The sequence below is a fragment of the Corvus hawaiiensis genome, chromosome 10 (assembly GCF_020740725.1).
Source record: "Corvus hawaiiensis isolate bCorHaw1 chromosome 10, bCorHaw1.pri.cur, whole genome shotgun sequence".
NCBI classification, from domain to species: domain Eukaryota; kingdom Metazoa; phylum Chordata; class Aves; order Passeriformes; family Corvidae; genus Corvus; species Corvus hawaiiensis.
Genome location: NC_063222.1, coordinates 20,093,047 through 20,153,994, shown reverse-complemented (window position 1 = coordinate 20,153,994; position 60,948 = coordinate 20,093,047). Strand labels below are relative to the sequence as shown.

Below are 60,948 nucleotides of genomic sequence, written 5' to 3'. Positions count from 1 at the left end.
CTTGGGATTGCCTTGGCTCCTGTGTTGCATCTGTGTCTTGCTGTATTGGGTTTGTGTGGCAAGGTTTTGATAGCAGGGGATTACTGGAGTGGCTTCCATGAGAAGCTGCTAGAAGCTTCTCCATGTCTGACAGAGCCAAGGCCAGTCAGCTCCAAGGTGGATCCAGTTCTGGCCAAGACTGAGCCCATCAGTGCTGGTGGTAGTGCTTCTGGGATAACATAGTGGAGAAGGGGAAAAAAAAAACCAACTGGGAAAGAACAGGAAAGAGAAGAGTGAGAATATGTGAGAAAAACAGCTATGCAGAACCCAGTGGGCCGTGAAGAAGGTGTGGGAGAAGGTGCTGTGGGTGCAGAGCAGAGATTTTCCTGCAGCCTATGGAGCAGACTGTGGTGAGGCAGCTGTCCCCCTACAGCCCTGGAGATTAGTGGTGGAGCAGGGATCCACCTGCAGCTCGTGGAGGACCCCACGCCAGAGCAGGTGGGTGCCCAGTGTAGGCTATGAGCCTGTGGAAGCCTGTACTGGAGCAGGTTTGCTGGCAGGACTTGGGACCCTGCAGGGCATCCATGCTGGAGCAGTTTGTTCCTAAAGGATTGCACATCATGGAAGGGACCTGCACTGGGGCAGTTCATGAAGGACTGCCTCCAATGAGAGGGATCCCAGGCTGGAGCAAGGGGACTGTGTAAGGAGTCCTTCTGAGGAAAAAGGAGGGGCAGAAGCAACATGTGATGAGCTGACTGCAACTCCCATTCCTATCCCCCCTGCACCAACTGGGGGAGAAGGTAGAGAAAATCAGGAGTAAATTTAACCTTGGGAAGAAGGAAGGGGTGGAGAAGGTGTTTTAAAGATTTGACTTTATTTCTCATTCTCTTACTCTGGTTTGATTAGTAATAAATTAAACCAATTTCCCCAAGTCCAGTCTATTTTACCTGTGACAGTATTTGGTGAGTGATCTCTCTCTGTCCTTACCTTGACCCACGACCCTTCTGCTGTATTTTCTCTCCCCTGTCTGGCTGAGGAGGGCAGTGACAGAGCAGCTTAAGTGAGTGCCTGGCACTCAGCCAGGGCTTGCTACAAGTTTTGATTAAAGAAAATGCACTTTAGAGACTGTGAATAAACTACACCAGAAATAAGTCTGTTCATACATGATAACAGACTTTTAAAAATTACTCAACCCTCACTCAGTCACACTGAGTCCTCATTTTGTTTCTTTTTCTTCAATGTAGCCTTTGCATTGTATTTCACTTTATGCCATTAAAAAGCTATTTGGAGGAGCAATTTACTAATTTTTTTTGAGATTAATCCATGTTCTTGCTTATGACATAGCAGTTCTGAAACAGCTTGTTGTCCCCTGGACAGTCTGAATGGACTCGACCTTGATGGAGCCTGGAGTATGAAGCAGCACCACTGTTCTTTTTTCCTGCTCCTCCTCCAGTGAGGAAGGTTCAGCAATAAAGAAAACATTTATATGAAAGAGTTATTACATGCATCTGCTTTTCTCTTCCCCTGAGAGCAATTATGAACTATTTGAGAAGAGCTGTCCTTGACTGCAATATTTCTGTGTATCACCACCAGCAGCTGTAGCAATGGAAGCACCTGTGCAGGCCACCCTGCAGTGAGACTGCAAATCATTAACTGTTTTCAGACCTCTTCTAGATAACAGTGGTAACCCAAACACCATTAGTCAATTTATGCAAGGGTTTGCCTCATGGATGTTTAATACCTAAATAGCTTAATAGTTTAATATAATTTCTAGTTCACTATCTAATAGCTAATTATGTATAGTAAAGAAAACAAAAGACAAAACAGGCAACTGTGTCAAGAAAAAAATGCTTGCATGTTCTTATTTTCTTTAAATCTGTATGAAGCATGAATGTAGTGTCATGGATTACTTTTTATGGAAAGCAGTCAAATTTCCTCTAGGTCAGATTCCTTGGAGAAGTATGTTATAATTATGAATGATGAAAAAATGAAAGATTTTAGATGGCAATTTTCACCATTAGGGAATTTTCCTTTTTGTTAGAACTGAAGGAGCATTGTTTTCTGGGGAGATTTTTAGCCATTCACATTACCTGAGGGACTAAGAGTTTTGAGCCTTTCAGTTACAGTGGAGCCTGAGATAGCCAGGATGAAGAAGCAGGTTGAAATTCTTAATGATTTTTTTCAGTGATTCTCCTCCCTAGAAATTGAATGCTTTTCCCCCTTCTCCATGTGCTGTTTTCCTTAATTGTAGGACTGTGATTGCCCCTGAAACTCTTGAACCAGGAACATCTTTCTCTGAGGTCACAGAGGAGAATTTTCTTTTACAAAGCTATGTGGAAATAAAGACAAAATTTTTGGAAGGTCAAGTTTGGGTTTTCCGGGGCATGATTTTGATTGTGTAGGGTGATCTGGAAAGCCTGGAGCTTCTGCTGCCTCCTTTAGTCTTGAGCCAGTGAAGAGAATACCTTCACCAGTGCTGGAGAAGTAAAGGTTGCATTGGGATAGCTCAGGAAAGTTTGCAGTGGGAGGTGTGAGAGAATCCTGCTGATTGAGAACTGGGATGCGATAGACAGTTCCTGTTATGTGGCATGGAAAATACTTTCCTGATATGCTTGTCTTGTTGTGATGATATCTGTGATAGTGATGACAGTGATGAGGAGGGTGTCCTGGAGGAGGGGGACAGCGTGGTCCGTGGTGGTGGGGAGGGTGGTGGTGATCTGGTCCATGAGGAGGAGGACAGGGTGGTCTGTGATGGTGGGGAAGGTGGTGGTGATCTGGTCCATGAGGAGGAGGACAGGGTGGTCCGTGGTGGTGATCTGGTCCATGAGGAGGAGGACAGGGTGGTCCGTGGTGGTGGGGAGGGTGGTGGTGATCTGGTCCATGAGGAGGAGGACAGGGTGGTCCATGGTGGTGGGGAGGGTGATGGTGATCTGGTCCATGAGGAGGAGGACAGGGTGGTCCATGGTGGTGGGGAGGGTGATGGTGATCTGGTCCATGAGGAGGAGGACAGGGTGGTCCATGGTGGTGGGGAGGGTGATGGTGATCTGGTCCATGAGGAGGAGGACAGGGTGGTCCATGGTGGTGGGGAGGGTGATGGTGATCTGGTCCATGAGGAGGAGGACAGGGTGGTCCATGGTGGTGGGGAGGGTGGTGGCGATCTGGTTCATCGTGGGGAGGAGGGGGAGAAGAAATAGCAAGTTCTTCATTGCTGTCTTGATCTTCCTTGCTGTATTTGGGGTTATGCTCAGGGTGTTCAGGTCTGGACTGAGAAGAGGGGGGACATTCATGTCTGTGGTGATGCTTATGTTGATGTCTGTGACCAAAATGATGATGACAATGGGGATGTCTGTGTGGATGTCCCAGACCTGAATATTTGCCTCTTCGCCCACAGCCATGGTGCTGTTTATGAAAACATTGGGGAGGAAGTATTAATCAGGTGTTGATAGGGCAGAAGAAATTGGTGAGAGAGAGAGAGGTGGGAGTTAGTAGGTTTGCATTCATAGCTCTCATGATCTTTGAGGAAAAAATCTGCATTTTTTCATGATAGAAGAGAAGGAGTAGATAATAAAATGCCAAGTTACTGAAAATCTGCTGGAAACGCTACACTATGTCAAAATGAAATTATTTAACCAGCTGAGAAATATTTGTGATAGATCAAAACAAAATAAATCCGGACTGGAGTAGCTGCTGTAATATAAACTGGAATACCAGTATGTTATGATAAAGATCATCTCCCCTCCTCTTGCTTTGTAAAATTTCTCTGAACTTGTTTGCCAATCTCTACTCACTTACACCTAGTCAAGTGATTGAACTGAGAGAAGACACACTTGGAAGGAGTTGTAGGGACAGCTCAATTCTGTTTCATCCTTTGATTGACCTAGGACTTTAAGGTCAGTCTGTCCTGACATGCTGCATCACACCCAGGCAATAGAAAATTGGCATAAATGTTACGATCATCTGCCAGTCTGGACTAAGCAAGGTTGCTGTAACCTGCATGAGGATATAGCCAGAGATGTGCCCATTGGTGAGTGCTTACCCAGGGATGGTAGATTTCACAGCTTATATCTGTTCCATCTGTTTCATCTGCATCACTGATAATTCTTGCTTTGCAGAATCCGGTGTGCTAAGCAAAAGAAAGGGGAAAAAACCCACAATGCACATCTGAGTTCTTGTGATGGAGTCAATATGAACTACTGAATGTTCAAAGTTTTACAAGTTAGGCTATTCCTTTGATACCTAAGTGTGTTCACATAACTTAGCCAGATCCTGAGCCTTCCAACCAGTGCTTGCCAGTGATTAATAATGGTTAAAATATGTGCAGTTTTTGAGGGTTCTTGACTGTGATGTACTCTAGATGCATTTGGCCATGTGCATTTAAAGGGCTACTACTCCCCATCTTACTTCCCGTTTGATGGCTAAGAGATTGGCCTGCTACTGATGCCTCCAGAACAGGTACCCGTGGGTGCCTGATTTTTATTCCTTGGTTTTTTCCTGTCTTTGCTTGTCAAACATCTGTTTGCATTGGACTATTCTGTAATTCTGCTCAAAGCTCTCAAAACCTGGCACTATGTAGCTATGCTGCTTCAGACAAAGCTCAAGGCAGAGCTTTCTTCCATTTATTTTTTAAAAAGTAATTTGTTGTAATTTTTTTGCATCGCTTCCTTTAGCACCCTGTTTGCTGTGACTTTCTCCTGCTGTCCAGTCATGTGTGGAATTGCTCATGTGAAAGAGCACAGAACTCAGGTGATGGGTTCTTTGTATGCTCTCTGTACTGGGTGCTTTATCTGGATATTTGTTCATTAGTAGCCCATTATGATCAGTGACTACAAATGTTAATGGCATTTTACACACAAACAGCATCAGTAGCAACACAGAGAACAGAATTCAAACCCCCACAGCCATCTGCCTTGTGCTTCATTCTAGTGAACTCGTGGCTCCCTTACCAGTTAATTCACAACCTTTTACAGTCTTCTGAAGTATAAAAAGCTAGAGAAGGTGATGGATGTACATAAACCAAAAATTTTACGTTTGATTTTTTCCATGATTTTATTTCATTATTTATTTATTTCAATATTTCTGGGGAATAATTTATTCTGAAATTATGAAATCTTGCCTAGCTAAAACACCTTGTTTCTTTGGTGTAGACTATTATAGTAGTGGAAAAGTGGGGTGAGGAGAATACTTGGATAGTTTTCTGCAGACGAGTTAAATTATTCCACTCTCCATTCCTCTGCTACAGAGGAGAAAAAAGTGACCCTGAGCTCACTGGGATGACATAAGACATATTTTTTTTTCCAGGATCTATGACTCATATTAGTGTAAAAGTTTTTATGGACATAGCATGAATGATTTGCTAGGGGTTGGCCACAGTTTGAGTGCAAAAGCCAGATACAACCTGAAAAGCTCTAGGCCTTTAATATGCCAGACTCCAGTTACTTCAAGATTTGAGAGTTCAGACTGTCTCCTTATAAAAGACAAAGGAGCAGCTGTAAAATTAGGATCTAGGCTTGGACATGCTAGATTTTTAGTTTTGAGTTTGGGTGCATGCTTATGAGAAACACTTGGAAATATATTGGTAGAATCTTCCTGGTACCACCCATTGTATCAGTTCTCATTCTAAGACTTTACTTACAGCATGCCAGTCATGCAGAAAATCACATTCCAATGCTTGATCTGCTTGCTGCATAGATTTGGAGCAGTTGGTCTCTTTTATAGAGAATCCTAAAATGTGACCTTCACGGGAGGCAGTCTGAAACCAAGAGGTCAAAGAAGAAGTGGTAACTAGGTGTATTTAAAGTCCTGTAATTTTCAAAGCAACCATTCTTCATCTTATTGTCAAAATCCCATCCACCTTGTGCTTTCCTTACCTGTCCTGTTCAAATGTTCATGCACATTCAGCAAGGAAAGCAGGTTAGATAATTTATACCTTACTTGCTTCACACCCTTACAGCTTCCATGAATGCTTTCTTTAATTCTTTGTTTAGTATGTGTGTGTTATAAAATCTGTTACTTTTACAGCCTGTGTTTTTAGGAAGTAGTGTCCTTAGAGTCTTCTCCCTAAACTGAACTGCTGCTCCTGTGAAAGTGGAGAGATCTATTGGAAGGCAAGCACCCCTTTCCAGTGATGGGAGTACATAGTGTTACAGTGCTGATGTTAATTTGAGGTGAAATTCTGCCAGTTACTGTGAGAATGTTGCTTTCTCTGTTGTCAAGGGCATTAGTTATGGAGAAGGCCTTACTCCATAGGAACATGGGAGAAAACCTTTGTGATCCTATTAAAATCCATAAAGAGGTGTTTCATTTTAATTTCCAACTATAGCAGTACTTTTATTTCAAATCTGTGTTGAAGGTGTCCTTAGCATGTGTGCACACGAGTTTCACTGGTTTAACTAAATTGGTAAAAAGTGCTGCACATACTTTATGGTTTGGTGTTTTATTGTAATTCATCATTTCTGAGCATTAAAATCCAGTGGTACAATCTGAAGTGTTGCTGTAGCTGAAGAGGGCGAAGTGTGGAAATAGTGTTTGGGGAGAAACACACAAACCCAGGCAATGTGAAAACAATCCCTTTCTAAATGGCAGTAGGGATACATCGTGTACAGAGCTGCAGTGTGGAACACTGTCAGGTTTCTGAGTAATATTAAAAGCTGCAGGGAGGTGGGTTTGGCATGCTATCATTTAGGCAGTTTCCAAGATCAACATGTATTATGGTGGGAGCCATGGGACCTCATTATAGAGGTGTCCTGAGCTGACACATGTTGGCAGAATGATCCTGTGCTGTTTAAGTGAATGTCTCCAGTATCTACCTACAAGAAGTTTTGTTCTAAAGTATACTTCAAATCACCCAAAGGATAGGTCTTCATGTTGACATCACTTAGATATGGAGTTATTTACCAGACCGAAAAGTTCTTCAAGAGTTACAGTACAAATTCACCTCCTGTCCTCAGAGTGCTGCTTTGCTCTGCAGCAAGAGCCAAAATGATGCTGAGCATGTTCCACTGTGTGTTGTATCCATGTGCTAAATATTCTTGGAGTAAAAAATTGTCTGTCTTCAACTGACAAAATGTGTGACTGTGATAATACACAAGTGTCCATCTCAAAGTCTGCTCAGTACTAAATAAACTCATGTATGTCATGATAGGTAAATAGGCATTCAAAATTAAAATATGTACACAAAGAAGGCTTTGAATTCTGAATGCCATCACACTGTCATAGTTTTTTAGCAAATGAGAAATCCTTTTGCTTTCACACACCTAAATTGAAGTTGGTAACAAGTCTTTGCAAAACTAGGACCTTCAACTTTAAACAGATGATTTATGCTGGTAGATCTGATCCTAGAAGGGTTTGAGTTCTATACCAGAGCACCGAGTTTTGGAGCTGCTCACAAAAATGTATCATTTCTAAGTAATTCTAGGAGAAAATGTGACTTACCATCCTTAAAATTCTTTCAACTTTATCCACAGCAAAGTTGTTTGTGTGGTTACCTTCACTGTTGAATTTCTTCAGGGCCTTTGCAGCGATATCTTTATGTTGCTCAGTAACTTCTAAGGCTTCAAGTTTCACAGGACAATCTTTGCACTCTACTAAGTCAGGTGGAACTGTGAAAACAAATAATTTACTAATATTACAGTGGATATTAACACTCTTGGGAGTGTGCCCATAGCTTTAATGTGAACTCATAGTGAGAAATTTAATTGCAGCATTTCCTTGGAAGTGAAATACCTGTCCCACACTCCACAAATATGGGTTTGTCCTGTAACGTGAAAAACCCCCAAACCCATGAAAATGAGTATTCTTATAAATCCCCTTAGAATCTTACCACCCCAAATGTGCAGTCTTTCAGAGTTTACATTTGTTCTGATATTAATTATCATATTTTGGTGGACTGAAATGGTGATATCATCTGACATCTGGTTTAGTGGAGTAGGGTAACCTTAATTCTATTACTCATTCTTAACATTCCATTTGAATTGTCTAAAATATGAATTGCAAGCAGATGAATGAATCTGTTACGGTTACCATACACTGGTGGTGTACAGACTTTGGTACTAGGGCTGGTTTGAGATATGTGTTGGCTTACAACAGTGGTTATTTTACCTGGACTAAATGTACAATTAAATCCATATAGTTGAGGTTTCTTCAGCAGATGGTTTGTATATGTGATAATCTTACATTGCCCAAAGTCCTGAGAAGAAAAAAGAATACATGATTATGATGTTATTTTCCCTGGATTTAATTGGATGTAGGCGATCATAGCAATTATACCTCCTTTTAATGTGCAGTACCTCTAAGAATAACAGATGTGGTCATTAATGGAATGTTTGATCAGGTACCACTCAAAATTTGTCTTCAGATAAAATGGGATCTCCCTCTACAGGAGCCTTTATTTTAATTCTCAGTTTGCACGATTGAGTAGACAATGGAAAACTGAACCAGCCTTCTTAGTCATCCTGATACTTATTTAGAGTAAGATAATACTAGATGGCAGGGAAGGTTAGAATGCCAGGTTACACGAATCTTTATCAAAAGTGGATGGACCTTTTTATCCATTCCTTTTCTCCCTTAAGAAAAACCCAATAAATTCTTTTTCCTCTCTCCTCCTGGTCTTCCTGCTTTGTCCTTTGTCATAGTATCACAACTCTCCTATTTAAATAAAGTTTTTGACTGGGAGTTCTCATCATTGGAGTGCAAGAAGAAAGGACAAGTATTGCTGTATATCATTCACGTACTGACACTACCAATATTTCACATTGTCATACTACAAATGCTGTGACAGAAAACTGACAAAATATACCACTGGTATTTCTGGCTCATATACTAGGAACATGCTTAAAAATAATTTCTAGTGCCCTTTAGTTGTCAGCAAATCACCTTAAAACATTAAATTTTCTGCTACAAGGAGTGGAATGTGGAGTATAGTTCCTTTGAGACAACTAGTTAAATAAAGCTACACTTACTAGGAGAGTCAACCCTTTCCCAAGCCTTTAGCTTATGTTTAACAACTCTAGAATTAGATAGATTTGGGTTTAGAATGTGCCATATTAAAGCCCAGTCTTCACTGAGAGATTTTGTGGCACAAATTTCTGGGCAGTTCAGATGAAGGTCAAGTTAATGAATTATTGGTGTATGAGTCAGTGCAGATGCCATTACTTGCCATTGGATAGGTGTCACTGTATTCACAAGATTCCCAGTGTCTTCTGGATAAGACAGAGCATTCCGTTTCCAGCACATCCAAAGTTAGGTAGAGGACTGATGAATTTCCCTGGAAGAGAAGTGCAAGTAAAAATAGTTTGTAGACAAGAAGTTTGATCTGAAAGAAACTTTTTTTTGAGGTTGATATGTTTAATCTTTATGAAGCTTCTCCAGTTCTCTATTAAGATTTTTCAGAGCTGACAAGCACAGAAAGGATTCAGGCTGGAAGGGACCTTTGGAGGTCATCTTGCCCAGCCACTTGCTCAAGGCAAAGCTGGAACTTCAAAGTTTCAACTGCATTCTGTGTATCAGCAAGACAGACATTCCACAGCCTCTCTGAGCCATTCTAGTACTTAACCACTTTCTCCATGATTTTTTTTAGCTGTATATGTAGTCAGAATTTCCCTTCCTGCAACATACAACTGTTGCCTCCTATCCTTTTGTTTATAACTTGTGAGAAGTGTCTGTTGTTAATCTGATATCCAACAAGTAGAGAAAATACCAGTGTTAAAAGATTGCCATTCCCTCTTTCTGATTTTCCCATAGAACATTCTGTTCTATGAGGACATCAGTTGTCTAGGCAGCCAATTATGTACCTACATCTATTCCATATTACCTTAGTGACCAGATACTCTTTCAGAACTTTGCTTCCTGCTCAGTTTATTTAGGGAGTTATGCAACAAAACTCTAATAATCCCAACAAAATCAGAAGCCTTAACTCTGAAACTCTTCTAGTGTATTCTGTCTCCTGAGAAAATAGGATTAGGAAAATTAAAATTTGAATTTATATGCCAGTGTAATGGGATGTGGTGCTAAGAATTTTCTGTGGCCCACAGAAACAGTTTTAGAATGAATTAGTTAAACTTTATTCAGCCCTTGTATGGACATTCAGAATAGACGCATACGTATTTTATTTTGTCATTTAGATAAAATCATACAAATCTTTCACTTCACTGTGAATAAGTGTCCTCAGGTTTTATGAAGCTCCATCTATTCAGGTTCCTTTTTCAGAGTGTTTCTGTATAGATGAGACCTTGTCAAAGAATTGCTGCAGATTAGTGTAGTATTTTCATTAGTGCGAGTCCACCAGTGCCATGTTAAACACTGATTTTGAAATATTTGTATATCTTAGCATTGTCTCTAATTTTGAAATAGGGCTTAGTAAATCTGCCTGTCCTTGGTCTCTTTCATGTACTAGTTAAAGACATTTTTATTCTATTGTTTTTTCTGCAACTGATTTGTTTTGGCATTTAGGGAGTCATTGGCTATCCTCTCTAGGAAACAGAAATAAGAAAGAAATAGGAAATGACTGATAGGGATTCTCTATCCAGTCTTTCCCCTGTTTTGCAGAGTAGTAACTCCTTCGACTTCCTCTGCCTTTTTTCCTTTCCACCAGTTTATCCGGCTATCTCCGAAATAAAGATAATAACAAAATACCAATCTTACAGGATACATTGGTCTAATTAATCTTAGACATTCATGGATTAAAGAAACCTTCTGAATATAAATTTTGAGTATAACATCTGAACCAGACAGCAGACAGGACAGATTAATTTCCAGAGTTGTATAAAGCTGTTCAGAGCATCTCTTAAGCAAACATCCTGCCGACCAAGAGAAGAGAGGCCATTCAGCATTGTTTGAAATCGAGCATACATGCAATAAATCATGCACAAATGAATACTGAGGCAGTGTAAATCACAGCTGATTCATTGGATTACATCAACATTGTTCTAGTGAAAGCAATAAACCTAAGCTCTTCATGACCTGGCTCATTATTTAAAAAGCACAGTCTTGTGTAAGTCAGCCTTTAAGTTGATACTTACTAAATGTAGTTCATGTGCATCAGCAACACGGAATAAACCGAAAACATAGCCATCTCTGCGATGTCTGTTGACCAAATCCAGGGCCACTCCTGCATCTGTTTCAATGGTGTTACAGTCTGCAGGGGTAATGCTTGTTTCGTTTTGGGCATTAGAGCACTGCAGTAGTGTCAGAAAAAAAGCTGAAGCTAGAAGCAGCATTTTGTTTGCAGTGTTAGGTCACTTGTGCCCATGCCCCGATAAAGCCAGCCTGCTGTTAAATCAGAGCAGCCCACCAAAGTTGTAAATGAATGCTAAAAGGGCATGGTTTTATATAAATTAAAGTGTCATGTCAGACAGCCATTACCTTGACCCTGGATTAACATTTGCAAACAGCAAGTAAATGATTATATCGTGATTGAGCAGATTTTGAGGAAAGTAGGCTTTATAACACTTTCTGGACTATCCATCAAAGGGTCTGTTTGTGATTCTTTCAGCAGGCATTGTGCAATGGTGCTTTACCATGGAAAGTTCTTACTTCTAACAGTGTAAGGCTGGGCCTGGCAGTAAGAAGGTCCAGTTTCTGTGTGCAGATGTTACACAATCTTGGTCTGCTGTTTACTATTAAAACAGTTGAACTGAAAATATGCCTAAATATTTGTGGTCAAATTACGGCTATATCCATATCCCTGTTTTCACAGTTCCTTAACCAGCAGGCAACTAGTGAAAGGGAAACAAAGCATCCACTCAGATGTGGAAAAGGGATAGAGCTCAAGGGGCACTGCAAGCTGGTGGTCTGCAGCTTCTATATGAGTACCTGCTATTCCTCCAGCTCAAGAAAATTTAGAGCAGATTTCTATCAGTTTTACATCATTTCAGACTGGTACTTAGAAAGGGACTGACTGACCCAATACCCATGTAATCTAGGTATGGCAAGAAGTGACATAAAGCTGCCTTTGCATTCTCAACCTGAGCAGTTCTGTGTGCTTTTTGGCTGTGGTAGCTCTCATAGACTTCTTTAGAGAATTGCTGGTGATTTTTCTTTTTGTATTTCATAAAATAATGCAGTACCTAGTAAGATTTATACCTTTCAAGGATATGCCAATATCCTCTCCTAAGCAGAAAGGCTGAGATGTCTCATTGTATTCAAAATCTTTTATTCAGGATCGTTTAAGGCATTCTTAAAAGGCAGTCATTGCTTGTCAGGGAGTGGCTGAAGATGGAATACAAAATTCAAACACTGAATAAGAAAATACAAAAATGCAAAGTGAGTCCAAAATGAGAAGGTCAGACTCAGATGAGGAATTTTCCAAATCCTGGCTGATGTGAAGATTGGATTAGCTTCTCACAGAAAAAGGTGCTGGCTGTATAATTGACTTGAGGGCTGGAAGCTAGATGATCTTTGAAGTCCCATCCAACCCAAACCATTCTATGACTCTATGACTCTATGACTTGGGTTTACGTGTTTGACCTTCAAGGGTTTGGGTTTTTTTACTTTCTTTTTTGAGAAACCTTCAGAAATAAAGTGAATAATCATCTTTAACAATTACCTCATTTCATTAATCTTTATTTTAAAAAGTTCCACCTCTTAGCATGTCTGATGTCTACAAAATCGTATTTTAAAATGCATTGAGCTGAAGCAGTAGATTTTGTTCATGGTTAGTTCAGGACACATTTAACAGTTCTCTGGTAGTAGATAAGCTACATGTAGCATCTTACAATGCCAGGGGCACTAAAAACTGTCATGAGTGAGTTTAAAATGGTTAAAAATAGTCCTGCCACTTGAGGAGCTTGTGGAACTTGTTGCCACTGAAAGATCTGGATGCACACATTGTCACTGGGGGCATAAATTGCTTAGAAAAGTCCATGGACAGTGGGTCCTTACATGGATACTAGAAGGACTAAGCAGAAGAGTACCCTTTAAAGTCCCTGGTACAATGATTCTGGGTGCTGGAAAGGTACAAGGGGAATGGTTTGCAGAGAGGGGCAGGTCATAAGCTTCTTCTAACCACAGTTGTCTTTTGCCACTGGGAGAGGTGGATACTGGGCTGGATGTACCACCGTTCTGATGAAATAGGGTGTTTCTTTTGGTTTGGTTTTATAATATTTCATTATAATTACTCAGAATCTCTTCCAGAAGATGGAAAAAAAACAGTGAAATAAATGTTGTGTAAATAATCAAAGACATTTGAAATATATCTCATCAGTTAAAAATAATATTCCAATCATTTCTGTGTTCCAAATTGTACCTCAATTCATTTATTACAATACTGGTTAATTTTTTCAAATGGGCAGTGAAAGGCATTGAATTAGGTGATTTATAACATAATTCCCTCAGCCGTCTGTTGTTTGCAGATTGTTCTTTTTTTCCTCTTCTGTTCTGGGTTGTTCATTGTGACACCCATCATTTTTTTGACCGTAGCTTATGTATATTTTATGTATGAAATTGAAACAGTATGAATAAACAGTGGAAAATGTGCAACTCCCTCAATATTGACTGCAGAAGTAAAGTAAGATTCTGTTCCCACTCTAGAGAGTTTTGTCCTTGATTTCTTTGGAAAAGAAAGATTGGACTCTATTATAAAAGTACAGCATTGACAAAAACTCCAGGCACAGTAAAAGCAGTTAATTAAATATTGGTTGTACTTAAGTCAGGATAATGTATTTTCATCACTTCTTCAGTTTGAGATTTTTTTAAAAACTTATTTTGTTTTTATATTTGTTACTTGTAAGTTTTGCATGTTGCTTTAATGAACCTATCTCTATAAACAGATTACTGGAAGGAATAGAAATATTTATCCAAACATGGCATTTCTCTTGTGTAGCATATCAAAACCTCATTTATGACTTTTACCAAGGCTTGATTTGCAACAGTAAGAGGTGATCCACATTCAAACTTTAAGGATATGGTAATAAACATCCATCCTAACCTCTCCAGAGCACTGGGAGAACACATCAAAAAGAGGCTTATCTTCCATATGAAATGCTTAGTAAATATAACTTTAACCTAGAGGGATACGAAAAGGAGAGATGACACATAAAGGAGATGATATGCAATAACCAATTCCTCCTTCCCTAAAGTACAGCCATAACTATTTACAGATATCCCTGGTTTGAGCAGACTGTTCTCTGCCTTCTGTAGGAGCGCTTCATGCCCAGGCTGGTGTCACCCCATGGCACACCTTGGTCACCTGTGCAGGCAGCAAGGCCTTTCCCATCTCATACTGTGCTGCTCTGCAGTTGCTCTTGTTCCTGCTCCCAAGCCAGAGCCCAACTAACACATACATGTGTGGCTCTAGTTGCTTAGAGCTGAATTCTGAGCTGGCTTCTCTGTACTTTTTTTCAGTCTGAAATTCCCCAGAGTTTCAGAGCTTGGTGGCCTTGATGCAAAAACCAGAAAAGATTTGCAGTTCTTGGGGTGGCTCTGCACTTAACAGAAATTCCCCCAAGTAGGATGGAAAAATACGTAAATGTGACATGTCTTATTTTTATCTGCTGGGTATAAACAGGATGCCCCCAATGCAAATGCAATGTTAGACAAATTTGCTTTGGTTATGGTTTTCAGAGCAGCAGCTGCAGCTATAGCTTCCCCTCTCTGCCTGCAGCTTATTTTTCTTTACCAGTCACCAGGTTTTATCAAACTTGTAGAAGTTTCATCACCTTGTCTATCAAATTTCAGTCAAAGAGACCTTAAGTTCAAAAGCTATTTGGAGGAGGCAAACTGTCAAGTGAGCAGGTTGACAATGTAGTTACAGAAGTCTCATTGCTTAGGAGGCCTCAAGGACTAATAAATGGAATAAAAATGGTGTCAGTATTCCTTGTCTTGTCCTCAGTGTCTTTGGCTACAAATTGCTTTTTAGAAAAAAACAGTCTAATTGTAAAGATGACTGTAAGGATATGTTGAAAGACTGACCTTTTTGCAGAGGGCCTTGAGAGGCTGGGGGAAAAGGTGAGGTTGAGAATTTGATGTTGAGAATGGAGTCAGAAGGAGTTCTACATCTCAGAGATGCAGAAGAAAATGCTTAACTTTGAAGTGTCTGCAATAGGTAGGTTCTGAAATCAGACAAATAGAATTTATATTTAGTTTCTTTTGTAAAAATCTTGTTTTTAAAACCTATCTTAAAAACTTTGATGTATCGGTCTTGCTTTTTAAAATCTTCTGTTTCCTTTGAATGTTACTGTCCCTTTTTTTGCATTCATGGTGCCTCACCTATATGCTGAAGTAAAGGCTTGAAAATATCAGATAAACAGGTCGGCAGTCCTGGAGGTCATTGACTATCATTTATCTGTGCCTGAATAAAAAACATTGTTCGTGTGAAATTGGAATGTTTTTTTCAAATAAATGTCAGACGACCAAATTTTAGCAGAACATTGCCCAGATAACAAGTTATTAATGGATGATATAAGATCAATAAGTGTTGAGAAACTGTAAAGCAAAATTGAAAAGTGAATTGGGAATTGTCTGCCCAAATCCATCTGCTTCTCATCTCTAGTGACTGGATGAAGGCTTCTTTATGTCACTGGCCTGTTTTCTGCCAGATAAGGAGGAGCAGTACTTAACAGTTCAGAGTCCTGGGAGGACTAGAGGGACACAAGGTGTGTTACTGCCCAGCTGCTTTGCTCACATTGACTGGAAGCTGAGACCAGGCCAGAAGATGGAGAGGTTCAGCACTACCTGGGCAGGTGTTTAAGAGGATTTGCTGCAGTCCTGTCTCAGAGAGTCACTGTGTGGAGACCAGACTGCCCATGTGGGTGTGCTGGAGGGAGAATGCTGCAGTGCTGGCCCACTCACAGATTGGCATAAAGGTGCTGAATCAGCAGCAGGATTTGAAGTCTTAATGACTAAGTGCTACCAGCTGTTAATAATATCAATGCCATATGGGAGTGCTGCAGTATCCAGGTGTGTCCTGGGGACAAAGGAAACACAGAAACAATACAGCCTCAGTCTCCTACTTGTAATTCAAGAATTTAATCTAGGACATCAGTACCAGAACTCTATTATGGTAAACACTGGCAGTGGCCCAGGTGACACTGAAACTGGGTATGGACTCTGTGCTGGAGTGGCCACAGCAAATAAAGGAAATGCTCATGACTCTGCACTGACCACTGGTGCTTTGTTGATCTGTGCTAGAGGTGCAGTTACTGCTCAGATAAACCCCCCTTCTGCTGTTTATTTTTAAATCAGAGAAGTCATTGAACCCAAATCCCAGATCCAAGTTAGGGAAAACATTGATTCAAATATGATTTCTACAGTGTCCAAATGGAATGCTCAAAACTGTGGATCTGGATTTGCCAGTGTCCCCTATAACTCCCCCCGCTTATGTTCACACCAACTCCATTTATATTCATTCACTGTGGCGGTTCAATTTACTGTTGTAAGGAGCCGTAGTCAAGAAAAAGAGCTGAGTGAAATGGGGTATTCTTGGCTGTGATTAGCAGTAAATGAAGCTGATTTCTTCCCCAGTGCTCCTTTGGGGGGAGAATCTGGTTGTGTATGTTGGTAAAAGTCTCAGTAGCGTCATTAAACTGATGGAGCCACCGTGAGAATAGCATCAACATGCAAACAGTTAATAAAAAGGACTGTGCAGCAGAAGTGGTAAGTGTGGTGATTAACTGAAAAGGGGAAAACCCAACATTTTGAAAATCCCTGAAGTGTGACAGGCTGTTGCCCCAGTGCTCTGTTCCACAACTCACTAAAGGCAGTCATGGGTGCTCTGCATGAGGGCAGGGAGCAGTGCCTGGTATCCCACATTTTGGCATATGGCAGAACAGTGGTTCCTGTCCAGGGAAGTAGAACGCACTGGTTAGAGAGGGTATTAGAGAAACCTGAACTGGCAAAGGTGAAACTTCCTGAGGGAAAAACAAGAGGCTGTAATTCAATGACTTGATAAAAAAGGGAATGCTGACACAGCCTAGAGCTCCTACCACAATAAAAATTAGTTAGAATTTGAATTTTAGGATTTTTTGAGAATGATCTGAATTTGAAAGTTTTTCTACTCTGAAATGAATGAAACCAAAATATATTGAAATTTCTCATAATGTGGGATTGAAATAGAATTACTTTTGGCTCAGTTGATAGGTTTCACACATCACTGTTTGGCTTATTTTAGTCTTTGAAGCAATTAAATTACTTCTTTATATAAAATTTATGTTTGTAAGAGTTTTGCAGACTGAAAAAGCAAACATAGTGTCTGTGAATATAACTCCACGCAATATTTCAATATTATTTTGGCCTCACTCAAAATAAAATAATACTTTATATTTTATTTATAATAATAAAATAATACATTTTAATCATCTTGCATAATGCCGGGATACTTTGACAAAACCATAATTTTTTGTTGGAAGGGTCTTTAAATGTAAAAGTCATCCAGGATCTCTAGGGATAATACAGTATCATAAAAACTTCAGAAACAATAATATTTTATTGATTTTGTTTTGAACAAATGGTTTTACAGATCTGGTGGCAACTAGAAAAAGGCTTTGTGGTCTCATATAAACCCCATAATTATTGCAAATATCAGTGTACTCCTGGCCACAGATGATATTTCTTTCCTATGTTCATTCTTTTTCTTCTTGTCTTCTCATTTATTTATATTTGGTTTTGTCAGTACAATTACTATGTCTGACTTCAGCGAAATCGATTCTTCTTAGCTGCAGGCTGTCAAGTGTCCCTGTGGCTTTTATTGTAAAGCAGTTAATATGACCTATCTCAAGAAAGTATTAGGCTGATTTTTTTAAATCATTGTTTTTCCTACACAGCAGCATCAGTAGAACATAAGAATCTGAATAGCCTGGACTTGATTCTCCATCAGCCAGAATTACGTGCAGAGGTTTCACACATGTGTAGGCTCTTCCACATGCTTTAAGTGAGGTATGAAGCATTAAGAAAAAAATAATCTTTCTTGAGATCTTCTACGGGAAATTAAAAAATAGGCTAAGATCCTCACATTATAATTAAGAAGTTTACCCACAAAATAGCAAAAGCTCACTAGCTTTTAATGCTACCCGGTGCTGAAGTGCTGCTCCCTGCTCATGCCCTGTCAGTGCCGTGGCTCTCTAAGGCCCCGAGAGCGTCCCTGCTCCACGAGGGTTTGGTGCCAGATGCCAGGCTCAGCACACCGGGGCTGTTCCCAGGTGACCTTGGGGACAGGCTCCCGGCCAGCCTGACCCACGCCGCTTCCCTCAGGAGCTGCTTTAGGCTGAGGCTGCAGCGTGCGGGCCCCTGCCCGAGCTCCAGCTCCTGCTGCATCACAGCTGTGCCTGTGCCTAGCCGCAGATGCTGCAGATGCAGACGCAGGCTCAGACCTGCAGCCTTGTGTCCCTCACGCCTGTGTGGTCACTGCAGACTTGCTCGGAGACCGCTGGGCTGTGCCTGACTCTGGCTACCATAACCACACCAGCCCCTGACCATGCCTTGCTAACTCATTCCTGGCTTGACCTCAGACCTGCCTCACCACCCCTGAACTTTCCTGGTGAACTGGCTTCTTCCTACAACCTGACTTCCATCCCTGGGTGTGCCCTGCTCACCCCCTCAGGCATCACGGGCCAGGCCCCTGCCCTGCCAACCTGGTTGTCACACTTGGCTCCATCTCACTATCCCTTGGGGAGAAGGCATCCTGCACTGGGCCCTGACAGAATTTTGCTACTGAGGATATTTTTTTCTGATGTATTTGGGCTGTCCCAGCCCTGCAACTTCTTTTATCCTCCACAGTTACTTTTCCTTCATGCTCTGCCTGATGGGAGGAATTTGAGAATTAAAAGCCAAATACTTTTGTTGGAAAATGCCCCAGTTAAATTTCTTTTCCCAATCTGTTCTTGTGCTTTCATAAAACTGAGAATGCCAAAGATGAAGACTGTAATAAACACTTTACTTATTTGAAGATGTTACACAAATTGAAAACCATGTTGCCATTTTGGCTGTTATTTTGTTGCAGAGAGCTGAGGTGCGTGGATGCTGGCTAGACTGTGGTAGGCATTCTAGTTATCAAAGGATGGAGGATGCCATCCATCTGCTTTGCTTCTCCTGGACATGAATCTGATAGAGAAGGTTCTTCAGGAAAAGGGAGAATAACTGGTCCAGTGACTGGTTTGGTCAGGTCTGGTTTGTTTACTTGAGTCTTTTCTCCATCGAGGCGGGGTACAGATCCTGCAGCCTTAGGTGGAACTGGCTTTCTATCTTTATGTTTGTTTTGACTTTCTCGTAGGCTGTGGAAAGTGATGTCCTCATTTGAAGGGGGTAGAATTTTAACCCAGCCCACTGTTTTTTCCAGGTGTGGAGAGAAAGGATTGGCATCTGAAGGGGAAGCCTGTTGATCCTGCCTGGGTTTACCAGGTGTCTGATCAGCTTCCTGGTTTTCCTCTTCAGTGGCAGGATCCTAAGTAACAAGGAATAAGCATTATCTAAATTGAAGCAATTCCAAATTCCTTCAGATTTAAAGATTACCCTTCACACTAAGAATCTGCTGCATCTCTAGTCCTCCAAGACCAGCTACAGAACAGAAGCTCAAAGGATAGATGGATGTAATGACTTCCTGTGCCAGGGGAGATGGCTGCATGAAACTTGGGTGATTACAGTAATATCCCCTTGCATTCCATTTGTGATTTACAATTTCTTTGTAGAGCATTCTGAGCACATTCTGCATGATTGTTTCTATACCCACTCTATTGCCTTTTTATCCACCCAGCAACAGTCTGTTTTATCACAAGAGAGATTTCTTCCTGATCTGGCCTTATCACTTTCTTGAAGGACATGTCTTTGTGAATAAGAAAACTTAAAAATGGCTAGGCTTTCAAAAGTTCAATACTTGTTTTGTAAAGGAATATTACTCTTGCAATATTAAGATTAGATTAAGAAATACCTGCTGACTGTAGATTTCACAGGATACTGTGACAAACTGTTCCATGTGACTTTTTACTACAGACCCTTTGCAGAAACCGATTTTCTGTAAGAAGAAAATACAAGCATTTTTTCACATGGAGCACTGATACTAAGCTCCTATCTTGTAAAATAAGTGATAATGAAAGGCTAAATAGTTATAGCTTTTAAGTGTATTTGTAGGGATAAACAGCTTGGGCAAACTTTTGTTTTGGGATTGGCAACCTTACAAAGGCAGGCACTGTTTTGATAAAGGCCTTATGTGTGCTAAGGAGGGTTAGGTAACACAATAGCAAAAATAAGCTGGCTACTTAAGGCAAAACTACAACAGCTTGCTTAAGTTCTCTTGCAGCAGAATATCCCTATGCAGGCAAGTTGTGTATGGAACATAATATAATTTTCCACACAGAACTATTTTCACACCATTCTAGTGAAAGAAACTGTGAAAAAAATGCTGTTTCTAGTAGTTGTGTTTGTACTGGGCTGTAGGTATCATGGCTTGGATGTCACTCAAGATGGGGCTTGAAATGTTATCTCTTGACAACATGCCCATATGGCCTTCCAGTTTCTCTTACAATTTTTTCCTCAGTTCCTAAATGTTTTCCTTAGCCGACCTGATTGTATGAATATACTCTTTATGCATTGTTTGTGATTTATTGTCTATGTCTGTTTCCTTGGAAGAAATCCTTAAGACTCATTCAGTTTTGTAAGGTGATGGCTACTCCACCTTTTTCTGGATTTTTTTTTTTGTTTTTTTCGCTTATGGACTTCTGGTAAGAATTCAGAACTTTTGCTGAAATGTTTCTCTGTTCTAAAGCAGTCTGTAGATTTACAAGACAGTATATAGCTACAATCTATAAAAATATGACTGTGGGTTTTGGTTCTTGTCTGCAAAGACCCAAGGAGATAAATACTAAATATTCACTGAGGAGTCATAGTATCTGGAAAACTGGTGTTTGTACAAGGAAAAGTACTTACAGCTACTTCCAGTGGAAGTGGCTCACACATGGAGATGTCAGCAACCGTGTCATTTTTGGAGCAAGATGTCTCCTGAATTAAAAACTCTACAAAAAATGCAGGACCAACGACTCACTGTAAATGAGAGGCCAGTGGCAATTAGAACTTGTGCATGTGTCAGGAAGAATAAAGAATTTTACTGACCTTGAAATAGATGAAAAACTCCTGCTAAGTCTGGAAGGAACAGGTGATACTTGGGGCATTACTGTTAGTTGTGTTACAGCAAATGTTTGTTTGCCAGTGCTGCTTCATTTTGTACTTCTTATTTATGCACAATCTTAGTAACTCGGGGACTGGCATAGTTGAAGTGAGATACAAAATCAAAATAACCTCTAAGACAAAGCAAATTGTAGTCTGGAGGATCCATATTTCTTGAGGGCTAAAACAAGTCAGATGAGCCTTGGCTTACCTGCATTGAAGCTCTTGTGACATTGAGAACAGAGAAGTAATGAGTTTGTTCACTCTCTGCATTGAACTTGGCAAGACTTTGAACAGCAGTCTCCAAGTATTCGGGCTTAGTTGGAGAATCATCAGCCGGGCAGTCAGGGCATACTGACCAAATATATCTGCGTGGAACTTTTTATTCAAACAGAGCAATGTCATTAGACAAGGCATAACCATCAAAGCATGTTGATAATGCAGGTCACTGTAAATGCATCTATGCCCCCAACCCTGCCCATTTGTCCTCCACTGCCCTGGAGTAACAATATGTGGTTTGCACCCCTCAATAATTTTGAATCTTTATGTATTTGCAGACCCATAAAAATGTTGCACTGGAGGCAGACACTGAAGGAAAAAGTTCAACCTATTGACAGTGGGCTTGCTGTTTTTCCTTGCCTTTCACAAACCCATAAAAAATGTTTTTTGGTTCAGAGGGTAAAAGCCCATACACAGGCTCTGCTGAGTGTCCCAGAGGTTAAAACAGTTATTACTGAACTCTTTTGAGCTGCAGGACCTCCCTGGCCTTATGATCACTGAATTGAGAAAATCAGGGCAGCTGAAGCTAATGGAGATACTGCAGTGTCATAATTACATTTAAAATTTAAAGTAATGCTATTTGGCAAAGAGTTTTTCCAGCTCTCTTATAAAGACTGTGTTAAAGACATACCTGGTTGTAAACTGCACTCATAAGTATTCAGATGAGCAATATTTCTTGCCTGATTAATGTAGATAATTGCTTTGCATTGACCGTAAACCTAAAACAATATAAACATTTAAAAACTATTAATATTGCACACTTTACACTAATCACCTAGGACCTAAACAGGAGTGGTTAATTTTCTGCTTGCAATCATGGAATTCTTTCCAAGACCAAAGTTTTGTTAATACTCAAATGACAATGAAGCACGTTTCTAAGCATATCCTTTCGAAATAAAAGGCCAGCTCATCCCCTGATGTGATTCTGAGCTATACAGATGCAGTGCCTGACTGTGGGGCGACCTGCCCAGGGCCACTCTTCTGGCAGCTGAGAAGTGCCCAAGTGTCACAGAGTGCTCCTTTCCCAGAGGCTGGGTCTATGTCTGGAACTCAGAGAGTTTAAACCCAGAGATCATTTCAGAGTGTCTGGATCCAGTCACCTGTCTTCCACCTTCCCCTTTTTCCCTATAATCATAGGGAGAGTGTAGGAAGGACCATAAATCAGTTTTGTGGCACAGTAGGGTCACCCTTGCACACAAAAAACTCCAACTTTATGGCAGAAAAAAATACTGGCGTATTAATATCCATTGTGCTTTTATATTTAAGAGTTGAAAGTATATTCTCTGAGAGCTTCTTAGATATTCCTACATGTGTGATCAAGGCCTCTGGACATGCATTTCTTGGCTTCACTGAAGACATATCAACCATATAGGCTTTGTGCCCTTTTTCTGCTGAAAACACTCTAATATAAGTGAGCAGAATTCTTTTTATTTTTTTCTACTTTTTCATTGAAAAGTTAAAATTGATTGACCTTAGAAGCAGTCCAGGACAATTTAATCATAACTTCCTTTTTTTATTTTTTTCATGTGAAACTTTTTTCTTGTCATTCTTCATTTTCTAAGGGTTTTTTTCTCTTGCTCAGAATAGTTTCAGTCACCTGTAGCAACAGTCTTCGATCACTTTCTGTCTTTGCAGCTTATCTTGCTGAGCTTTCCTTTTTCTCCTATTTCAGTGCAATTTTTGCAAAGTTGTCAGAATAAAAGTGGAATTAAACTAAACCAAAAATCACATGTTATATAAAAGTGTGTTTCTTTTATTCCCTTCTTGACAGGCTGTCTTTAAAATAAACTCTTACAGGGTTGCTATAAAAAGTAAACCATTATTCTAAATAGTGTCCTAGCATGGGTATTTAGTTTGGTCTGTTTATTAGCTCTGGTCAAAAACTTTCTTTTAATTTTCACTTTTTAAAATAAATCTTGCCAGTCTGTAAACTGATTAGAAGGTACAGAGTAAAATTTTGGATATTATAAAATGGACTTTGATTTTTTCCTAAGCTTTGTTGCTCACTAAAAACACAAGTGTAGGGATTTTACTGTCATCAGTAGTACCTGAGTAACTCATCATATGTGAGATTAAAAAGAAAAATAAAATCCTTACAGCTGAATGAGCAGGTCTGGGGTTACAGTTCTTCCACATCTTTCTGCTGAGTACATGGCATTCGGTATCTACTACATCCAAGATGAGATAGAAGACAGAACCAGTGATCTCCTGAAAACAAGAAACAAAAAAGGTCACATCCCAGTTTTGTATCAAACAAGGTAGGGACACATAAAAAGGAGAGATGGAGAAATGGAAAACATCCAGGTGGAATGCATAGATATCCTGAAACCTGAGCACTCTCTCTGACAAAAGTGGCAAATCAGGAGAAATTCAGGCCCTGTTAGAACAAACTTAGTCATGCAGCTACCCAGCTTTACATAAAGAACAGTCCTTTGGTCAGTTCTATTCTTTTGATTCTGGTACCAACCAGAACCCAAAAATAAAGACTAAACATGTTGATGTTTTCATTGTCAACTTTCATTATCAGATTTGAAAGGTTGGTTATTTTGCCTGAAATAAGAACGAGATGATAAATACCACAACTAATAAAAAACTGCTAACATGGAACATTCCCAATAGGCATTAGAAAGAGAAATATCCTATTTCTTAGGGCAGTGTCTTCTTGAAGTGTGGATGCTTTGCACTTGCTGTAAAGAGGCAAAGGCTGCATTGATGCAGAAGCTTAAATATTCTGTCAGCTATCAGGGAGTGCTGTGAGACACCTTGCAGAGTCACATGGATGTCTCAGACACACTTAAAGCTTCAGTCCAGTGCTTGAGTTCTGACCTGTGCTTAAGTCAAGAAACCCGTGTTCAGTTCACTGCAGCATAGGGTGCACAAAGCAGTTCAGGCTCAACTTTTGGGCAAACATCTTTCCAGGCAAGAAGTACAAGGAAGCACTAAAAGTACAGCTCTGCATGTCTAGTGCTTACATCACATAGTGCAGGAAGATGAGATGCTGCATGGTGCAGATCCTCATTCTGCTTCCACTGTAGATATGGGTAAGCACCTTTCCAGCATATTTATCAAGGATACAGCTTAGCTGGATCATGTTTTATTTATATCTTTAGTGGAAAGCTGGAAAGAGGGCAACTGTCATTTATACGTCCTCGAGAACTTAGATGTGAGCGTTAGCTGCGTGTTTAGACTGAGATTATGTCTTTGCTGAAGGGGGAGAAAAACCAAAATTGAATGAGAGCCGTATTCATTCATCCCTGCTTGATTCCATTGGTTTGTAGAGAAAACACTAAATGGGGCAGCAGTCTTGTGGAAGTCTGGGCCAATATCTGTATCACTGTGGCTTTAGTTTTGGTTTCTGTTTAACAGTGACTAAATACCTGTCAATAGGGCTTATAAAGCTGGAGTTCTCCCGCCTTTTTTGTTTTTATATTGCTCAGAAAACCACTAAGTGGTATCTGCTCTGGAGTTCTGAGGAGATGGAGTGATACAAACTACTCTGATCACACCCTATAGAGATCTGTGGGATGGTGATTTTATGTGAGCTCTGCCATATATACTAGTAATATTAAACCCTTTAAATATGAAAGGGCAAAACTAATAGAAAATAAATATAAAGAATGATTAAATTGTTTTGTTATCATTGTCTCTTAGTTCTATTCTTACATGCACAACTTCTCATGTTTTCTACGATTTTTTGTATTTTCATATTGTCTTCTTTTTCCTAAGTGTTCTATAAAGTGATCTGGTAATGCCTTGCACTGAGCTCTCAGGGCTTGCTTACACTAATCCTGAGGTTTAATTATAAGTGTCACTTTGAAAGCCGTGAAACAATCAAAAGCTCTTTTGACAAAGAGTGATGCTGAGGTGCAGCAGTGATGTTTGTGCAGTGGCATGGCAGTATCCCCACACCTGGCTGCACAGATCCTTCTGTGGAAGAAACTAATCATAATTTTCTGTTAACATACAGAATATCTAAATACCATGATGATATGTCTCTTTAGTATGATAGCTAATATGGCTTAAATCAGTAAACACAAAGTGAGACTTGTCAAAGAGTAATTGCTATTTGCTGAAAATATGTTTTTGAGTAGTGCCACATTTGGTACAAGTTTGTAACTTTAAATATAACTTCTGTAAGAAAAAAGCCATCACTAAGACTATCCACATGAAGAAGAAATAGCCAAGAAAAATGTGTATCTTTAAGGAGTCTCATATTTGGAATTGGTGACTTGAGCTTTCAAGCTGGTTGTTAAAGTATTCTGGAGGTAAAAGCACACACATACCTCATTAAAGAAATGTTCTTATAATCAAATGTGTTTGGTGTTAGATGGGTTTCCTCAGCTGAATCATGAGTATTGATTATAAAGCTTGGTGATCCTAGAAACCCTAAATGCAACCAGGGCAGACTAAACTGCATTTCTTGTTGCCTATAGCTCTCTTGTATAATGCAAGCTTTAATAAGCAGATGAGGTTATTATAAAATCTACACATCTTTTGGTCTACCTGCTTCTGTGTGTACCATCCTCCACTGGGGAACGGATAATTTGGGGCTTATTCGGAGCTCAGCAGATCACTGAAGGTTTAATCATCCTTATTTTAATTTTCATTAGAAGACCATTATGCAAAGGCCTTTTGATATCTGCTTAGTATTGAATAAAAGGTTGTATATCTTTCCTGCATTGCCAAAAAGATGCCTTCCTCAGCACTGCTGGTTCCAGGCTGCAATGTGTGCTGGGCAGCCTGGGAACCAGAGGAGATGTGGCAGCAGGGTGACCTGCTGCAAGAGAAAGAAATGAAATATTTTGGCATGTTTTGTAATTTTGGTTAAGTGCCTGTCAGTGAAGCTAATCATGAGTATCTTGTACGAAAGCAAGCTCTGTCCTACTTGCATATAAGTTAATAGCAGATGGCTCATTAGTTTCAATTAGAGCAAAGCTGAACCACAGGTTGCTTAAGGGCAGATTTGAATTTGAAGTAACTTTGAAAATGTTTTTATCCTCAGTACTGCTTAAGAAAGTGAGAGGAAGGACTATTGACTGGTGTGGGGAAAAAAAACTTCCTAATTTTTTTGAGAGGAATGGGAGATGGCATAAGGTTGTAACTGTCCATGAACCCCCTTGACATTGCTGACTGCTCCTTATGTACTCAGTCCCAGCAGCAGCAACAATGAGACAAAGGGCTTGGAATGTCTAGTTTGTTATTGCAATATTAGATGCAAAAAAAAAAAAAAAAAGAAACCGAAAAACCAAACCAAACCAAAACAAGTACATAAGTAAATTAAACCCCCAGATGAACAAAGTATGCTTTCTCTAAAGCAGTAAGTTACATCTTTAGGAAATTGAGTGACAGACAAATCACAACCAAGGACCAAAAGTTTCCTGTGCTGAGATATCTTTTATCTTTGGCACAGGTGAAGGGAGAAGACTAGGTAGGGAGATGACTGAGGTGGTTTACAGTACGTCTGCACCCACCATGCTGCACTCTAGGGTGGTCATAGGAGGCTCTAATTATTGTCAATAGGAAATATCCCAAGGAAGGGGGTCTGAGTACCTAACTCCATTAAATAGCCCCAGGAAGGGGTCCGAGCACCTAACTCCATGACTGGTGATGCAGATTTTGGGCCAGCTCACATGCATCATGTGGAAAAATTCTGGGGAGACCTGATGCAGTTGCTTAGTGGGCACATTCTGTCACCTGAGCAAGGCAATATAGAGGACATAGTGTAAAGCACAGCAGAGCATCTTTAGCTGTGAGATCTCGGGTTGCTGGAGTCCACAGTGTGTCTGCAGGAACCATGTCCTTGTAAGAGCAGCAGGAAGAAGTGTCATATCCTTGCCAGTACAGATCTTTAAGCATCTGGCAAAGAGCCTAATTTTCTTTAGAGTTCAGAACTCAGCCTTTCAGGTAAGCTTATGGGAAATGAGCAGGCATTGCAGGGAATGTTAGCAGCAGGCTTCCATGGTGCCTAATCTGCTGCGGGCCCTTGTGAATTCATTTCAGGCTGTCCCTAGTTAGTGCCAGTAGATATAGTTATTGTAACACAAAGTAGTCATAAATTAAGCACACACAGAGAAATACGATACTTGAGGAAATGTGAGTGATATTCTATAGGTATTTCCAGTGTATTTTTTGCCCTTGAACTGGTTTCAGATTTCTTCTCAAGAATGAGTCATCTTTTAGAGGTCTGTAAAGGAATTCCTTGGTCCCAAGCAGGATGTGTTTGCACCTGTTAGTGCACATATCTTTTGTGCAAAACACACGATGACTTACTAGCCTTTGCACTCCAACTGCTCAAGGCAGTGGGAGGAAGGTGTAAAATGAAATTAAATAAGAGTAGTGGTGTTTCATATCAAATTTGAACCAATGCCTGGAGCTATTCCAAGGGCAGGCAGCAGAGAGTCATGACTGAGATTCGCTCTCTAATTGCCCACAGTGTGATGAAATTGTTTCTAGTCTGTGCATAAAGTTGCCTCTGGAGTCCTGTGAATAGAACTTCGCATTTGCCTTTTGAAATTTTCTTCATTCAAATAGATATTTCTAAGAAATAGACACAGGGAGAAACATGTATTGAGCAAGAGGGTGACTTACCTGTGATTGTTCTCGGGCACTGGCAATTCTGTAGAGGCTGAGTACATAGCCTTCTTTTCGGTCAGCATTGATCTGGCGGAGAGCCAGGTCTGCAGCCTCCTCCACTGCAGCATCTTTGCAGCGGGGGGAGAGCAGTGCAGCCCCTGCTCCTCGGGCTGGAGGGGCAGCGGTGCAGGAGCAAAGCACCTGGATGCCAAAGAGCATCCAAACAAACCAAACCATTTTGCTTAGACAGCCAGTGCTGCAGATCAGGGTGGTCAGTCAGGATGGAGGGGCTGAAACCGAAGATCACAGACTTTTATAGTGGAACTGTGTCTCTTTATAAACTTGTGCCCCCTTTTTATTACATACTGACCATCACCTTTAAACCTACAGCTGCAACAGTAAACACTAAGTCAATGATTACAAGGTTTTACAGAAGTGTTGTTGCTCCCTCTGAGACCAGAGAGCCCTTTTTCCTCCTGGCTTTCCATCTCTAATTTGGACTTCACCGGGCAGATCATGCAATTTTGACCTCATGGCAAGGGATAAGAATACACACAGAAAGCTACTTCCTTAAGAAACCAGATTTGCTTGAATAAACCTAAATTCAGAACAGATCTGCCTCCAGTTGTGTTCTGTCAGTGATCCAGTTCTTCTTCCAAATAAAACAATGATAAAGGTCTCATTAATTTGAACAGGAAATGGATAAATGTCACAAGGTTGATCCATTTTGCAACAAGTATATTTCAAACCAGGAGTCCCGTGGAAGCGAAGTATATATGGACAGATTCGTGGTAGATGTTTCAGAGATGTTTATTTCTCCAGCCGCATGGCCGGGGCTCAGCTCAGGAGCTCCGCAGTCACAGGACCAAGGGTCCTTGGCCACACTGGGGAACACAAACCAACCAATGGGAAACAAAGGTGACCAGGGGCAGGGAAACCCCGTGTCTGTGCCCTCAGGGCCCACCTCCCAGGGCTCCATGGCAGGGGGAGGGACCCCAACATCTCACCCGTTTTATTTTAATGAAAGGAGAATGAAAACAACTGGACAAACGTAACAAGAACAGTTTCAAGACAAAACAAGCCACCCTCCTGAGTCTTTAAATGTCCAAACAGATTCTCTGGAACATCTTAAGGCTGACAGAAGGGAGACAGAACTCTCCGGGCATGCTTTGTGGGGAAACTGAGGCAGGAGAGGGTTTAATTTCTTCCCTCCCCCTTTTCATCCCCCCCTCGGTATCGGAGAGGAATTGTAGGGAAATGGAATTGTATAGGGAAGCCATGGGGTGAAGAACAGATTAGGAATAAACTGGGGATAGGGTAAACTTAGGAAGGGGTTCATATTGGGTATAGGGTAAAAGGCAAAAATAGGCTGTGGGTAGGGAAATTGCTGGGATGGATATTGTTTATAATTTTGTGCGTAACGGCTGCCTTTGACTGGAATACCTCCAGGCCCAGTAACATTCGCTGCTTGTAAACCCTTCTTTCCTTGCACTATATCAAATTGCACAACTTCCCCATCTCCTACACTTTGCAGGTAATTTTTAGGGTTATTCCTTTTAATGGCAGTTCTATGGATGAATAGATCTGCCCCTGTATCATCTCGTGTTATAAATCCATAGTTGTTTTTTACATTGTACCATTTCACAGTTCCTGTGATTTTCGTGGCTACAACTTCTCCTATCACATGCTTGTGTGTTCGTTGTGGCTGCTTGTCCCGCATGGCCGCTGCCTCTCCGACTCCGACGTCTCGGCCGGGCCCCCGCGTTGTGGCTGCTCCGCGCTCTCCGAGCGGCGCTGCTCCGGCGCGTGTCTGGGCTCTGCGCGGTCCCGCGTTGCCATCGCCGCTGGCCCCGTGCCCTGTGAGCGGTTCCGCTCCGCAAACTCCACGCTGCTTTGAGTGCGGCCCCGTTCCGGCTCGGCGCTGCGCTGCACGGCTTCTCGTGTCGCTGTGGAAACCGCCGCTTCTCCCTCCGCAAGGCTCTCCGAGCCAGTCGCTCAGAGCGGCCTGCCACGCCGATGGCCGGTTCCTGGCTGCTCGTGGCCCACGGCACCCGCGGCGCCTGCGGCATCGCTCCCTCACTCGCGGTCGCATGGCCGGGGACCCCGAGGCAGGGATGGGGTCCGCGGTAAGGCGCAGGCTCCCAAGGGGGCTGGGCGCATCCAGCACAGGCACCTCCGCCGGCACAGCTGCAGTCATGTGCTCCCGGGATGGCGGCCGCGCGGTCTTGGCCACGGGATAAGTATGATCCTCTGCTTTAGGGATAATGGGACCATACAAATGCTCCTCAAGAGCTTCCCTGATTATAAGGTATGCACGGAAAGCTTCTCTTTGATCCCATACTTTATCCCATATCTCGTCCCAGAAACACCCCTCACAAGATACAGGAGGTTCGATATCAAAAAGTAAGTCTCGAGAAATATAGGAGAACCTTTTGAAAAGCCAGATGAAAAAATGTTCTAGATCTCCCGGTTCCAATACTTTCTTGTTTTGTTCAAGGATTCCTTTTACTTCTAGATACATTTTTCTCTGTGGCTCAGAGAGCCCCATTTCTCACGATTCCTCCATAGTCCAGAGAGAATATCCAAACCAAGATGAGAAGAGAGAGGTCTAGAGTGATTATGTTACTCACGAATCTTCTTCAGGGATCGGTATCTTGCCCGCATTCTCCACCAGTTTGTTGCAACGGGGATTACTGCAACAAGCATATTTCAAACCAGGAGTCCCGTGGAAGCGAAGTATATATGGACAGATTCGTGGTAGATGTTTCAGAGATGTTTATTTCTCCAGCCGCATGGCCGGGGCTCAGCTCAGGAGCTCCGCAGTCACAGGACCAAGGGTCCTTGGCCACACTGGGGAACACAAACCAACCAATGGGAAACAAAGGTGACCGGGGCAGGGAAACCCCGTGTCTGTGCCCTCAGGGCCCACCTCCCAGGGCTCCATGGCAGGGGGAGGGACCCCAACAAAATGCCAGTTGTAAACAAATACATTAACTCTAGTATATGAAGTCTGGCTGTGATAGAGAGCTCAATTTGGATTCATTTTGTGAGTATTTCTACCCATCTGGATACCTACAGTTGAATGCTACCCCTTAGCCCTGGAGGCACTGAGACCTCTCAAGGGTCATGGAAAATTCTTCCTGGAGAAACTTTAGTTCGAAATGACAGTGGTGTGCCTTGTGAACAACCTGTCAGGAACTCCATGCTGGAGACAAGGAGGAATAACTCTACAAGTAGCTCCTATCTTGAAGATCTGGAAAAGTGACAGTGACCATTACTTGGGAAGAATCCCAGTGAATGTCACTGGTTTTCTACTAAGGGGCAATTCTGCAGCATTTCATCTTGAAGGATACCAGAAACTGGGTTACCATTTCCCTGGCTGTTATTTTTTGTCATGGGACTCTGTGATTGCAGCTTTCTGTTGGTGGACACCAAGTACCTTTAGGTTTGGAAGTTATATTGAATGAGGAAGAAAAAGTGCAAGTAAAGGGCATAATTGTCTCTTCAATACTGCTGTGATGTTTGGGGTAGCTAAAAATTTCTATATTGTCATTTTTTTTATCGACTGTGTAAAGAATCTTAGCCCAGAAGTGTTTAAAGCATCTAGGAGACAGAAGAATGTGTCCCAGGGAATGTCCACAGAAAGCTGGGATTATACATACAGCCAGAAGACCTGCAACAGCACTGCAGCTGAAACTCTTCTCAGAAGAATTTGTTTGGTGGCAGAGGTGCAACACTCCAAAAGCAGGACAGAAGGGGCACATGGCTGCTAGAAAGAGCCTCTCATGTGTCGGGTGAGGGATAATGCACGGACTGTATCCCGGAGGGAAGGGATACAAGGGGTGAATGTTGAGAAACACTGCTGTAGCCATAGTACAGGAACCACAGAAGCAGCAATGCAGACTCTCTCACATTGTTCCTTGTGCCTGGGGATGCTCCCCCTGCGGCTAAAGGATAATAACTCATTTTCTTTATCCTTACAGTGCGTGGCATTTCTATGGAGATGGGTGCCAGTTAGTACTGGCTGTGTCGGTGCTTCTTATAATAGGGAATTGTTATATCCCTGACTCTGTTCTTTGTACTCTTCCTCTGCCTGGAAAGGAAAAATTTCTCTGTTGAAGTAGCTGACCTCAAAACATGGACACAGCTGGGAAATCTGAGCATGTCCAACCAAAGCAGCAAAGTACATATGCTTTTGCAAAACACAGTTTGAAAAAGCTGAAAAACATTGTCAGCCAGTGATGCAGACCTGGCAAAGCTCTTCATGCTGCATTTCAAGAGAGGAGGCACTTGTATTTTACGTACCACCATTTCATATCTCTCATTGCCCAGGGAATCGATTGTTAAATACTGAATCTGTTACTAAGGCCCAGGCATATGAAAAGGGAGCTGTACTGGTGGCAGACAAAGTGACTGCTTCAAAGCAATCACTTTGGAAAACAGATCTGTAAGGGGGCACAATGTGTCCTTAAGAGGAGCACTCTTAAGGAACTCTCTTAAGGAGAAAGAAGATGATGTACAGCTACCAAAGTGGAATACAGAGAAAATTTTTTTTCTTCCTGTTTTAGAAAACAAGGGAGTGGTTACACCAGGTGTAGGAGAACATCTGTGAAGTATGAAGCCTGCAGATGTTTCTGCTACATATCTTTGCTTTGAGTGGTTGCAAAAGGCAACAAGAAAATGCAGCATTTCTGGGTTTCAGAGATCCCCAGGGGCAGGGATCCCTTCTAGAAACATACTGTTTCTGCCATCAGGAAATTTTCTAAGCTTGGAAAACACCCTCTCTTCTACAATGTAGTTCCTATTTCAGTATATACAAGACAATTTCTATGGCTTAGTTATGGTGATTCCTTGTTTTGAAAAGTCTCACGTATCTGGTGTTACACTGATGCAAAACATAATAGTTGCCATTTCATTGAATCCTGTATTGTGTCTCGTGCAGCGAGATGGGAAGATCACGTATCTTACTGCATTAACACGTTTCTACAGCTTAGTACTAGAACTTTTTGAAGGAATGGCTGCATGCAGGACATACTGGAATCTTTCCTTTACAGAGAAGCAAAAACTCCCTGAGCCACTGACTGGCTGTGGCTGGTGCAATTGCCCACAACACGCTTCCTGCAAAACTCAGCATTTGCTTGAAATGTGAGAGCAGATACCTTCATGGGGAGAGCTTGCCCTCAGTGTGCTGCCATCACATTAGACCATGGTTTATAGAGTCTAGGCTGATTTGCCTTTACTTTACACACCCAGCTGAAGCACTGGTGCAAGTGCCAATGGCTTTTCCCTTCCCCATCAACACAGCAGAGCAGAACCTTTTTGTATTGTGAGCTGTTGCTCTATCACCAAGAGCAAACGTTAGTTGTGTTGCTTACTGAGTACTGGAGGGTTTTAACTAGGAGAACAGGACAGGTTATTTGAAACAGTTCAGAAATTACATGTGTTCTGCAATTTTTTGCTGCCTGCATGATAATTATCTTGTAGCAAGTGCTGTTCCTGGTTAAAGATTCATGACTGTCTTAGAGACTGCTCCCCAGGGCCTGCAGAATTCCAGTCTGGCTGGCAGTAAAGATCCTTCTGGCCCCAGCCTCTTATTAATTCTCTACCTAGAATAGATTCTGCCTCTAACATGTGCCAGAAATTCAGGGAAGATTTGACTGCTAGGACAATGGTAAATTGCCATCACTGTCTGGGCCCTGTTTTATGAGATACATGTCTGTCATATATTTTTTATTCCCTTGAATTGGCATTTCCTCATATGCACACAGACCATGCAGGACTCCATGATTGTACTGCACCTGTGTGTCTGCTGGAAGACAGACAATACACACGTATTTGGCTGCAGGGATTGACACTTTCAGCTGGCCAGCAATGAGTATGTCCTGATTCTCTGTTCTTTTCATAGACATGGATGCTCTTATGCCATGTCCAAAAGTTTTGAGGTACTTCTGGTGGATATCAAAAGTAGGTACATGCTAGAAAATATTACAGGTGGAAGGGAAAAATACATTTTTTCCTGCCACTTCTTTAGTGTTATTGATGTATGATCAAAAGAGAGGACTGACCTGATTTTCTGCAGTGCTCAGCACCCACACATCCCAGTGAAGCTGATGAGAAGTGCAGGAGCTTAGTGGTTTTGAAATCAAGCCCAGAATATGACTCATAATGCTGTGAAGGAGATACTTAACAACTAAATGAAAATAGATACAGATAGAAGGTAGCAAAGCACTGAACATTTTATTGTGAACTAACCTTTCAGGTGGTGTTTCTATCACAAAGCTACAACTGTTGTATAGCCCTTACAACAGTTTCATTGAAACAATATTTTCTTGTATTTTAACTAGAGAATCCTTGTATGTCAAGTAAACTACTGCTATATGTTGTAATCATCAATATTTTGGAGCAGGCCTTTGCAAGACCCTGACCACGGCTCTGCTCTCTGGAGGGTAAAACTCATTCGGGCTCAGAGTCAAGTGTTCTCACCTATTTGTACTCGATGTTATGGTCTGTGTGTTGCTGCTGCTGCTGCTGCACTGATCCTTCAGTTTGGCTGCGTTGCATGTCTGAAACACAGCCTAGATATCGAAATGGTGAATCTTCCCAGGGCAGGGAGGAGGAGGAGGCACAAAGCCAACTGGGCGAGGTACTTTGTCATGCTGAGCAGCGTCTGCAACTGCTCTCTTTGTTACTGATTTTGCTGAGAGCATGGAACGTAAAATTTCTGAAGAGCTGGATTCAGATGCAACAGGGTTATTGTGGGAAAGCCTAAGATTATGGTTTGTGAAGCCTACAGCACTGGGCACCAGTCCTGCTGATGTATCTTGACCTGGATGAGCATAGGTAACTCCAGGCTGGAAAAGAAAAACAATTTGTGTTGGTTTTCAGTGATTTGGGGCTTGTGACATACAGGTCGTTGACACCTTACTAGGTACCCTGCTCCTAACTAGCTATAGGCCTTCAACCCAAGTTCAAATGTTCCTGACCGTCACAGAAGCCTGATTTGCATTTGAACACATGCACAGGAACCAGGAACACATTTTTTATAGCCAGTGAATCATTAGGACCAAATTCTGTGCTATATGAACTTTCAGGGCCACCTGCACAGCTGGCAAAATATTCAAGACCAGCTGTCTCATTTTCTCTTTCACATACCTGTAAGACAGCTAATTACTATTGAGTTACCAAGAGCTGTTGTCCATAGGAAGTATTCAGCCACACCTAGTCCTTCGGAGACCAAATGTAGGCTAAAATACCTGGGGAGTACTCAGGTCAAGTGCATGTTTCCTTCCCCTTGCTACAGCAGTGCAGGACAAGGTCCCTGAATTCAGTCACGTCTAAGGACTAAAAGCCTCCAGCCTCACAATGCTGATTTCTGTTTTCCATTTATCTGCCCCATCCCTCTAGCTGAGCAGAGTTTCGTTCCCTTTGCCCTGCTACGCATGCAAATCTCCCAGATAGTCAGGAGGACAAATTGAGTCAAGCATGGACGGCAGACATGACATAATTCCCAGCACAGAAATCCGTAGGATAATCAGGAGCTACCCTACCTTGGCTTTTAGGATACAAAGTTAAACTCAAGTTATCACAGATAGCTAATGCAGCCTACAGTGAAAGAAGTAAACTCAAGATGATGACTTGTAACAGTACCAGGAGGCTAGGATACCCCTTGCTAGGAAAGCAAGGGACTATATGGAGCTGGTACCTGATGTCCATACAACTGGCAGTCCACCTGGAGGTCTTCTGAGGGACGTTTTACCATCACTGCTGTGCAGAAACCAAAATTCTGGTAAAGCAGAACACAGTCAAGAGAAATAGTTAGAAAATAGAGGGGGATTGCATTACAATTTTTAATTTCAGCACATTTAGAAATGGCTACTTGTTCTCATGTTTTACCTGAGCAGTAAAGTGCTTGCTTTTTAGCCTTCTCGGCTCAAAAGCCAAGCTCTTTAAATGCATAAGCAGCAAATAAATGAGACTCCTGTATTCTTTTAGAGTAAGATCCTTTGTATGTCTGGATATGAGGGAGGGAAAGAATATAGAAGAATCTAGGTAAAAAGCTCCCACCTCCTAAAACTGCTTAGGACTCCGTTTCATCAGAAACAGAAGAATTTTAACATGGTAAAGTATACAGTATAATTCTCAAGAGCCTATATATCAGAACAAAGCATGCTGAGAGCACTGGAATTGTAGGAGGAGGAAACAGTCTGCTTTTTTTTTTTTTTTTATGTGACTGTGTACTACCCAGTACAAAGAGCCTGATTGTCTCAGGTGCTCATTTTAAGAAGAGTTAACAATAATATATATTCTGTTGATTAAAAATATTCTATCTCTGGTCCTCAAGCCTTTTTCAAATATATTCAAATCCATTAGAATTCAGTCCAGATACCTCAGAGAGAAGAGAAAGGTGTGATACAGCTTTAGGAATGATATATTGAAAAGCATATCATGCTGGTACATATCTCTTGCACTTTGATCCCCACAGGGGTCTATTCCTGCTCCAGTGCAAGCACATCCCAGCATGATGCTGCTTTTCTAGCTCAGAGCTGGGGAGATTGGGGATGATGTGCTGCCATACTCACAGACTGGTCCTCAGGCAGCAGCTGACAAGCCCCCACATTGGCTTTAGCTTCTCCTGCAGAGCAGTTTGTGGCACCCACAGCAAACTCAGCAACAACAGTGTGCACTGGGTGATACTGATAAAACAGGAAAATTGTTTAACTGACTTTGCACTCGGAAACTGCAGAGCTGCTAAGAAAAGATAAAAGGCAAATGTTGTGGCTTCATCTCCCACTGGAGTGAAAGGGAATCCTGTGGCTAAAATGACACATAATAGTTGGGAAATTAAGAGCAAATCAGGAGGGCGAATTGGAGCAAGCAAATTGCATCTGTTTGCAAACATAACTAGGTATCGGTGCACAATTACTGTAGATGAAATATTCTGTTTACATGAAAGGCTAGACACAGTTCTAGAAACTACCTGTATTTTGGCTCTTCCGATCTCAAGGAGTCTGAGGTAAGAATCTGTGGTTTTGCTGTTGTAGTCATTGAGTGCAGCTGACACCGTTCCTAACACCTCTGTGTTGTTCAGAGTTGCCAGCAGTGGACAGTCAGGGCAGACTTTGAGAATGTCTTCACTGGAGTCTGCAGGAGGAACAGATCATGGTTTGATCAGATTGTAAATTTTTTAGAAAGACATTATAGACTTATTCAGTAACACAAAACACTGTTTACCAGTCTGTCCCAAATTACAGTGGCAGGAATTTTTCCAGTGCAGGCTATAGATGGCAGTGTGTCACACAACTTGGCCATTTAAATCTTTCTGCAAGGAAAAGTGCTGTGGACTTCAATAGCAGATTTTGTATCTTCTTACTCCGTTTTTAGTATATTTTCTTTCTGGCACCCTCTCTATGACACCAGTGAAAAGGTGCTTCAGCTCACACAAGGAATGGTAGAAAAATGAAGATATTTTAACTTATTGGAGTTGTGTTTGTGTGTGTTATTTAAGTAATCAGCTTTGACAGTAGTACTGAAGACATCTTGTACAGACCAAAGAGATCTCACACTGAGCACACAGAATAGACATCTGCTTTCCCATGGCAGTATTGAAAATGCTGGATTTAGTAAAGAAGCTGCATCTGACAATGGGACTCTGGTGACCAACAAGTGCAAGTAAACTCAGACCAACAAGGAATCAAATTCTTAAGGTTAAGCTGCTGAATGAAAAGACTCAAATCTGGGACTTGCTCCCCCGTTAGTCTTACAGTATCTTAATTGTCACAGTAAAGAGGAGCAAAGAGAAAGAGTGGGTTTGTAAAGGAATGAAACCAGAAAGGGGGGCTGGGTTTAGAAAACCCATTATCTGTTGTCCTTTATGCCATATTTATACCCAGCAGTTTAGAATCAGAAAAGCTACTGAATTGTAACCACTGCTATAATAATACTCCAGCCTTTAGATTCAAACCTACAGAACAAAGCCTTTACCTGCATGTGAGTGGCATTTGCTAGCGACTACAGATAATGTCCCATCCACCTTCTGCAGTTTGACATCACAGTCACCCTCAACTGCCTAGAGAGAGACAAAAATCAAAGGGTTACATTGTTCAGATAAATTGAATTTTCTGATAAAGGGCCACTAAATTCAAAAGAACAGATCCTGGATGACCATTCCTGGCAATATCGGTCTGATGGCAAAGGCACTGCTAAGCATGTCCTGGTGTCTGTTATTTTGTAAAAGGCAGATCAGAGCTACAAAATCTGGATCCAAATCTGGATCTCAAAAGTATCAAAAGTACCAGGGTAGCAAGATTATGGACATTTAGTACAGGTTCATCTCTCATATAGAGCAAAGAATATGAATACTTATGTATTAAGACCTTCCACAGAGCTGTTTGATAACATTCTCACTAATCTCAGCTGGTCAGTGGCCATGGTAACAGCAGAGTGTGCTGCCTTGTGTGAGCAACATGATCCAGCAGGGAGGAGATGTCAAAGGCAAAGCTGGAGTCACTGGGAAGAGGGAACAGTTAGAGTTACCTCCCCCCAGATGGAAAATAGAATCTGAGCCCTGATGAATACAGGGGTAGATCATGATTCATATTTAGTGAGCTCTGTGAATTGGGCTCCATTCTAGAAACAGCAGGCTCAGACAACAGTTCCACTGCTTTGGTCAGGGAAAGCGTCTCACAGCTGGATCACACTTGCATAAGAACAAAATATCTGAGGCCAGTAAATTCCAGCTGAGCATTACTTCAAAGGCAGAGCCCTATCTGAAGGGAATAGCTCATCTGAACTCTTAACTAGGAAGAGATGGCTCCGTGGAATTGCACCAGGTAACAACCCATACGTAGCCAAGAGAAGGGTATTTTTGCACAGATTCACAACCTGCCCTGTCTGTGGTTTGCAATGAGGCAGTGACATCTGGGCTGACCAAAGGGACTGCATCTGGAGCCTCGAAAGAAGGCCTCATGGCATTCGTGGACTGTATGTGGGATGTTATGTTGGCAGAGATCTGTCCTGTTCAGATAACAGGACATGAAAGAAATCCAGGAGTTCAATCTTTCATGGCATGAAGGCAGTGAAGTCAGCAAGGAGCTTACAAGTGATTGGGTGGTTATAGGCTGTTACAGTGATAAAACATTTGCTTGGGAGTCTGCCTGGCCTCTGGCATCAACATATTGAACATGTACCTTTGGACCCAGCTAGTAGTGTTCAGGTACTCACATGTTCTGCAAAGCTCCTCACTGTGCAATTTGCAAGAGGTGTAGGGCTGAGAATATGGCACTTGGTCTCCAGTAAGTCAAGTTCAAGAAATATGATGTCATTATTTGGCCCCTGAAAGAAAAAAAGGAACCAGTGGAATTGTCATAATTTCTTCACAAAACATCACCAGATTTCTTCACTGGGGCTGCGCTGGGGTCTCTGTTGCTGACAGTCATGGGTAGCTCTAGGTATACAGCAGAGTAACTGAAAAGGTCCTTACTATTTAACTTCATAAAAAGCCAGGACTACAGATCTGGAGTAAGTCAAGATAATCACATTGATTTTATTCCAGCTAATAAGGAACAGGCTCATAAATTTTGGAAAGTCCAGCTTGTATGTAGTGAGTCAGTTCTCTTAAGTTAACTTAATTTTATTTTGTTGGGTAGTTTTAAAAAATCAACAGCTTGTTTTTGCTGAAAAAACTTCCTGTTTCTACAACCAGATACCAAACAAGCACTAGTGAACAGTGACATGTCTCGTTTAGTCCTTTGGAATTACACTGAACTGCACCAGTTCCTTTGCATCTGTAACATAAGACCCAGTTCCTTAAGTTCCCCAGGTCCAAGACTGATTCTGATGTTTGAGTCATGAGTGATTCCATTTAAACCCATTAAGTCATTTTAGCATAAAAGCATTAATATGAGCAAAGCAATGCCACCGGTGTTTTTGTGTGGGTAACTCTGGACACACTTCTAATCTCATTTATGTCTGTTGTAGTCTTTTCTAAATTACTTTGGTATGTTCTCTTTCATAACAACTAGAAAACAGCCATGGAGTTTCACTCATGTCATTGTTTGGGACTATTTTCCATGTTGTAAGAGAATCAAAGGTTCAGAATTGGCACATACATTGTATTCATGACCATTTTTATGGCCTTTCTAGATGCCTACAATGATGGCAATAGATCTTAGGGAAAATAAGCCACTGTTTTTTCCATTTAGAACCCTTGGCAGCTCAATGGGACATTAGGTAAAATTAATGCCTACTACAATTCACTAATAGCATGGAGTTATGATAGGTATGTATTTAGCCAATAAATAATTACCTGCATGTCAAAGATTATCCTCAGTTTTTCTCCAGATTAGCTACTGGGCTCACGAATCAGCACGTGGAATGATCTGCCCTAGCAAACGTGCTGCGTTTATAAACTGAGCCCTTTCTTGCATTGTACAAAAACGTCTGAACATTTCTCTCTCCCCTCTGTTCTGCTCTTTGAGAGATACATTCCAATGACCTGGATTCTCCACTGCTACCAGGTGTCCTTGCCCCATTTAAATCAACAGAGCCATGCTGATTTCCCCATGTGAGGATACAGCCCTTGGAGGCCCTCACAGTGGTGATTTCCAAGCATCCCCAGGTGAACACAGTGTTCTGCCTGCAAGCTCCTCACTTACCTGGGGTACCACACGGATATCCTCGATTCTGTTTAAGGCAAACTTGTATCCATGATGACTGTGGCCATTAATATAATTCACAGCAGCTTCAGCCGCTGCTACAGATTCTGGGTCATCACAGCCCAAGGGAGCAGGGGGAGCTGCTGGTACAGCTTTGTGAATTGGAAGCTGAACAAGCAATATTAAAGCTACTAGTGCCTTCATGGCTCCTGAGGAAAACTGATCCCTTTCAGAAATAAAGATCTAAGAATACAGTTCAGATGGTAGCTAGGTAGCAAGAACTGGGGCCTCATTTATATAGTACATACCTCAGATTTACATGAGCACATGCCTGATATTTGTCCCAGTTCCAAGAACCATTGCAAACAACAAAAGAGAAAAGTAAATGTTAGGACATCAAGCTGACTGATTAATATTGGCCAAAGTAAATTTTATCAGGTAGGATATTGCGAAGTCTGCTGAAGCGGCTTAAGAAAAAGGCATCAGAAAAAATGTAACAATTTTTAGACACTTCTACCAACCAAATACTGTCCATGTAAGAGGAATATGATCCCTTCTGTTAAATGTGTAGAGATGCTAGTGCTAATTAAGCTTTCTTGTAAACAGGACACATTCTGTTGGGGCCCACATCTCACCAGACACCAGTTTAAATTGTGAGATCAGTAACATGATAATTTAGAAAATGGAATTTTAAGTAGTTCTAAGGATCACATTCAACAGTAAATGTAATTGAATAGCAACTTTTGCTACTGAATTTATTTGGAATAGGAAATGAGGCATAGTTCCTAAATCTTTTGCATCAGCTCTTTCTTTCTCTAAATAATCTGAATATGTCCAATAGTTCTTGGCGTTTTATTTTGCAAAGCAGGCATCTTGTAGGAATGTTTCTGGAATATGTTGTACAGATTTGAGGATTTGGCAGAAGATCCTAAAGAGCACAAAGTGTTTTAAGGAGAATGTAGAGGAAAATTAGCTGCTTAAATGCTTAGGAATGCTGGATCCAATCTTATATTTACATTCACAATGTACATATTTACAAAAGAGTAACTAAAAGATATATTTAAGCAAATATTCTATGCAGCAGAATATAGCATCTACGATATGTCCAGCATTTACAATCTTTAATTTAAGGTGAGATGACTTTGGCTAGATAGATTCTAGCTAGACAGACTGGCCCAACCCATAGAAATGTTTTTCCTGCAGGGGTTTCAGAGTATGTTTCTACCATCCATATTATGGCAGTGATCAGGCTGCAGAACAGTAAAGGTCCCTTTTGGCTTTAACATATCTGAATCTCTGTTGTCATTTTTAGAGCTGAGGATCTAGCTGCAGGTTTGAGATGAGTAGAAGGACTTCGGCATGGTTAGAAGTCGGGGGTTTTTTACTTTAGATAGTAAGTATTTCTCCTCAGCTTGCACGATATTGTGAGAGAGGCTAAAAGTTTTGGGAGAAGAAGAAGTCTTGAGTCACGCCTCTCTCTTCCAGAATCTGTGAATACAGAAAGCACTGTAAATAGAAATGGTTCACTTGGACAGATTACATGATGAAGAAGGAGAGAGGGAAGAGACTAAAAAGATCGGGTGATTTGCTTCAGTTGTGTGGTGTGAGGTGTGTTTTGGATGCTAGGATTTGCAAATTGAAGAGATTTGTGGGGAAAAGAAAGGCTTTTTCTCTCTCACATTAAAAAATTGGTCTGAGCATGATCTGTTTCTTCTCCATGACTTAAAGCAGGTGTTATTTGGCATTTGTTCTGTTGTGTGGATGATCATTTGTTTTCCTGACTTTGGCCTGGAACAATTAAAGAATGGTGGTTTGGTGTTCCAAAAACACACTCTAAGTGTTCCTTGTGGGCATCTTTTGAATCACAGCAAATTTATTTAGGAAGATAGTATTTTACTCTTTACTGTTAATGCACAGTTCAATTTCTAACCTATATATCTTTTCATTCCCTTTTTCCTTTTTTTGGTATGAAAACATTGAGGTGAACTTCTACCACGTGCAGATTGAAATTGTTTTTCACCTGAGCAACATATAATTATGCCAGTGAATGATTTAGAATATTATTTATAAATTTTGTGTGGTCATTACTCAGTTTCTTAGGTTACATCCTTCTACTTCAGAATTGCAAATACTGTAGAATGTATAACATTCCTGCAGTCAATCTCTACATATTCCTAAATATAATATATAACCCAGTTCAGTCAACTTCAGGTTCCAGTTTCAAAGAACAACTTAAAACCTCAAATAGCAAACAGGATTTATTATCTTCTTTCTTCCCTCTTCATTGTCACTCACATTCCGTATTCCCTTTACCAAGCAGGACAAAAAGGAAATACTTTGAAGCCTACTGTACCTCTCCTTAGTTTCTCTATAGGCTTACTCAAGCCCTTCCCTCTTGGTGACTGTGTGAACTTCCTTTGTGGGCATACAGAGGATCAGAAATGTGCCCACATGATTATTAATGCTCAGTGCAATGCGGAATGTTTGCAGTTAGCAGGTTTTGGGTGATTTGTGATATGTATGAGGAAATTTGTATTTGGTTTTCATGTTTGGGAAAGGAGTTTAAAAACACAATCAAGTAGTTTGGCTACAGGTAATATGACAAAGGAGCCTTTCACCTTTTGGGTACAGACTGACACGCATCTACCTAATTATTCCCTCCGAAAGTGGGATTGCTGATGTCAGTTCCCTGCAGGCCTGTGGCCCATCACAGCTGTCCCTTTTACAGCACCCTCACTCATGAGGCAACAGTTGCAGAGATAACTTCTCACTGAACTCAGTGCAGATCTATTCTCTCTCTTTCATGCCTGAGACATAGTAACACATTTTGCAGTAGTGGCTGCAAATAGTTCTTATAAAGCACAAGAAACTGAGCTGAATTCCATGGGCTCCTGCACAGAAGGTGACATCTCAACCCCACTGAGGTGAACAAGACTTTCACAGAATCACAGTATCACAGAATGGCTGACTTTGGAAAGGGCATCTGGGGGTCACCTTGTCCAATCCCACTGCACAAGTAGGGAGGGCCACCTTGAAACAGCTGTCCAGAACCATGTCCAGGTGGCTTTTGATTATCTCCAAGAAAGGAGACTCTACAACCTCTCTGGGCAGCCTGTGCCCATGCTTAGTCACCCTCACAGTAAGGTGTGTTTCCTGATGTTCAGACAGAACCTTCTATTTCAGTTTGTGGTCATTGCCGCTGGCCCTGTCACAGAACACCACTCAAATGAGTCTTGCTCCATCCCCTTTGCACGCTCCCTTCTGGTATTTATATCCATTAAGCCCTTCCAAGCCTTCTCTGTGCTAGGTAGTCCCAGGTCTCTCAGCCTTTCCTCACAGGAGATGCTCCAGTACTTTAGTGACCTTTGTGGCCTTTTGCTGCACTGTCTCCAGTAAGTCCCTGTTTCTCCTGTATTGGGCCCAGAACTCAGCACAGAAACCAGGTGTGGCCTCACCAGTGCTGAATACAGGGGAAGGATCACCTCCCTAAAGCTGCTGGCAATACTATGCCCAGTGCAGGTCAGACTACTGTTAACCCTCTGTGCAGCAAGGGAATGTCATTGGCTCAACTTGGTGCCTGCCAGGACCCCCAGGTCCTTTTCTGCCAAGCTGCTTTCCAGCTAGGTGGACCCCAGTATATTTTCCTACATGTCCTCCTCCAGAGGCAGGATTTCAGGCTTCTTGCTGAACTTCTTGGGGTTCCTGTCAGGCCAGTTCTGCAGCCTGTCATGGTCCCTCTCAGTGACAGCATGACCCTCTGGCATATCAGTCATTTCTCCCAGTTTTGCTCATCATCCAGATCCTTGATGATGTTAAACAGGACTAGACCCCAGTATTGCCCCCTGTGGTGCACCACTACTGTCTGGCCTCCATCTTGACTTTGTGCCACTGATCAGCGCCTCCAGGCTCAGCTGTTCAACCAGTTTTCAATCCACCTCAATCCACCTTTCACATCAGTGGTGTGAGGCTTTGGCCCTGGTGAGTTAGGTTGCCTGAGAGACTTGACAAGGCTTCGCTGTGATGGAAGCAGAACAAGCTGGGCTTACTGCCCTTGTTATATAAAATATAGTATTGATTCTATGCTCAAAAATTGAGGCTCCACTGAATCTCAGTCCTTAATAATTCATATAAACCACAATGGAAAGGTGAGTTGATGGTTTTCTTTTTTGCTTTCTCTCTTTTTTTTTGGTTGGATGCTTGGAACAACTAGTGATGATTGGAAACTTGCTGCCCCTGCTCAACCTCATCTGGAAAAAAAGCAAAGAACCACTTCCCTAGATGTCAAATTGAGACCTTACTGAGCTTAAAATTCAAGTAAATTAACCAAGCAAACAGATAAATATCATCTTTTTAAATCTTCGGATCAAAGTTAAACACTTGTGGAGATTTCTGAGGCTCTCTTTTCAGATTACTAAAATGTCATTTTTTGGTAAAGCAGACAGAACTGGTCCAATTCTCTGCACCACATCAAAAGATGCATTTCTGAGCAGTCAGGCATTGTACAGTACTGCAAAACTTAATCACCTTTTGCTTTACACTTGATTAAGTACATTACTTTTGGATCATCGAGTTCACAAGATATTGGAACATCAGGCCTGTCTTCTATATAGCCATCACCTACTCAGAAACCTGCACGCAAAGCCAAGAAATTGTCTGCAGGGAAAATGTCAGAAAGTTAAAGTCACCAGTCTTGTCAAGGCAGCATATTGCTCCCTTAAATGACAGTATAATCAGCATTTAAAACTAAAGTGTGTGAAAACCCATAGAGGTCTGAGAAAAACCTCAAGACAAATTAGACTAATTGATTTGCATAGTCTTATTGGCCCCTTTCCACTACACAGGCAAATCTTCAGCAGACGTAAATTGGCTCAGAATCACTTCAGTCCAAGTCCCCCAGTGTCCCTATACCAGGAATTTCAGGCTGCAGTAAAACTGTGAAGTCTGAACAGTTTTACCAGCTTGTAATAGTAGAATATTACATGTAAATTAATTTCTTTTTATTAAATATGAGAGTTTTTAGGAGAAGGAAGGCTGACCATGTGCCCTAGTTTGCTGTGCTATTTGCAGTTGAGAAATTTCTTACTGTGAGAAATAAAGTGTGCAGACATGGCATCTAATTTGGGAGCTTCTAGTCCTGGATATCCAGCTAGAGATTCCTTTTCAGTCAGTTTTGCTGATCTCAATCTGTTAATCTCTATTTTCTTTTAGCTGTAGGATGAAAATAACTATTTTCATTTTTAATTTTGTGATCTGAAATAACTCACTGAATTTTGTAAAAATATTTGGTATCACTGGGTAGAAAGATGTATTCAAAACATTAGGGGAATCCAAGAGTCAGGAAAACCAGATGCCTATTAGTAAAACCTTAGATAAAACGATTTCCTGGACTTCTCAGAAATGTAGCAAGATTGAGAGGGTTGAAATTTGGTCTTCCAGATTTAGTATTTATTATTTAAGAGATATTTTTCACTGGTTAGAGTTTCTTTAAAAAACTGTACTGCTGTTATTTTTCTTTTCCTTTGAAAGAGCATAAAAAGTTGTCAAGAATTTTGAAATTTTTACTGAAATGGAAATTTTAATTTTTGACCAGCTCTCCCAGACAAAGCCAACCAAGTCTATTTCTGTTCTGTTCTCTCTTGTTCTGTTTTGCTCTTCTATTGTCTATGCCACTGAAATACTTGAGTGCCTTCCAGAAGTACATCAACTGACAAAACTAGCATTTGTTACATGAAAATCTATTCTCCTTCTCTTCCCAGTGGGAAGATTATATAAGATGTTTTGTCTTAGTGAAGTTTTTGATTGATTTAAATTTTCCTCCCCATTTCCGCATTTTCCCTGCTCTGTGTTTTGATGTTGCAATCAGTAACAAGAGCAGTTTTATGAGTTGAGGGTTTTCAAGCCCCTGATTGATTTACCCTGTGTTATGCTAACCTGGTATGGGAGACCCCCCCTTCCTAAATTTGTTATACTTTTTTACCCTTTTATCGAGGTCAAAGTTATTTATGTTGCCATGCAACTCTAAACAGTGGGATATTTTTGCTTCAGCCCTGCAGGGATGTCATGGTTCTCTCAGTATCATTCCTGTGCGATTTGATGGGTGTGGGAAAGCTGTGTTGGAGATGGATAGGTGGCAACTGTGAAATCAGAGATTAGCAGCTATGGAAAGATTTGGGGAGTTTTGGCTTTATGTTCTTATGCTATAGTTTGTTCTTCCAGCTTATATGGGTGTTCCCCTGATCATTGCTTCATACCAGAACCTAGAACAAACAAAGCAGGATACCTGGGAAGAGACTGCAGGGCTGAACCCCAGGAGCAAACAGTGGATCAGAAGCAGAAACAGGGTATTTCTCACTGAGTAAACAGACGCCCTGCAGTCACACTGACCTCTCCTCATCTCCATGAACAGCGAGGGAATTTCAGCTCCGCTCACTGGGAGGGCCAGTGGCTGTCCTGGCATTACCAGGGTACCCACAGACACATGGCTCCAGTTTAAAAATGCAAACTGAAACATGCCACATTAATTCCTTCTACTTACAGGAACATTTAAAGATGCACAATTTGTCTGGGTGCTGTCATGTTCTGTGACGTTGTTAAGTCTCTTTGATGGGGAACTCCACATGATAACTCCACATGTTATCTTCCCTTGCTGAGTTAAATGCTGAAATTTAGTAGCAAGTGTTAGGGGAAGCCTGCTGTGCTCTCTGGATTCCCACATGCTCAGCTGCAATAACATATTTTTGATGTGAGAAACGAAGTTCACTCTTGGCACTGTAGGTAAGTGCTTTTTCCACTGAGTTTTGTAGAAAAAAACTGCACATTCATTCTTATGCTGTGGCAGTCTGAGAATATGAAATTATTCCCTACTTATGCTGGGCTTTTGAAAACAGTGCATGTGTTTCCATGTGGAGGCTCATTGGCTTGAGTGACAGGAGGGTCCACACGATTCCAGGCAGGGCTAGGGAATGGCAGGTGGGAGGATGGCAAACTGATATCCTTTCTTACCTTGGAGCACTCCTCCAGGGGCATGACAAACGCAGTCAATATCCCAGTGAGATTTACATAATTCTGACAAGCAAGAGAGTTTTAAAAAAATTAAAGCTATTTATTTTTAGTGAGGCAGATGATCAAGTCTTTTGGTTTATTTTTTACTGCTACATGTCCCTAAATCACCCATTTAATTCAACTCTCTGCTGCCTTCCAGCCACATGGCTAAAAATCTGGAAGTAAGATCGTAAACATGAGGAGGACATTTTAATTTAGTAGTGTGGAGGCGATATATTAATAACACATTTGCAACAGGGAAAGTGGGTATTTCCAAGTTAGTGCAGTTTGAAAGAATTTATATAGACATTCCTGCTTAAGGAGTTGAAATTTTGCATGTTAGACGTAAAGTACGGATGACTTTTATGACAACAAAGTAACTACACTTACAGCTTTCCTTGCTTAATTTACACAGCCTCGGATTCACAGCAGCCAGGGACCCCAGGCTGTCAAGAGCAATAAACAGGAGTCTCTCTGAACAGACACACCAGTGCCCAGGTGACCTCCTCCTTAGCATCTCAGAGAAAAGGAGATGTGAATGGGAGCATCATGGGCTGATTAAAAACAACATCCAGTGTCACATTTCTATAAAGAGGTGCATGTCAACACTTTTCCCCGATATGTTTGTGAATTTGTTAAGTTTCATTATGCCAGAGGAAAGAGAGCTGTAGCTTTGTTTACATTCAGCCCAGAAATTCTGAACCAAACTGTGATGTTAAATGCTGCCAGTTAGAAATTGTACATGTAAGTGGCTAGCACAGAACACTGCTTTTGTACTCAATGATTTATGAATAGAACAGGCAAAAAGAACTCACAGAACTGCTTTGGTGAGGCTACAAGGTTCTGTATTGGGCATCTCAGCCTTTGTCCCTGGCGTATCTCCTCATTAGTCTCAGTGAGTTTCTAGTTTTCCATTAGTTATTTCCATTCTTCTGTCTCTTGAGTGAGATTTTGGGTCTTTTTGAGTCTTCTTGTCTAACACAACTAGTCTGGGTCTACATCGTAATTTTCTTCCTGTCAAATATATCTCAAATTCCTGTTTTATCTGTCACTGTAACTCAGTATGTTCATATTATGATGATCTCCATATGATGACCTCCTCTACCACTGGTCCTACTCCCTAAGCAAGGCTTTATTTCATCATTTCTCCAAGTGGTTCTCCATTCACAAGAACATCAAACTCAATTTTCTGCTCACATCTGCAAGGCCTTTGCCAAGACCAGACTTTCTTGCTCAACTTTCACCTGGATCTCACCTTGTCCCTTCTGCCATCATCATCTCTTTGAGCCATTCAGCCTTGTCAGTGACAGATATGTCTCTTTCACTCTCTTCAGAAAGAATCCCACTTCTGAGCTTGTCCTTGAGGCCATCACCTCTCTGAGTTCTCACAGGGCCTGAAGAGCTGCCCCTTGTCACATTATCTGCAGTAAAGTGTTACATGACTTTTAAACCTGTGTTTGTTATATGGGTGGCTGCACTTACACTGGAAAATTTTTAGGACTTCACTAGGCAAAATGATTGAAAACCACCAGAAATTGTGAATTTAACTGCTGCATTTCTGTTTTGACAGGTATTTTCTTAATCTGCCTTTAAGAGCACACATCGCAATGCCACTCTAGGGACAGTCTCGTCTTCTTTGCTTACCAAAAGCAGTTTGGTATGAAAAGTTCCTTTGAAAACAGACTTATCTGGCCCCTTCCTAACTCTTGTCTTCATTTTGGGATATGTGAGGAGCAAAGAAACCATCCTGTAGTTCCCACCCAAGTCTCCCAAATGAGACTGTCCTTGGGGTAGCTGGATGAAAGCCTTTCACTGACAAAAGGGAACATATAATATTTACTTGCTATAGAAGAGGAAGTGAGGTCTAGTTCATACATTTTGAAACCTTTGAGTTCCTAAGAGAAAGGTTGGTAATACTGGTGTCAAAAATTGTTATTTGTCTTGTTATATAATTCACCTGGAGCTCAACTGCTCTTGTAAGTGTGTGTTAACACAGGAGCATAAGGTTTGGCTAGGATAATGGTGTTGCAACTCCCCAATACTTTCTGAAAGGAAACAAGATCTTTTGCAATCTTTGGACCAATAAAAATATAGTAGTTGTCATTTGTATTTAGTTTCTTGACAATTTATTTGCTTCATTTGTGTGAAGCTTACATCTAATGACACGAGTTAAAAAATCAGGTTGAAACAACTGCTGAGTGTTGGTTAGAAACCTTGCAATCTAAAATCTCACTCAGAAGATATTTCCAGAAAAAGTAATTTTCTGAGTACAGCTGAAGATGTTAAAGATGATTGTGTAATGTTATATGTGTATTATAGAAGCAGGTAAAGACAGAGCACTAAAAGGGCATTTCTTTGCTTGAAATTCCCACCTGTTGTTGGTGTTCATCTCTTTCTTGGCTTTTGATATAGCCCTGCAAGTTTTTGAGAGTCAGATACTTGGGGCAGGCTCATGGAAATGCCAGGACAGATGGACAGATGTGCTACATGTGCTTTGGAGAGCTAAAGCACTGTTGCAAAGGATTGCTGAGACTGTTTGTGCACAGAGAAACAAATAACTCATATTCCCAGCTCTGTAATCAAAAGCCATTCTTGGCTGGGGGAGATCCCTGCAACAACATTCTTGCCTCCCCTTGAGAGGAGGAAGCCAATGATTATTCTGTTACCCTTCATTATCATTCAGTGTGGTATAAACTGCCCAGGACTTGAACTCTCAAGTGCCCAGGAGGGCCAGTACATGAATATACCTTGTGTCAGCAGAGGCCATTTCAAATAATACAGATGATGACAGATTGATGTTGGTAGCTCATTAGGCAAAGCACTGACCGAGACATCAAATTCCTTTCAGCGAGAATACGGCTGGAGCATTTGCTGTTGTGCATTAAAGGAGAGACACATTTTTCTTCTTTGATTTCTCTTGCTTCCTGCTTCCCATGTTTGCATCAGACAGTGCCAGCTATCAGATCTGTCATCGTGTTTGACTTTCCTAATGTGAACAGCTGTGCCAGAAGAATCAAGGTGTAAAGCTAAACCCAATCTACAGATATAGTATATATAGTATATTTCAACAAAAGACCTGTGTTCACAGGCCTCCTGTGGCACACAGATTTTAATATAACACTTGGCTTTTAGCTCATGCAGATCCAATAGTACAATCCTCCCACCAGTGCCTGAACAGATAGAGAACAGATTTCTGAAACAGTGTAAGGTGTATTCAGATTGCTGCCTCCTTGATATGCTAACTCCTGCTCTTGTGGATTATGCTTTCACACTTTTGGGGCATGCCTTAACCCACATGGTTAAGCTGCTAGTCTTCTGCCTCTTCCTGAAGAAGATGGGGAGAAGCTTTCCAAGCAGGAAACACTGCCACAGTTCTCTACCTACCTGTCACTGTCCAGTCAAGGAAGCCAGGTGGCTTCTGCAGCCATCACATATCCCCCCAGTGATCTGTCTGTGGAGGAAGAAAGAGTGCACTGCACAATGTGCTGCAGAGAAGAGAGGGAGGTCCAGAATTCAGTGGGGGAAGGAATCTCCAGTCCATATTTGGTCCTTGTGTCAAGCAAAGATAAAATACTTCTCATTCTGGGGGCTAAGTAAGGGCAAACACATCTGGGGTTACTTGGTCACTGCTGTGTCAGTGCAGAAAAGAGGAGTCCATAGCTGCTGAGAGGAACCACAGGGATGAGATGGACACCAGAGAAAGAAATCAAAGGAAGGAGAGGAGGAGGGGTGTATTCAGCAATTGGAAAGCCCCCAGGGTGAGGATGGGTGCTGAAATACCTGGGGGTGTGTTGGCTCCTGCTGCACATGGCAGCTCATCAGCCACTGTTGATTCCAGGCAGTTGACCCAGCACCATGGCAGAGCACACAGATCTGGGGCTTTGTTTTCACTAGGTCATCTTACAGTACACTGAATACTTTATCCCCACAGTGGTTTTCATATCCAAAATGATCTTACAAACTGTATCCCTTGGAGGTAGGAAGAGACAAACATTGCATTTATACAAAATACAGTATTGGAATAAACATCACTGCCATTCTAGTATGGCAAATGTCACAGAGGGATCTGATTACCATGGTACAAAAATGATGTTTCAAAGTGAATGTGGTTTTTTTCCCTGTTTACTGTAGTCTGCTCTGCTCTTAGGTCCTTGTCTTTCAGGTGTGCTCTAAGGTATATCCATAGAGTGAATTGCAAGAGTAATGATGAACTGCTTTAAATAGAACTGGCTTTAAAGAAAGTCCATGAGAAATGACATTATGGGGCAGAAGCCGGTCAGACATTTCCCACGTCTCAGTGTTGTGCTAGACTGACATGAAAAGATTAGCATTAACATTATGTCTAATGTTACTAGTCTGATGATTCACATACCTTTTATTGATTTTGTTTGAATTGAGCTTGTAACTGTTGCTTTGGTCTTAATTTATATAACCAGTGGCCAAATGCACTGTTTTCTTAGTAATTCTTGCATTACAGAGAGCTAGATGCAATGACAGTAACTGCGCCTGGCAGTCTACCATCTGGGTACACGCTAATAAAATAATCATCTGTGTAATTTTGGAAGTCATTGCAGATACTGGGGGGAAAATGTATTGGGTTTGAGATGAAAATTGCAGGCAGCCCGGTAGAATAATAATGATACAAATAATTTCCCCTAAAATCCTGGAATGGTCTCTGTTGGGATTTGTTTTACATGCATCATGAAGCTGCCTATGTTAACTTTGCTTTGATATGAAAAGTAAATAGAGGATGAATGATTAAATAATTTCTATTCAGTTTTGTTGAAAAGAAAATTTAACTCAGGAAGAAATGAACAATTTCTCTGCTGTATTATGATGGTAATGAGGGAGGAAAACCTTTTTTCCTTGCATCTCTAAGTAATAAACTAATAAGGATTACAGATCTCGGTCACAATTGGGTCCCACTGCTAGGATCAATATGTGTTTGTCAGTAAAAGACAGTTTGCTCTGTAAGGAATATGTGCCCTTTGCTTCTTCTGCATTCTGAAATCAACTCACCCCAAAGATGCCCCCTAATAAATCCAGAAAAAGTAATAATTCCATAAGAAGTATGTCTCTGTGAGAAGAAACACATGGCTCCAACAGATTAGCGCTGTATTCAGGAGTAAATTCCCCTATTCCAGCACAAAGGCCCTTTCTGCAGTTGGAGCTGAACACAAAACATCTTTTTTGGGGGTAGGAGTAATTTCTGAAATAGCCGTTTCCATCTCCAGTTCCCACTCTGTCCCCATCCAGTTTGTATTTACCAGAGACACTGGAGAAGGTGCAACATGGAAAAAGCACTGGAGCAATGAGCCAGACTGGTTGGTATCTTGATTAGAGCAGGGAGGTGGAGTGGAGATCTTTGGATATTTATGACCTTGGATGCCACAAATTGAAACCTCTCAGCTACTAAAGCCTGTGAAAAGAATTGTGGGAGGGAAAAATAGGAAAGCCCACTAAATTCCACTGAAACTAATCAGGTTAGAAGAGCCAGCATGGAAAGTTTTGTAGATATTTAAAAAACCATTACTAGTCTGTCCCTTCAGACTTGGGACAATGTGGGATACTTAATACTGAAGTTTGTGCTCAGGCTTTTTGGTGATTGATATTCAAATGGAAAGCTTGAGCTGGGAAACCAGTTTAGCCAACTTTGAAGGGACTACAGAATGAAAAATATACCAAGAGCAAAAGAGATAGCAAGATGGTGTTAAACAGGCTTGCAGAGTCTACAGGAAGCTTATGGGAGAAGAGAGGAAAAGATGAACAGGCTTTCTTAGAGCAGAAGTTCAAGTTTGCTGGGTAATAAAGGTCAAAGAAACTGAATCCGAAATAAGAGCACGTTTTTGAAGATAAGCTATTAGGGCAGAAGAACCCAAGCCTACAAACAAAAAATGCTTCAGAGTAGCTCAGAACTAGAGGTGCTGTGCATGGACTTAAGAACATTTTACCTGCAGCCAAACTCTCTTAATGCTTAAAATTTTTGGTGTTCAGAAAACTGTGGAGAACATGCACAAGTGGCATGTCCCAGAGAGGCATATTCTGGATGCAGGGGTTTGTACCTTCAGCAAGATGGTGAACATGCTGGCAGAAAATTAAGGAGATGGTGCTACTAATAGGTTTTAATCACAGGGCTCAGGGACTGCCCCTGCCAACTGTTTTCAGCCACGGTTCCGTGCCTGGAGTCCAAATGCCAGGATCCATGCCTAATGCTTCCCAACCGCAGCAAACTCGGGGCAATCTGGCAGATGTCCATCAGAGGTACTCAACCACACCTGTGGCACTGTGACAGGTTGAGGAAACGGGGCAGGCGTGGAGAATGGAGCAGGCTCAATTGCCATGTCCGTCCCAAAGGCACGGGTCGGCTGATGTAGCTGCTAACTGCCCCGGAAAGGGGAGGTCCCATTCCCTGCTCCTGGCCACAGGCTCTCATCCTCCTCTGGCATTGCTCCTTCATTCACCCAACCATGCAGTGAGGTGATGGAGGGACTTCTGCCATCAGAAGACGAGTCATTCATCACGATGAGGTTGGCTCTTTGGCAGATTAACTCCAGGAGTTGGATTAACACAGATCCTGCAAGTGGCTGTGCAGCCACATGGGAAAAAACAGCTGCCAGTGGGGAACCTGGATAATCTACCCAGTCAAGTCACTGAATCATAAAAATTTGTTTGGAAGGGATCTCTGGAGATCATTTGGGCAAACTGCTGACACAAATCAAGACTATCACTGGCATTACAGCGGTAGTTAGAGGCACCGGCTGTTTGAGCTTCAGTTTCTCTGCCTGTGAAACAGAGATAACACCACACTGGGGAAGCTGAATACCTGTTTGGTGAAGCATCTGGAGATCCACAGGTGACAAGCGCTGCCTTAGCTTCAAGGACGTACATGACTACTCAAAGCTGCTGGGAGTCAAGGATAAGAATTCTGTTTTTCCTGCCCTTTGTATAAGGCTTGTGATATGGATTCATGGTTTAGGCACAAGAATGCTGAATTTGTTCAAATATTAAGATTTCTAAGCACAGCTTATAGAAAAAATACAACCATATTGGTACATATGCCATTGAAGTGGGGATGATACAGCCCTAAATATAATAAATATTCATCTGTTTCCCAGTAGATTTAAAACCAGTGACTGTCTGGAAGCTATTCCTGATGTGATAGTGGCTGTCATATTTGTTTACCTAAACTGAATGATGTCAGAATAGAGAGACAGTCTTTGCTCCTTTATAGTAGCTTCCATCTTTCAGACTGGATCAGGTATAAACAGTCCTTCAAAAAAAATATTTACTTTTCATCAGAAGTTTACATAATATGTTCTCCAAAGGAACAAATACTGTGTTTCAGCATAGTTTGAAACATGGGAAATGGAAAATAAGTTAATGAACAACATTTAAGTCAACACCAAACCACTTTCTTTCTCTAGTAAATACCCAGACCATCACACTGTGATGCAATAAGGAGAAGTTCACGGTCAGTCTCTTTTAACTCACTCTTTATTATATTTTTAGGACCTCATGCAAAAATTCTACATGGGCCTTGAAAGAGTTAACTGCAAGCAGAGATAAATAATGCATATATATACTTTAAGGTGAGGTTGATCTCACCGGAGAAGTCTGAAGGAGAATTATATAAAAATATTATAAATAAATTAGAATGAGTGGAGAAAGCCTTAGAATCGTCCCTAAAGGAAGGAAGCGCCTGGCAATAGGTACCTGTGGGATTCTTTAAAAAAAAAACTACTGCCTGGTTGGCAAGACAAGAGAAAGGGGTGGCAGGAGTAAGAAATACCAAAAGTTTGTGACCTCAGCCCATGGCAGGGGTCTTGCCTGCAAGTCCGGTGCTGGGTAAGAAACAGAGCTTGATTTCCTTTCTGGGAATCAGGATCTCCCCAAAACAAGCCCACACTGTTTGGGTTCAGTACTGGAGACTGCTGGCTGGTGTGAGGATGCTTCAGCAGCTGAGCAGACCCAAGGCTGGGTATGAGTAAAATAGAGGAGTGAGTCTTGGAAAGAGCTACATCTTTGCAGACATGCATGAGGAGATTGTGGTTCATCCAAAAGAAAATCCCAGTCCATTTAAGCCTGATGTCAATGGTACATAAACATTTTGCGTCTTTTAATTTTATGATGATCTGTAGCCTTGTTCCAAACATAACAGGAATTAGCAACAAACTGCCTGCTTACCACTTCCCTAACAAATATAAAAGCCTTTGGCAGAGATGGAAGAGAGAAAATGTCACAGCAAAATCTGTATTTGCACAGCAAAAACTGTACACTTTTATGGAGGGAAATGGTCACGGAGGACAAGGAACTTTTTGTCCTAGAACCCTTTCAGTCTGGGCACAAGAAATGAGCAAGCGGAACCTCAGGCTTGTGATTGGAGAAGAGCAAATAAAAAATGCCCTGTATTTCCAGGCAGTAACAACGGGGTTACTTGACTTGTAACAGTAGCATGTAAGACTTATGAATAGACTTTGAAGGGAAGAATATTATGAGACGGAGGATAGGAGGGACAGAGAGAGGAAATTAGAATAAAATGTAGCAAGCTTTTACTAATGTTGGGTCTTGTCACACTACTCTTTTTATGATAATCAATTTTCATAGTCAGGAAAGATGTGGTGGATCTCCTAGGCTTTAGTATCTGATAGCTGTTATATGGGGAATTACTAAGGATGTTACTTACATGTTACAATTCTGCTGGCTAAAGAGGAGACACGAAAATATGTACTATAAATAGGAAAAGTATCAGCTTGGAGGAAAACTGATAGTGATGTTTCCCAGATATCTTAGGTTAGTCTTAAAACTGATCCTGCTTTAATATATTGATTCATGGCCTCAGCACACAGGTAGGGACACTGTTATGCAAATTGCTGGTAGCATTTAGAGAACACCATTAGTAAAGGAGGATCAGGATATGCTACACAAAGGGCCAGGTGACCTCGAGAAGTGGACTAACAGAAGTGGAATGAAACGTAACAAAAGAAAGAAGAGAAAAGCAGAGCCGTGTAGCTGGGAACATTGTGCTGTAAACTCACCAATAGTATAAAAGAGAGGACAGGAAAATGGGCATTTAGCCTGATTTCTGGATGATCAGACTGGATGATCACAGAATCAGACTGTTAGAATGATCAGACTGTTAGAATGAAGCATCTGGAAAAGAAATTCAGTGTCTCATGGTGAGGAGCAGCAGGACAGGGAGGTGTGAATGCCTTTGCCCAGGGAGCTGGTAGAACATCTGCAGTGCCATACCCCTGTCTGGCACCCTGCTCAGGAACAAGCTTCTGTGGAGATGAGTGTAGGAAAAGGTTTCTAAGGTGAGCAGAGTCCCTTACACAGGAGCAGACTAGGGAAGAGTGGGTCTTTTATTCTTGGAAATTCAAGACTAAGGGGAGGTAAGAGCAAAGAAGGCCTTTTTTGTTTTCAACAGCACAGTAAGTCATTATCAGTCACTAAACCCTGGACAGATTAAACAGTCTGTCTGAAACAGAGCGGTTCACCCAAGCTTCCACTTGCAATTGTGCTTCCACTTACTGCATTGTGCAGTGATCTGGAAGCCCCAGGCACGTGCCAGTCCCTGCAGACCCAGCAATGGCCCTCCTTAGAGCAAAGACAGCCTAATCAGGTCCATCTCAAAAAAAAAGGAGAATTTGCAGAGGTGAGGAACAGTAATGTGGAGATGATTCCATCTCCCCTGTGTGAGAGGTCGGTGTGCACAGACTGCAGAAGTATTAGACATTTGTCTACGTATAGCTGTTAAAAATGAGAGTTGGAGGATGCTGATAAAATAGCTAAATCTTGAGATCTACTGCAAAGGCTTGTTTGAGATCTATCACAGGTGGATAAAACAAATGGATGTGAAGTCATGTGAATGTGGATGCAGACTCTCTGGCAAGGCAGTGTTACTTAGGAGTGCCGGTTAGGACACATATTTAAGTCAAGTGGTGTGGGGTTGGAGGGGGAAGCTGGGTTGCAGTGCCCCTTATGCCGACCTGGACCTGGAGTGACTCTGGGGGAGTCACTGAGGTTTTACCAGTTGGCTTCCAGCCCAGTTTGGTTCACTTGACCAACTGTCTTTTCACCTTTGCTCGCAAACAGCAGCAGATAAAAGTTGGCCTTGTCTGTGCTCTTTTGGGTGACTTAATCCCCAGCACAGGCTTACTTATCAGACCTCTGTACCCAAGGCAGAGTTAATTGGCTCTGATCCACCCACGTGGAGGTCCCTGGAGCTATGTTGATTTTTACCAGAAAAGGTTCTGACTTCGCCACTCGATTTCCTTATGTAAAAGAACCAGTTGGGTTTTTCATACTGATAAAAGATAAATTTTTCCCCATTTCATGAATTTGAAATACATCTATTGTGTGAGTGCTTGCTGGGGAGGTGAGAAAATTGTTCCCAAGCCGTGGGGATGTATTTATTCCATCTCCCCTGCTCTCTAACACCAGACTGTGTTTTGGCTGCAGCAATGTGTATCCACCTGTGAGTTCCTGAGTGTTGATGTCACAACCCCTGCCTAAGTGGCCTCTGTTTTCATTCATCTTGCCTTACAAGACAAATAAAGGATCTCGAAGGATGAATAAGCAGAAGCACAAGAAGCGGGGAGGCGGCGGTGGCGGAGGGTGCAGTGCGCGGCTGCGAACGGCAGGTGGTGCTAATGCATCTCCGTAACAGCATCGTCTCGAAGGATTGGGGAGGCCGAAAGGGGCTTAGATCCGAATCCGCTAAAAATCACACCAGCCAAAGGCTGGGGAATATCATCTCCTCAACATCAGAGGGTGTTTAGCAGCCCAGTCACGGCCGTATGTCAGTCTGTTGAGCTTTGCTGAGAGCTCAGCTGAAAAACGACCATAGAGGAGAGTGGCAGGAAGCATAGCAGTTGTTACGAGACTTTGTGAATTTTAAATCTATTTTCAGGAGTTCATAAAAAATTCTCTCTGGCCTATACTGAGGAGGCACTCTGAAAATTATTGCAAAGATATGAAAGGCCAAGGTTCAAAACTTAAGATACAGCAGCATAGATTTTTTACTCCTTATTTTAACCTCTTTTTTACCCTACTGATATCTCTGTTCCTTATCTTAATTATCTTTGAAGGAAATCCTATTCTTTCCTCCCTTTCTATATAGGATCCTGCAAATGTCATTAAGTCACATTGTTTCATTGCACTGGGGAGCCCAGGGAGCGTTTCTATCATTCTTATGCATGTGATTAACACAGATTTTTGTAATGGGAAGCAGTTCACCTGGACCGGTTTCCATGGTGCCGCTAAGCTGGAAGCATGGGATCTGGCACTCATTTGCTAAAAGCTGATGAGAAATTGAAAGAGAATTTTCCCTTTGACCTTTTCTGGCAGAGGTCACTAGTGCTAATCAATATCCTTATTGGATTTCAAGCATTCAGGGACTCTTCTTAGACATACCCCCTGAAATTGCCATGAGGACTGATTACAGGGAGACAATCAGATTTGCAATATGGCAATTCCTTTCAGCAACCACGGAAAGGTCAATCAAATACTTGTGAACCATTATGAACCACTGGACTCCTCTTCTTCTTTAGTGATAAGGTGAGCTACGTTTTGGTTTGAAGGCAGTATCGCTGCCAGCTTGTGCAGTTCATGTACAGCATAAATAGAGAGAGATGAAGATCTTAAAGAGCAGGTTTAGTTTTGACCGGGGATGGTTTGACTAAGACTGTCCCTGCCTTTCAGGAATGGCTTTATATGAGATTCATTCTTTTATCATATTTATGAATTTTGTAGTAACCTTCCACTATTCATTGAAATGTCTGGGAAATTAAAAATCTACCTCTCTTTATTGTGGCAGTGATAGCAACAGAAAGCATATTTTGTTTACCTGTTTACCACTGTAGTCTTACACATCTTGGCACAGGGTAAAGGTGCATGGCTTATGTGCACAATAATTGGAAAAGATATAATAGAAGTCTGTTTGCCAATGCCTGGTAACTGACATTTTCATCATATTTTTGTATTGCCCTTGTTAAGTATTAGTTCCTAATCAATACTTACATTCAAGTACCAGTTACTAAGAATTTTAGCGCTTAAAATCAAAGCTAACCACCAATCCAGAACCCAGCAAATCAGTGAAAGCTGGGTTTCTGTAGGTTGTGTGAGCAAACAGGTCGGTATAGTCTGACCAAATACCACTGATACCAGTGCAAGGATGCTTATCAAGTTCAGTGGATGAACGGAGTCAGGGTCTTTCTTCTCTCGTACACAGCCTCACCTTTACACCCACAGCACATCTGTGCATGTACAGAGCTACAGAAGACATATCCCTGAAACCTGTTCAAAAACATTTTTGAGGTTAGGACTCATCTTCAAGGAGTTTTTCTTCATCCCAGAACAGTCAAAATTAATAAACTTTTTGTGTAAGTACATACACCAGGTTTCACTTTAGAAGTATTGGTCAAAAACAAATGCACTTCATTAGGAATTTAGGGGATTTTTTTCCCAGATAGATGTGAAATAAATAATGTGAATATTCTCACTTCTAGACAGGCAAAACATATTTAAGAAATGGTTAAAAATACCCGTGAGAGAGCTAGCAATCAACACTCCCTTTACTAGTTTTGTTTTGTATTCTTTTCTGACTAGTATGTTCCTGACCAGCTGTTTTCAGAGCTAGTAAAAATTCTCAAGTTCACATTAGGAAGGTTTTCAGTTACATGATCTGTAGCTACAGTTGTTAGAATACTTGGCATGGCCTTTAAAAATGAGAAAATTGTTTTTGTTGAGTAAAGCACCAAAGCTCTGAAATAATATTTCACTGGACTTACAGAAAATGTGTTTGAACTTTGCTTTTAATGCCCAAGTGACAGGCAATTTGGTAGGCAGGGAGTTTCCAAATGTGACTTAAAGCGATGTCCATTTAATCTGTGTGAACATTAGACATTTCTGTGCATTTATAAGGGAAGAACTTGTACCAAATCAACCTTGACCAGTATTTCTTTGTCCACACTAGCGTGCTATCTCATCTCACCCTGGGCTGCCTCTGCAGTGATGGTGAAGTGCTGCAGCAATGGCATCTCTTGTCTTTGCTGGTCACCTTAAATGGGGAAACTGCCCAAGTTTAGTTAAATCCTAGCAAGTTTTCCTCTTAACTGTGCACTGCCTAATAATGTTTCTTGTTTTCTGGGCAGAAAATACCTATCTTGTCTCACATCAGTCTCTGCCTGGCAGCTTGTACAAAGCTCTATTACAGAAGCAAGCACAGTAAGAAGCATATTTGGACTACACTGATAGAGAAACTGGGGCTTATAATGGTGGAGCGGCTTGTTGCTCTCTCAGATTACTTCAGACTCCAGAGGGAAAATAAATTCTGAGA

At 41.5% G+C, this 60,948-nt stretch overlaps 3 protein-coding genes across 4 annotated transcripts; all 3 read right to left on the bottom strand.

The window, feature by feature from the left end:
- Positions 1-1,815: 1,815 nt before the first annotated feature.
- HRG (histidine rich glycoprotein) lies at positions 1,816-11,282 on the bottom strand. 2 transcript variants are annotated; one of them, XM_048315115.1, is made up of 8 exons: positions 10,995-11,282; positions 9,134-9,241; positions 8,077-8,164; positions 7,411-7,577; positions 5,612-5,728; positions 4,016-4,102; positions 2,796-3,378; positions 1,816-2,696 (listed from the first exon to the last, which is right to left on the bottom strand). In XM_048315115.1, exons 1-8 carry the CDS (start codon positions 11,190-11,192, stop codon positions 2,281-2,283), a joined length of 1,764 nt encoding a protein of 587 aa, XP_048171072.1. In that variant the 5' UTR covers positions 11,193-11,282; the 3' UTR covers positions 1,816-2,280. The 2 variants fall into 2 exon arrangements, with proteins under 2 accessions (XP_048171072.1, XP_048171071.1); XM_048315114.1 differs by having other exon boundaries at positions 1,816-3,378.
- Positions 11,283-18,820: 7,538 nt separating this feature from the next.
- Positions 18,821-28,245, bottom strand: FETUB (fetuin B). Its single transcript, XM_048315119.1, is given in 7 exon segments — positions 18,821-19,348; positions 19,832-19,915; positions 20,827-20,940; positions 21,275-21,441; positions 21,974-22,061; positions 23,440-23,550; positions 27,931-28,245. Coding segments are annotated over 7 exon segments (1,203 nt in total). The 5' UTR covers positions 28,153-28,245; the 3' UTR covers positions 18,821-18,931.
- A 5,883-nt stretch (positions 28,246-34,128) lies between these two features.
- On the bottom strand, positions 34,129-40,845 carry AHSG (alpha 2-HS glycoprotein). Its single transcript, XM_048315120.1, has 7 exons — positions 40,569-40,845; positions 39,136-39,246; positions 37,897-37,981; positions 36,893-37,056; positions 36,495-36,608; positions 35,618-35,698; positions 34,129-34,766 (listed from the first exon to the last, which is right to left on the bottom strand). The coding sequence occupies exons 1-7, from the start codon at positions 40,770-40,772 to the stop codon at positions 34,491-34,493; spliced, it is 1,035 nt and encodes a 344-aa protein (XP_048171077.1). The 5' UTR covers positions 40,773-40,845; the 3' UTR covers positions 34,129-34,490.
- Positions 40,846-60,948: the final 20,103 nt, after the last annotated feature.

What these genes read in the sequence shown, in the direction of transcription:
- HRG (XM_048315114.1), bottom strand. Translation starts at nt 11,192, where the DNA reads ATGCTGCTTCTAGCTTCAGCTTTTTTTCTGACACTACTGCAGTGCTCT. An exon ending in ACAGTGACACCTATCCAATG is followed by an intron (nt 8,165 to 9,133) that starts GCAAGTAATGGC and finishes TTTTCTTCTCAG; the next exon opens with GACTTTGGGCAATGTAAGAT. An exon ending in GTGAAATCTACCATCCCTGG is followed by an intron (nt 3,379 to 4,015) that starts GTAAGCACTCAC and finishes TTTCATAAACAG; the next exon opens with CACCATGGCTGTGGGCGAAG.
- AHSG (XM_048315120.1), bottom strand. Translation starts at nt 40,772, where the DNA reads ATGAAGGCACTAGTAGCTTTAATATTGCTTGTTCAGCTTCCAATTCAC. An exon ending in TGAGGAGCTTTGCAGAACAT is followed by an intron (nt 37,982 to 39,135) that starts GTGAGTACCTGA and finishes GTCTCTCTCTAG; the next exon opens with GCAGTTGAGGGTGACTGTGA. An exon ending in TCGGAAGAGCCAAAATACAG is followed by an intron (nt 36,609 to 36,892) that starts GTAGTTTCTAGA and finishes CTGTTTTATCAG; the next exon opens with TATCACCCAGTGCACACTGT.